Source organism: Cryptomeria japonica, chromosome 6, assembly GCF_030272615.1.
Source record: "Cryptomeria japonica chromosome 6, Sugi_1.0, whole genome shotgun sequence".
Lineage (NCBI taxonomy): Eukaryota > Viridiplantae > Streptophyta > Pinopsida > Cupressales > Cupressaceae > Cryptomeria > Cryptomeria japonica.
Genome location: NC_081410.1, coordinates 113004163 through 113076251, shown reverse-complemented (window position 1 = coordinate 113076251; position 72089 = coordinate 113004163). Strand labels below are relative to the sequence as shown.

Here is a 72089-nt window from a genome sequence, read left to right as displayed (position 1 = left end):
CACTCCATTTTCCATCCTGATGATTGTTTTCTATAAGTTGGGTTTTTAACAAAATAAAGTAAAATTTAAGCAATTTGTCAAAAAAATAAAACAGTTTTCAAGGATCTAGTTTAAATGCTATATGACTTTGTTTTTCAACTTCATAATCTCTGTTTGTGATTGGGAGAAATACTGTAGGAAATGGTACATGTGTATTTGTACTTGGCAACTGTAAGCAGCAATAAAATTTACATTGACGATGACTGTTTAACATGCAAATTTACAGAGATTATACACGTCTTCAGACAGAACGAATCACTTCATAAAGATGGAGGTCATTAACGTATCCATTGATTTTATAGATTAAATAGCAATTTTATCTTTATGAATGTAACTTGATTGATTAAATATATAGTTTCGAAGCAATTTTATCCATGATAGAGTTGAAAAACTGATTCTTTGGGATCATCAATTTGAACAAGGTTCTTACGAGGAATTGAATTTTTGCTTCTGTCAGTTTTTCTGTGTTGATATGTTAGTTTGATCTAAAGGTTTAGATTTTCAAATGTTTTTATTCTCAGTTGTATGATTGGGAAAAATTCTAAATTTTGGGGGAGCACTAATTATGCTAGGGGAAGGATATACTTAACAGGTTTTTAGCTTCAAAATTGTTTCATATATTTATCTTCAAAATTATACATTCTAATTGGAGATGAGGATACTGGGTACTTTTAATTGTTCTAGTAAATTAAAATATCATTAAGTTATCTATAAGAGATTATCATCTTAATTTTCTAATATTTTATATCTCTATGAATGTAATAGATATTATTATGAGAGTAGAGTTGCTTACTACTTTGGAAACATTTGAGATGAACTTCAAGAACTATTATTGGAACTAATCATGTTCTTTCACTAAGAGGGGAGGACAATTGATCTAAGTGTTTTGTCAAAGTGTCCGGCATGCAACGGATCAGGCGTTGGGGGGATGAGGCGGTGTCTGACCTGCTCCCCCCCAAAGATCCCTTTGGTTCTCGGGCAGGACATATTCTGCAGTGGGTTTTTCGGGATGGCAATTGGGTTGATGTCTTGGCTTCACCTGCTTGTTTTACAGATAAAAAAATACTCCAACATGATTTCCCTTCCTCTGCATATTTTAAAGGGTTTTTCCGGAGGCATCAAAATCGGGACCGAAATCAAATTATGGGAAATGGACAAAAGGGTAGGCAAAAACGGAATGTTAGGGTTCCTAGTAATAAGCCTCGGCCAGATTCCTCTGCGAATTTGCATTCAGGAGATTCGGGAGGTGTTTTGTCGAATGTAGATTTACCCTCTTAGCCTGCTCCACTTCCGGTTCCTTTGATTGATGCTTCGGATGCCATTTTGGGGAAGAAGGCTCATGATCTTCAGGCTTTAGCGGTTGTGATCCAGGTATGGGGTGACTCTATTCCTTTGTCCAAGCTCCATTGTAAACTTCATGCACACTGGTATGGTACTTTATATTTTCATGTTATCTCTGCAAGTTCGTTTATCATTTTGTTTGATTCTGCATCTACTCGAGATAAGGCGTTGAGTATTCCGTTATTTTGGCTTGGGAAAAACCTGATTTTTGTAGAGAGTTGGAAACCCTTTCTTGCGGCTTCTAGGGTTGGCCCAAAATAGGTTCCTATGCGGATTAAACTTCCTCTTTTACATTCTGAATTTGTTGAATATGATATTTTATCAAAAATTGGGGATTCGCTGGGAAAATTTTTGTTGTCTCACTCGCTGTTTGAGGATGGGGTGTTGGTTGTCAAAATTTGTGTGCTAGTTTCCCCTAAATTTTCCTTGCCAAAGTTCTGCAACATTCGGTCTCCTTTTGGCTTGTGGCGTCAAAACTTGGTTAGGGACTCTAAGGATTTTGGATGCTCTATAGTTACTATGGATTCTCCCTTGTTTTTTCATATGAAATCCATTCGACTTGGGTCATGGGATACTGAATCTCCTTTGGGTGAGAATGTGGATTCTTTTGCCTGGAACAGAGGTCAATTTGTTGGTATTGTTGCTAATCCTCCTTCCCCATTGAAGAAAACTTTCACTTCTAGGGTTTCAGCAGTAGCAATTAAGAACTTTGTTCCTTCCTCGAGGATTGGTGTACCGTATGCTCCCCTTCTGGAAATTCCTAATGACACTTCCAATAGGGGTTTGTCTTCTGAGCATATGGTTTAGTTGGGTAATATCCCAGGGATAGATCCGTGTATCCTTGATGCTCTAAATAAGTCGGTGCCTGCGGATAATAATTTAGATATGGGAAACACGAATCCCTGAGGTTATGATAGATAGTGACAAACCTATGGGTATTGACACTATTCCAGATGAGCATCTCATTGCTCAGATTCAGGATATTGTTTACACTAATAAGGTCTCTCTTAATTCTCCTTTAGCGAATAAGGTAATTTCTTCGATTTCGGTTGATTTGGGTTCTTTGGAGAATGACTTAGCTGCTTTTCCTACCAATAACTCTTTTGAGCTTCTCAACATGGATAAGGCTTTGGTGGTTCCAGGTCTTCTGTCATCTCTAGTTCCCGTTGTCTCATATAATGAGGAGGGTAGGGTAGATAAGGCACCCGTGGAGGTCACTTCTAGGCTTCCTTTGGTTCAAACTCCTTTTCTCCCTTCCTCTCCCTTGTCCACTCCCGGGAAAAGGGGTCGCAAACCTAAGCATACTAAGACTAAATTAGAAATTGATGCGGGAATTCAAACAACAATTATTTCTTCTTTGGAGACCTCTAGAAAGAAAAGATCAAAAAACCTTTTAGACCTCTCTTAATGTTTTGGGGAGAGCTGATGCCTCCCCTTAGGTCCAATGAGGATTATATCCTGGAATGTTAGGGGCTTAAACACCCCTAACAAATGACTCTTGATTAAGTCACAATTGGACTTAATGAAGTGTGATTTGGTATTATTAGAAGAAACTAAGCTAAATTTGTCTTTGGCGGATAGGTTATTTTCTTCTTGGAAAGTATGGAATTTTTTCTCATCTCCCTCTTCTGGTGCTTCAGGTGGGCTGGCAGTCCTTTGGAAAGATTCTAGTGTACATTTCTCATTAATTGCTTCCTCATCCAATTGGATGCTTGGGCTGGTTAAGAGTAGGGTTTCAAGCTTAAAATTCTAGTTGTTTAATGTCTACAGTCCATCTGGGGTTCTAGAAAAAGGAAATCTTTGGAATGTTTTGGTTTCTCTTGCTTCTCCTCTGCGGAATGTTTAAGTGATTTTTAGGGGAGATTTTAATGCAATTACTAGTTTGGATGAAAAGGCTGGGGGAATCATTCCTAATAAACATTCTATGTCAAACTTTTGCAATTTTATTCAGTCCCTGAATTTGGTTGATTGTAAACCTCCTAATGGGTCATTTACATGGACTAACATGCATAGGGACTTTTGTCAAATTTCAGAAAGGTTGGATCGCTTTTTGGTTTCAGATAACTGGTTTAATTCAGGTCAGGACTTTGTGTCCTCAATTCTCCCCTTTACTAGTTCTGATCATTTCCCTATTTAGTTCACTATTTTTGAGGATAGGGCTCCTCGAAAGCTACCTTTCAAGTTTGAGCCAGGGTGGTTTAGGGACCAATCATTTTTAGCTTCCTTAAAACAATGGTGGGCCTCAGCTCCATTTTTTCCTGGGTCTGGGATGTTTCAGCTTGTTAAGAAAATGGGCTTTCTTAAGTCAAGGATAAAGAATTGGAATGTGACACATTTTAAGAATATTTTTGGTGAAAATATTAGGATTCAAGAGGAAATTAAGCACCTAAATGGAAGCACTGTTGTTTTAGGTATGTCTTCCTTAGTGTATGATCAACTAGAATTCCTGAATCTGTAGTTGAGTGAGATCTTGGCTAGGGAGGAATCTTATTGGAAACAGAAGTCTAGGGACCTTTGGCTTTCCGAAGGCGATCGAAATACAAAATTCTTTCATTCCTCTTCTAAGCTCAAGAGACTTCGCAATCAAATCTCTTGTATTATTGACTCTAATGGTAACACTCTGATGGAAGAGGATGACATAGCTAATGAAGTTGTTGGGTTCTTTAAGTCTCTTCTTTCAGCAGAGACGATGTTGGGGGATGAGGAGTTTGTAAATTTGATCCCTCCTTTAGTGTCTCAGGAGGATAATAGGATGCTTATAGCCCCCTTTTCTTTGGCAGAACTAAAAGAGGTAGTCTTTTCCATTATTCTTTCAGAAATGTTGGGACTTCATAGGAAATGATGTACTGCTAGCCTTAGAGGAATCTAGAAGGAATAGGTTGATACTAAGAGAAATTAATACAACTCTTATTGCTATCATCTCGAAGGTAGATAACCCTACCTCTTTTTCAGACTTTAGTCCAATTGCCTTGTGTACTACCTTATATAAGATCTTTACTAAGGCTATTTCGGTTAGGCTGTCTAAGCTCCTTCCTCAGATAATTCCCTTGGAGCAGGATGATTTTGTGCCAGGTCGGGAAACTTCTGAAGGTGCCATTGTATCTCATGAAATTCTACACTCCATATCTCATCAAAAGGTTCCAGTCATGATTCTTAAACTAGACATTCTTAAAGCTTACGATCGGGTTAACTGGCAGTCCGTGGTGGCGGTTTTGTATCATTTTGGGTTCTCGCATAGCTGGGTTAAATGGGTGTTATCATATATATCCTCTGCCCACTTTTCAGTTTTGATTAATGGCTCTCCCTCAGGATTCTTTGTTTCCTCCCGGGGAATTAGGCAAGGAGATCCCCTATCTCCTTTTTTGTTTATTCTCTTGGTAGAAGCATTAAGTAGGGCTATCTCTAATGCTATGACATCTGGTCTATGGTCAGGCATTAGAGTCAATGGTCTCCCTTCTTCACAATCACATTGCTTATTCGCTGATGATACACTTCTATTTGGGTTGGCCTCAATGAGGGAAGCTCGAGTTATTAAGAAAAATATGTCTGAGTATGTTGATTTCTCTGGGTAAAAAGTTAATAATCAGAAGTCCAAAGTCTTTTTTGTGAATGTCCCCACTCTAGTTTGAGATACACTTATCCACTTCTAGAATTTTCAAGTTGGGACCTTTCCATGTAAGTATTTAGGTATTCCTTTCTTTCTAGGACCAGAAAAGACCTCCTTTTGGGATAAAGTTGTTCATTCAATAACCTCCAAAATTTCCTCCTAGAATCATAAGTGGCTTACAATGGTTGGTAAGATCCTTTTAATCAAATCAATATTGAATGTTATTCCTACATATTTGATGTCTATCCTACAAGTTCCATCTCAAGTCATTAAAGATATTAAGGTTTCCCTTAGGACCTTCTTTTGGAATGACAATTTAGGAGGTAAAAAGAAGATCCCTCTTCTTGCTTGGGATAAAACTTGTCACCCTAAGGAACTAGGGGGGGGGTGGGTATCCATGATCTAGTTTCTCAGAGTAAAGCATTGGGGAAAAAATTGATTTGGAAGCTATATGCAGATCCTCATAGTAAATGGGCTTCCATCATGCTCACCAAGTATTTAAGAGGAGCATCCAGAGAAAGGATTTTTACTGCAACATCCCTTCTGAAGGGTTCTGCATTCTGAAATTTTTTGGTTTCTTGTAGGGGGGTGATCTTACCACATCTATCTTGGATTGTTCATAATGGGAATAATGCCCAATTTTGGGATGAAGTCTGGAATGGACATCCTGCTCTTTCAGTTATTCGTGACTGGTCCCCTTTTCCTGACATTCTATCCGACCTTTGGGAGCCTTGTGTTGCAGATTATTTTAATATTATCTCATCTGGCCCATGTTTAGTGGTTGAATGGAAGGATATTCCTCCCTTGTCTATTGATAACAATCTTATTTTATCTTTTGTTGAGGAGCTTCGTAAAAGACCTCTAGTTTTCATTGATAAGGAGGACTCCTTGGTTTGGGTTAAAAACATTTTAGGCTCCTACTCAAGCAAAGATGGGTATAAATCTTTGGTTCAAGCCCCTTTGCATTCTTTTTGACCTTCTAAGCTTTTTGGCATCATGCCTATCTTCCAAAGGCAGGGGGTTTTACTTGGTTGGCAGTCCAAGATAAAGTCCTTACTAAGATGGGATTGGATAGACTCAGGATTACAACAGTGTTTCCTTGTGTCTTTTGTGGTTATTGTATGGAATCGGTGGATCACCTTTTCCTACTGTGCCTTTTTGCTTCTAACTATTGATATTGGTTGTTTGATATGTTAGGTTGGTCTTCTGCACTATCTTCTAATCTACTTTCACAATTTATGTCCTGGCCCTTATTGTTTCCCTCTTCGATCTACTCATCTCTTTGGGTTGTCACTCGATCTCTAATAATTTGTAATCTTTGGCTTGAAAGAAATTCAAGAATCTTTAAGAATAAATTTGCATCTTTGGCAGACATAACTGGTAAAATTCAAGCCACCATTACTGAAGTGGTGATCTCTTTCATTCATAAAAGTCTAGATCATCTCAAGTCTTTTTCTCATTGGGATAATTGGGTCACTTGGCAATGGTCTTCACTTCAATTGATGCCTTCTCATGGGGCTATATCAGATGGATTTCCTTCACGTCTTAAACGCAAAATGGCCAAATGGGGTCCTCCTCCTTTTCCTTCATATAAACTCTAGTTTGATGGGGTGTCTAAAGGTAATCTGGGGAGGTCTGTGATTGGGGTAATTATTTTGTATCACTCTTCAAGGATCATTAAGGCAGTGGGTAAATATATTGGCCATGACACTAATAATGTGGCTGAATTTCAGGCTTTATCCTTTGGGCTTGACCTAGCTCTTTCTTTAAACATTAAGGATATTGTTATTGAAGGTGATTCAATGCTAGTCTTTTAGGTGGTTGCTAGCAAAAAGTGTCTTTCTTGGCACCTGTAGTATTTTTTAGATCACATTCTCCTACAACTTAAATGTTTTTCCACTTTCTCTATCTCTCACTATTTTAGAGAGGTTAATGCTTTGCGGATTTTATAGCTAACAAGGCTGTGGTTGAGAGTGTTGACTATATACAACTTGCCCCTTCAGACATTCCTATCTCCTGCATGAACCTTCTCCCTTAAGCAGTTCTTCCACTCAGAAATCCCTCATTCCCTATTTTTGGTGTGGGTGTTCTTTCATAAGTGTCTATAATGAAGATAGTGGTCTTTGGGCAATATCTTTTTTGTTGACATTTACTGGGAGAATTTATTCATTAAGGAGAGTGTTTGTTGTGATTTCTATTGTTTGGGGTGAGTTGCCTTTTGCTCAAAGTGTCGTCTCTCGTCTCCTTGCTTTATGGGGTGCTTCACTTCCTTGGATGGCTATAGGGGGGATGTTGTCTTGCCTTATGGCACCATCTCTGTTGTAGTTATTCCTGGTAGTAGCTCCTTATTGAGTATGGAGGGTGGAGGGGCAAACTATGCTCGGCTGACTCTTTTGGTATGGATTGTTCCTTGGTTGCAGTTTTGGAATATTATGGATGTCTTGGTTGATGGCTTTCTCCTTATCTTCTTTTGATTTTTCAGAGATTGCTAGTTGGTCTTTCTCTATTTTACTTTCTTCAATTTTTGGTAAGTTGCTGGCCTATTTAAGAATAAAATCATATGATCCGTGTGCAATTATCTTTTTTGGGGCATGGACGTCTTGCTTGGCACTTTCTGGTTTCCTGTATGGTTTCATGTAGTTACATGTTGGATTTATGGGATATCACCTCAGTTGATGAGTACCTCGGTTTTCATTGGTTTCGTTGGGGATCGACTTGGTATCGTATCTCATGCAAATCATTAGTTTTTGTGGTTGGTTTCGTTAAACTTCATTGATTGTGATCTTTTCCCTTTTTGATCATTTTTCTTTGTGGTTGGTTGTGGGCATCTTTACATTGAGCCTTCGCTTCACATTATGTGAATGTGTTCCTTCTGTTGAATCATTACGTCTTGTGCTTGTTATGTTGAAATTTGCCTTAATGATTGGTTTTGCAGAATGGCATGAGGAAATTTCACCTTTTTGTTTGAGATTTCTTGCTCGGCATTTTCTTTTATGATGATAAGATAATCATGTAGTGGTTATTCTTTCCCTCGTTAAATTCAAGATGGTGAATAGGTATGATATTCATTCTTGTTTTGTGTTTTTTCTATATTCATGATGCTCTTCTTTATTTGGAGACTCCTTGGCAAAATTGATAGCTATTGCCTTCTTCTGAGGAATTGGAAGGTGCAGTTAATTTGGTGGGGTAGATGGCTCCTTATCCTGTTATTGATTCTATGGCTTTTACTATGGACTGTTTTGTGGATTGGCCTCATGCTGATTCCTGAGGGTTTTCTTCATCCTTCTCTGCTCTTTATATAGATGGGCATTTGTTTGCTAACCATTCACATGCTGACAGGATTGCTTCTACTTGGTTCCCTTCTAGCTTTGTGTTTGTGTATCTGCAGGGCCTTGGTTACATGTGGGACATAGTCAGATGAGTCCTTAGGTGTTGGCACTGTTCTTTTTGTTCAGGATATGGTGGCTTCTTTTTTGGGATGTTATCATCTTCACTGGTTCCTACAAGCTTCTCTCAAGCTTCCTTTATATCTAATGTGATTGGTGATGTATTCTGGGGTTTTTTGTGGACTGCCTTTGGGCTATTGTAATGGGTAGATAGGCTTTTGTTCTTTTGAGCCAAACTAAAGGGTTTTCTTACTAGTTCTTTCCCTTCAGTGCTCATTGAACCAGACACCATGTAAAAAGATATATATAAATTAATATAATTTCAGTGGTTCATCCATTTTTATCAAAAAAAAATAAAAATTTGAGCGAGTGGAGTTTTGGCTCAATTGATTTCATGAGAAATATATCGTGTTCAAAGGCTTATATAGTATTAGATCTACACGTATTTATATCTCCTAAGAGATATCACGATCATGGAATTCAACTAGCACCAGGTATCCAACCACTGAACATCAGGCTCTATAGATATTTATATGCAAAAATGTGAGATAGAGAAGATAGTTCACGAGATGGTAGAGGAAAGTATTATCAAGCATAGTTAAAGTTCTTACTTTTCTTAAATGGTAATGATGTGAAAGAAGGATGAAACTTGGAGTATGTGTCATGGTTATAAATAGATCAACATTTATGTAAAATATAAGTTTTTGTTCTAGTAATTGATGATTGTCTAGATGAGATTAATGGTATCAAGTTTAATTTACAAAAATTGACCTTTAGACTAATTATCATCAAATCAATAGTAAAGATGAAAATGTACATAAGACAAATTTTCAAACCTATGAGGTTCACCATGAATTTTCAGTAATTCCTTTTGGTATCATAAATGTGCCATCAAGATTTCAAATTTTGATGAGTTCTATCTTCAAACCATTTTATAAAATTATTTTGGTTTTTTAATGATATCCTAATATATGGGGAAACTTGGGAGGAAGATCTATGGCATTTTGATTAACTTTTTTATATTAATAATTAACATTAATTGTATGCTAAGCCATCAAAGTGTGCAATTGGAGTCAAAGAACTAGAGTACTTGGTTCATATTGTGTCTCAAAAGAAATTCAAGGTGGACCCTCATAAGAGTATGGCTATTGTAGAGTGGAAAATACTTAGAACCCTCAAGAACCTATGGGGTTTCCTATGGCTTATAGGTTAATATCACCAATTTGTAAACAATTATGGTAGCATAGCATCACCTCTCAGAAATAATTATCAAAGAAGGATTCCTCAAAGTGGATTAAGGAAAATACAAGGATAATTGAGTAGTTAAAGGAATCCATGTGCATGAATCTAATCTTATAGCTACCCGATTGTTTTCTAAAGAAAGATAATATTGGTTCATTTGATGCTTCAATTGATTACTTAGGAGTAGTACTCATACTAGAAGGAAGACACATACCATTTGAGAGACACTAATTCAAAGCTACAAATGTTGAAACCAATATATGAGAAAAAAAAAATGTTAGCTAGATATTGTAGACAATCAAACAATGAACACCTTCTCTTATGAAAAGACACATTAATGTAAAATAAAATCATCATGGTATCAAATATTCCTTGGAATAGAGTTTTTTATATGAGGAGAAACAAAAATTAGTCACAAAGATATTGGGATGATTTTAAGAAGGAAGAGGATAATATTATGGCTACTACTTTATCGATGCAAGATGAACCCACATAGTCACTAATGTATTCGATTTTCATAGTACAAATAGATTGGGTAAATGAGGGGAGAGAAGTGTGGGAGGAGTCTAATAATCAAACTCTTATTGAGAAAATCTAACATGATTTATGTATGTCAAAAAAAAATTGTATGAAAGGAAATATTTTATGGTACAAGGATAAATTATATATTTTCAATAATTCAAACCTTAATTTTAAGATGTTAAAAGAACTACATGCTTCTCCAATAGAATGGAACTCTATATTCTTGAAAACTTATGATACAGTTGAGCAACATTTATTTTGGGAGTGGCAAAAGGGAGATGTTTAAACTTTGTAGTAATATGCACAGTATGATAGTAATTAACCATGATCTTAAATTTACTAATTTTTGGACCAAATGATTTTCCTATTTGCACCTTATTAGTGGTGTCGGCATCAAAGAGCACTAGATCTCCAATCCACTCTACACGTTGAAGGTAGTTCAACAATAAAGGTGTAGACTGGTTGTTTAAACTGTTCCTAATTTGGTAGATAGAAACAAATTCAACATCTCAGACCACCAAACAAAAGAGAAAAGAAAGTTCACCTACACAAACTGTGACATGATAACATCTAACATATTGATATGCCTCCATCTTTCAATGAATTACAGGTTATGAAACTATAAATACTGCCTTAAGATTTAGCGTATTTCATCAATACACTGAATATATGGCCCGTTGGGAAGCCATGATGAGTTGAGAAAGCCTGTGAATCGATTCAGAAGAAAAGGTTTTACAGAAAACCCCATCTTTGTTAATTTATATGGGTATGAGAGCTTTTTGGTTTCATTTTCCTGGATCGATTCATACACTTTCTCTCTCATGACATCCCATGAGGCCAAATCCAACTTTCAATCAGTATCACACACTGAATTTATTTCTCAACGATAGATCTAATCTGTGTAGATCTATGAAGATAATTTTTATAAGAAAATCTCAATATTTCATGACATCCATTGATGATTTTACTGAAAAGATTTGAATTTAATTTTTGAAAAATAAGTTTTATGTATCTTGAGAGTTGAATTGTGAAGATCCTTGCCAGCCCACGCACACACCGCATCCAGATCTAAATATTTAGTAAGCTCGCCGAAGGGACAAGACTGAGAAAAAACATTAATCTCCATGGACAAAATCAAATATTAAGACTATAATTAAAACATGCAAAAGCTGAAAAAACCCATGCAAAGGCCATATTGTTTTCCCACTTTCTGCTATTTCAAGAAATATGTTTTGTTCAATATTTCGCTCTTTCTGCTATTGTTAATAATTTGCAGAGTTGGGACGACGCCATAGAATAGTTGCAAAGATAAGCCATGGTATTTAGTAAAAGAAAAAAACAATGCTTGAATCAAAACTTCTTCAAATTTTAGAATTTTAAAATAAGTTTGGAGTTTTGGAGGGAGTTGGTAGAGATGGAGAAAGAGGGAGCTAGTTTGAGGATTTGGAGTAGTGTTGAAGTTGCAGTCGTGGGGTAGGGGAAGATCTCAAGTTTGTTTTCTAAGTGAAGCTATTTTTTATAAGGATAAACGGGTTTTACAAGGAACCGAAATCTAAAATTTTACAGCAGCCGGTCAATAGCCAATCCGGCAAGAAACAACAGCAAAATAGGGGAGCAACCCCAAACACAAACAAAGACAAAATAAATGCAGACAAACAAGCCAAAGAAAAAAAGCTCTCAGTTAAGCGAGAGCACCAGATCCTTGTTCTTTTGGATGGAAATCATGTTGATTTCCTCAAGCTCCTCCATGATGAATTTGAAGATACCCTTGTTGTTGCTTCTGCTCCAGGTTCTAGAACTAGGTCCAGTGGTTTTGTTGTCTCCAGCACCCACATCATCTCCTCCAAGATCTTTAATCGGGTCACTGTGAAATGATCTACAATCAGCAACCATCTCATTAATCTTTACAAGCCCCTCAATGCTGTTGTTCATGGCTTCTTTACTAATGTCGACCAGACTTTTAAGATTTTTCTTAATCTCAGCCATGGATTATTCCACCTTATCAATCCTTTGTTCATGGTTACATTTCATTACCTCAACATTCTAAGAGATTTTTTGAGTCATGATCATGAGTTTTTCCGGCTTGCTGGGTTTAGGGGAAGCAATGAAAATGTCAATTATTTCTTTAACCCCCATCTTGAGGGTGTTGATTTCACACTCGATCAACTTCCAGCAACGCTCCTGGCTTCTGGTGGCTTCCATGACAAGATTCATCAGACTACCATCTTTCCCTTGATTATCTTTCTGGATATTGATAGGGATGTCTAGTTTAATCCCTTGGTTCGTAATCTTCGGGCTGTGATCCTTCGCAGCCAGCTTTTTCATTTTGGTGAGTGGTTCGGCCTTGGAGATCAGCTTGTTGTTGGTTTTGTATTTACTAGCTGCCCATCTAGGGGGGTTATTGTTGCCGAGCATCTCAGGAGTGACCATCTTTTCCTTTTCATCCGCAGGTTCATATTCAGGGTCACCAACAGGAACCCCACTATCATCTGGGCTCATCTCCAAATCAAAGACATTTTGGACCTCCGTCTACAGATCAATCTTGGCAAGTGGGGGCACAATTTCAAGGAATTTGGCATGTTCCATGATAAGGACAATAAGTCCTTCATGAAGAACACGATTGTTGGGGTTTTCCAGGTGCTTTTCCAAGTTATTCTCAAGGGAGGAGGCAAGATAGTAGGGAACAGAGATAATTTTGCCATGGCAAAAATGATTTAAGATAGTGAAATGGTAGGAGAAGATACTTGCATACCTACCATCAAGGGTGATATACCTCATTATAAACTCTGCCATGTCAGCCCATGGGGCCATGAGGTCTTTTCCATTATAGCCATCATCGGCCATCTTGGTGACTCTAGAGCACTCCTTGTCTTTGTCGAAGAAACTCGACAAGTCCTCATCCCCAGTTTTTCTATCCCTATAAAACCTTCTTCTATTCATAGCCAAACCAGTGATCGTCGCCAGCAAAGTATCATCAATCTGACAATCGGCACCATAAGCCTTGAGACTCCCTTTTTTCCATCCCTTAACAAAGGCCTCGGTAATCAAAGGAGATGGGCCATGAAGTCGGTCTCAATAGGGGATGAGACCACCATCGATGACTGTCTGCCAAACAACTTTATTATGTTTCCACTTCTCGCAAGTAGAGGGCTCTTGTCTATTCATATCCCATCTCATTATGCTCCTGATCGCCAGATAATAGGAGATCACTATCGCCAACAAGTCACAGAAAATGGGCCACACCCAAAGGATATCAAAATAGTAGCAATAAAACCACACAATGAGATAGGAAAACCAGTCAATGAGGAGGTTTCTAGACTTTTGATTAGGGAAAACTAGAAAGAGTCGTTTCCCTATCAACTCAGTCATGTCATGATGAGGGATCATTGATTAACGCAGTAATTGTTATGTGCCAGATCGCACATATTTTCGGGGAAAGCATCCTTGCTACTCCACCAATTGGTTGCCATGTATCCCACTGCCAAATTGGCTAGTATATCTGTTGCCTTATTGCCTTCCTGGTATATGTGCGAGATTTTGAAATCTATCAGATCATTAATTATATTTTGGCAGTCCTTGATCAGGTTGGCAATCATCTAGCTAGGAACAGTGCGACCACTCAAGCAGTTGACAATGTTTAGCGAGTCGAACTCCAGCCACACTTTAGTAAACTCCTCTCTTTTAGCCATGTATAGCCCAATGTGGGAAGCACTGGCTTCCACGTAGTGGTTAGTCTGGGTGCCCAGAGGGAGCGCCACCATGGAAACCAGCAAACTCTAAGTGAAGCTATTATCAAGCATCTTATTTGTCATTTTCGAAAGATAAGAAATAATTGATGTAATTTGCTCACGTTGCTGTAGATTGTAGTTTTGGAAATGCATTTTACTGTAAGGCTGATTTGAGGCCATTTCCTTGAATTTGAAGAGAAGGTTCTTGTTAGAAACTTATTATTTCAACTTGTTTGCTGATTCACAACATTTTGATTCATTATAACATCTAATTTCAATGTAGGTGTTTTAGAGGGAGGGCATCCTTGCATCAATATCTAAAGGAAAATTTGTCATGGCTGTTATGAATCATATTACCAACTAAGCACACTTTTGTTCTTTGGAATACCCATTTGTATCAAGAACTATCGCTCATCAACATTTATGGATACTAATCAAAAAATACATGACTCCAAAAATTATAGTAAGTAATCATGAACAAAACTAAATTTACAAGTATTTTTTGTACTGAGTGATTCTCCTATTTGGACACTCAATTGCATTTAGTTCATCATATCATCCCTAATATAATTGTTACATAGAACTCATCAATAAATGATTGGAAAGCTATCTTTTATTTTTTCCTTTGGACAAATAAGAGAGATGGGTTGAATAGTTACCAAAATTAAAATGGTGGTAAAACATTTCCTTTCATACTTCCCATCAATAACCTCTTCTTTGAGGGCGCAATCAAAAGTTCAAATAGTTGAAGAACCGATTCAAAATCAATAAGAGGCACTTGATAATCTTTGAGACAATTTGAAAATCACAAAACATAGAATGAAGCAATGAGGTAATTAACATCGTAGTGAAAGGACTTTTGAAGTGGGAGATTGTGTCTCTATGTGGCCATAATTATATAAGATAATATCTTTAAAATAACAATAGAAAGATAACAATCCTACACTCAAGTATTCTGGTCCTTATAATGTTTTGTAAAGAAAACAAAAGTATGCTTAAACTAAAAAAATCCCATACTATAGAAAAAAATTTTAAAAGTTTGGGTTTTTAAGCAATAACAAAACAAAAAAATCCCATATTCTAGAATTTTATAAAAAAAATTTGGAGTTTTGGAGGGAGTCTTGGAGGTATTGAGAAGGGGGGAACTAGTTGGAGGATTTGGAGAAGTGTTGAAGTTGTAGTTGCAGATAGGGGAAGACCTGAAGTTTGTTTGCAGGTGAAGCTACCATTAAACTTCATGTTTTCCATCTCAAAATGTGTAAAAATTATTGATGTAATGTAGCCCATATTTCTGTAGATTGTGGTTTTTGAAACCTATTTTGATGTAAAGTTGGTTTGAGGCCATTTCCTTCAATTTGACTAGAAGAAAGTTCTTGTTTGAAACTTATTATTTCAAGTTGTTTGCTGATTTGCAAAATTTTAATTCATGATAATTTCTAATTTGAATGTGGATGTTTGAGAGGGAGATCCTCCTTGCATTAATATCTAAAGAAAATCGCATCATGGTTGTTGTGGATCATCGTACCAACTATGTAATTGTGCTTTGGAATGTACCCATTTGTAACAAGAACTATAGCTCAGCTACCTTTATGAGTACTATTCAAAAAATACACACGAATCCAAAAATAATAGTAAGTAATCATGATCAAGACAGTATTTACAAGTAATTTTTAGACTAAATGATTTTCCTATTTGGACACTCAATTCAACTTAGTTCATCATATCATCCCTACTATAATTAATAGATAGAGGTGATCAATAAAGGATTGGGAGGGTATCTTTGATGTTTTTATTTTGATAAACAAGAGAGATAGTTGTAATGGTCATCAAAAGAAAAATGGTGATCTAAAACATTTCCTTCCATACAAATCTAATTTGTCTCTAATTATTTTCACTATGGGTATCAACCACCATCAATCACCTCTTCTTTGAGGGCACAATAAAAAGTTTGAATACTTGAAGAACTGATTCGACATCAAGAGGCACTTGATAATCTTTGAGATAACATGGAAATCACAAAAGATAGAATGAAGAAACGAGGTAATCAACACTGTATTGAAAGGACTTTTGAAGTGGGAGATTGAATTTTTGTGTTACTAAAACCATATAAGAAAATATCTCTAAAATAACAATAGAAAGATAACAAGCCTAATACTATCATCCTTATAATGTTTTTTTAAGATTGATAGTGTAGCATATGAATTGGTGTTACCCATATCAACAAAAATTTAACTAGTTTTCCATGTTTTATGCTTGAAGGTGGTTGTTGAGAAAAAAATTGTGTTACAAACTAGGTTACTAGAGCTTGATGAAGAGGGAATAAAATTTTTAGATCCTAAGGGAATTCTTCAAACACACATTGAGAGGATGTAGACAAGGTAAATTGCATGGTTTGTGATAAAATGGAGGAACTCTATAGTTGAAGAAGCTATGTGGGATTTAAATGAGGATTTTTTGAAAAAGCATCCACATGTAATCAACTCTAAGGATAATGGTTCTCTAAAAAGGGGTCATGCTAGACACTTAATTCTATGTGTTCATTTTTATGAGTAACTGGCTTGTGGCTCCCTTAACACTTAATAAATATTTGTATGATCATTATCAAATTCTTATCTAATTAATTAGTTTAGCCTAGATGTTAAATTTTGGTATCAAAATTGACCTAGGTGATATCTAAGGCTTAAGTGCGACATATAGAAGAGGCAATGAGTATTATTTTATCATATTATTATGAATTGTTTTCTCCTTATAGTTAGTTAGATGATATCTCCCACAATGTGGCTTTCTATTATCAGTTGTTATCGATAATTTTGCAACATATTTAATGTTACATTCTTCTATTGTGTAAGTTATTTCATTACATTAGATACAAAGATAATATTAATAGGAGGAGGAGGTCAAACATATAAGAGATCATGGCATTTGGTTATAGTCTCCTAGCCTATAATAAGTTCAACCTTATCTTTATCTTCTTCTTGATAAGTAGTATCACATTAACGAATAAAATGGAAAGATTCAAGAGACAAACTTTTCACTATTCAGCTTTCTATCATGGCGATATTGAGAGTAAAATGAATATCCATATTATAGTGGAGTCCATCCACAATGTGACGGACATAAAGAGCCCTAGAATCCATGGTATCTATTCCTAGAGTTGTGACTATTAAATTTTAGTTAGTACCCATGTGGTGAAGAGGCACGCCTTTATAGTGGAGAAGCATCCTACTAATAAGATGAGATGACACATGAGAAACCACACAAGGGAATTAGCCCAATGCTTGATTAAAGTATGCAAATAAACAACCTCTAGAGCCACTTTGTTAGATCAAAATTAGATCTACAATATGACATTAGAATTGATTCTAGCTTGAGTATACATAGAAAAATGTGTATCTATAGTTGAGCCAACAAAAATGTATAATTTATGTATTTTCTCAAATGAGAAAGTATTTCCACTTGGAAAGAATCTCAATATAAGTGTATTGTGTAGGTATTCTAGGTTTTCCACCCAAAAGTATTGTATTTTAGGAGAAGGTACATTTGTTCTCAAAGGTTTGAAAAATCCTAGATCTAACACAAATTAGTCCAAGCAAATGGATAATACTTGAAAATTCTTAATAGTTTCTCTATGGTTATAGAAAGAAGAATGGGAGTAAAAGTATAGATATCTATCACACTTTAATAGCAAAAATGATTAACATTAATATAATTTTTTAACTTTCACCACCTAAAAGTAACATTTATATTTTAAATTTCAAAATGATATAGATTGATGAAATAAGAACACTTAGTATAACTTATCTTTATTTAATTTTTAATTTTAAATTTAATTGAATATATTTTTTATAAATTTAATAAAAAAAAATTAATTACTATCTTTTCAAAAAGTGATATCCTTTCTTTGATTGTTTATGGAAGCCAAGAGTCCAGTAAGGTAGAGAATTAAGCAAATTGGCATAGACCATAAAGTACCTGCTTTCCATTTGTAGACTCTAAGGCCCCTTTTCACCGAGAGACTCTACGAGGGAGTCGAAGCTCTACCATATGTTTATGTTCTTTCTATAATAAACCATCATCTTTTGCAGGGCTGAAGTTTGATCTCTATGATGCCTTTATTAGAAGTGTCGACATCAAAGAGCACTAGATCTCCTCGACTTGTCAAGTCCAATGCACTCACATGGAAAGTAGTTCAAGAATGACTAGATGTTAAATTGTTCATAAATTGGTAAATAAAAACAAATTAAACATGTCAGACCACCAAACAAAAGAGAAAAGAAAGTTTACCTACATAAACTGTGACATGATAACAACTAATTGTTAGGTCCCAGAGACAACTGAGAGGGGGGGGTGAATCAGTTGTCAAATAAATTCAAACCAAAACAACTTAACCAACTTATTTTTTAATACCGGTAAACCAGTCTTTTATACCGATGGACAGTTTTATTAGATAATTGCAGTACCGGTAAAGATTAATTCATGAAACAAAAAGACAAATTCATCCACAACACATAACACCAATATTTGTACGTGGAAACCCTGTAAGAGGAAAAACCACAGTGGGAAACCTTACCCACAATCAGATGATACTACTATAGATAGTAAGTGTATACAAATGGGGTCTGCACATGCAGAAAGGCCAAGCACCTAGAGCTCACTTCTCAGAAACAAAATAGGAGTCACACTGACTACAATTGGATGGTTAAATCCAATAAGAATGTAGTGCTCAAAATAGCATCTTCATATGTTGGATTCAGTACTGGTGTAGTTCTGATATGCTTTCAGAAAAACCTGGCTTCACCTTCAAATGATGTCTGCATGTATAGCTCTCCTTATTCTCGCATATACCTTCACACAATTCTTCTTTGCATTCCACATCTGATCTTACAAATAAGATCTTACATTTATATCATAACCTAGGACCAATTTTAGTAGGTCGGCTCTAAAAGATATTACAATAAAATCAATTTGCAAATAAAACAATATCCGATGCAATAACTGATTCAACATGTCGGCTTAATGAATTTACAACAATAATAAATCATCTCCATAGCGTGTCATACTGATTTGGAAAAGATAATCCTGTTGGTGTATAACCTAGACCTATTTGTCGGTAACAACAAATATGCAAATACAAATATGCCAATAAATGAATCTTCAAGACAAAGTGTCCAAACAATGTCTTCGACATAACCAAGTGTTTTCCATGCCATTCCAAGTGTCGGTGATCATTATATCCTATCGGTGTACCAAATACTGATGACTATGCATGAGTCATTTCCTTGCCGGTGAATGTTGTTGATTCTGCAAAGTGCCAGAGTTGATAAGGTTTAGTAGGTGTTGACATCAATGAAAAAACCATACCAACAATCTCCCCCTTTGGCATTGATGGCAACACAAGATGGAAAAACCATCAAAGTGCCAAAACAGAAATGCCAAATACCAAAATACCAACAATTACCAAAATATAAGTAATCTCTCCCAAAGTAAAAATCTCTCCCCCTGACAGTGACATGAGTTTCCTTGTGTTTTTCCATACCAATCTCTCCCCCTTTGACATCAAATGCCAAAGTTACTACATAACTAGGTTCATATACAAAAATACCAACCAATTTAGTATACCACCTACTCCCCCTGAGAAGTAGCTTCCTTATCAAAGCCGGAGTAAAAGATTTCTCTGTTAATTCTGCCAGTTGATGACAAACATCAACTCTCTAAGTATCTACCGGTGGGGGTATGAGCCCAAGCTGATCTCTAAGATATTCAAAAGTCTCCTTAGGCAGAGGTTTAGTGAAAATATCTGTAATCTGCTCTTTAGTATTCACATAAACCAGTTTTATTTCTTTTGCTTCAACATTTTCCCTTAGAAAATTCAGTTTGATAGAAACATGTTTGGTTTTAGAATGTCGTACCGGATTCTTAGATATATCAATTGTTGCAGTGTTATCATAATAGATAGTTATAGGTTCCTTGCATTTTACCTTTATGTCTTTCAACATTTTCTTAAGCCATAGTATCTATGTACAGTTAGTTGCTACTGCAACATATTCTGATTCTGCCGTTGATAAGGACGTACAACTTTGTTTCTTACTCAACCAAGAAACTAGTCGACTTCCAAGAAAAATGCTCCGTCGGTGGTGCTTTTTCTATCATCCACATCTCCTGCCTAATTTACATTTGTGTATGCACATAATTCAAAGTTTTCATCTCTAGGATACCATAATCCAAGATTTGCAGTGCCTTGTAAGTACCGGAAAATTATTTTTACTGTTGATTCATGATTTTCTCTAGGATTACTCTGCAATCTTGAAACAATACATACTGCATTCATGATATTAGGTTTGGTTTGTGTCAAATACAGTAAACCTCCTATCATAGATTTGTACCTAGTTGGATTAACAGGTGTAGATCCATCCCTTAGTGATAGTTTGTCATTTGTAGTCATAGGTGTGCCTACCGGTTTAGAGTTCTCCATCCCAAATTTCTTTAGTAACTCTTTTAAGTACTTGGATTGACTCAAGAATATACCTCTATCAATCTGTGAAATCTGTAATCCTAAAAAGAATTTTATTTCACCAATCATAGACATTTCAAATTCTTGTTGCATTTTAATAGAAAAGTCTTTCCATAATCCATCTTCTCCTCCAAAGATTATATCATCAACAAAAACTTCTATAACCAAGATGTCATCATTAGTCACTTTATAATATAAGTTGTTGTCAGCATTACCTTTAGAAAAACCAATTTTCAAAAGATACTTATCCAATCTTGCATACCAAGCTCTTGGAGCTTGCTTCAATCCATACAAAGTTTTCCTTAAACTGCAAACCATATCTTTATCTGTCAAAGAAAATCCATCAAGTTGTTCAATGTAAACTTATTCTTCAAGATCTCTATTCAGAAATGCACATTTAATATCCATTTGATATACTTTGTAGTTCTTGTGTGCTGCAAAAGCCAAAAATAATCCGACTGCCTCAATTTTGGCTACCGGTGCAAAGGTTTCATTATAATAAATTCCTTCTTTCTTAGAATATCCCTTACACACTAGTCTTGTTTTATTTCTGATAACCTTACCCTCTTCATTAAGTTTGTTTCTGAATACCCATTTGGTTCCAATTACATTTTTATCTTTAGGCCAGGGAACTAATGTCCAAGTGTTATTCTTCTCAATTTGTTCTAATTCTTCTTCCTTAGCTTTAGTCCAATATTTATCTTCACAAGCCTCATTAACTGATGATGGTTCAATTTGAGAAATAAGACATACCTCTTCATTTTCCAATCTTCCTCTTGTTGTAACTCTTTTATATTTGTTTCTAATTATCTGATCTTCAGAATCATTCAGTCTAGCATACCGGGGTGTCTTTGTTTGTTGTTGTTCCTCAGTCACAGTGGAATTTTCAAATGATATCAGTGTAACTAGATCTTCATTTTGTATCGGTGGGTTCAGTGTAGGTTCATTTGTTAGAATTTTTGTTGTCGGTTCAGAATCTATATACCTTGAAGTTCCTCTGAATTATTCATCAATCTTCACATTTGTACTCTCAACAATTTTCTTCAATCTTTTATTTAAACATCTATATGCTTTACTCTTAGATGAATAACCAAGAAATATTCCTTCATCACTTCTAGGATCAAATTTTTCAATATACACATCTCTTCTAATATAGCATTTGCTTCCAAATATTCTTAAATATTTAAGAGTAGGAGTAATACCTAACCATAGTTCATGAGGGGTCTTACCAGTTTCACCTTTGATGTGAACTTTGTTGAATGTATAGACCGTTGTACTTACTGCCTCTCTCCAATATACATGTGGTAGGTTTGCTTATGATAACATACTTCTAGCTTCATCAAAGATAGTTTTGTTTTTTCTTTCAACAACTCCATTTTGTTGTGGTGTCTGAGGTGTTGATATTTGTCTTCTGATTCCATTTACTTCACAGAATGCATTAAATTCCTTAGATGTAAATTCTCCTCCTTGATCTGATCTTAGACATTTGATTTTCTTACTGGTTTCATTTTCTACCATCGCTTTGAACAGTTTTAACTTCCCAAGTGCTTCTGGTTTTTCTCTAAAAAAAGCAACCCAACACATTCTAGAATGGTCATCAATGATTAGCATGAAATATCTATCACCTTGTAAACTTTTAGTTCTAGTTGGACCACATAAATCAGTGTGAATTAAATCAAGAGCATTATTGGATTTTTCTGGAATACTTTTAAAAGTAGCTCTAACTTGTTTTCCAAATTGACATTCCTTACATACTGTATTGTGAGGTTTGACAATTTTACGTAGATCTCTAACTGCCTTAGTAGTACTTATTTTTACCATGCAATCAAAGTTTACATGAAAGAGTCTTTTATGCCATAGCCAACTTTCATCAATATGTGCAATCAAGCATGTCTTTTCACTATTATTCAAATGAAAGATATTACCTCTAGTCTGATTACCGGTTGCAATTTCTAGACCAGTTCTATTCATGATTTTGCATTTTCCATTTTTGAATTGTAACTAAAATCCTTTCTCAATTAATTGACCAACACTTAAAAGATTATTCTTCAAACCTTCAACATAGTAAACATTGTCAGTATTATGCTTACCATCAAGAGATATTGTACCTTTACCTTTGATCAGACAAGCTTTATCATCTCCAAATCTCACTAAGCCTCCATTATATTCTTGAAAGTTCAAGAATTACTTGTATCTCCTATCATATGATGTAAGCATCCTGAATCAATGATCCATTCATCCTTTACTTCAATTTTAGCTGCCAAGGCCTGCTCTATCGTTTGAACTGTAGGTGCTAGTTGATCTTTTGTTATAGCAACAAAAACCAGTGGACAGTTTTATCAGATAATTGTAGTACCGGTAAAGATTAATGCATGAAACAAAAAGACAAAATCATCCATAACACATAACACCAATATTTGTACATGGAAACCCTGTAAGGGGAAAAAACATGGTGGGAAACCTTACCCACAATCAAATGATACTACTACAGATAGTAAGTGTATGCAAATGGGGTCTGCACATGCGGAAATGCCAAGCACCTAGAGCTCACTGCTCAAACACAAAATAAGAGTCACACTAACTACAATTGGATGGTTAAATCCAATAAGAATGTACTGCTCAAAATAGCATCTTCATATGTTGGATTCAGTATCGGTGTAGTTCTAATATGCTTTCAGAAAAAACTTGCTTCACCTTCAAATGATGTCTACATGTATAGCTCTCCTTATTCTCACATATACCTTCACACAATTCTTCTTCGCATTCCACATCACATCTTACAAATAAGATCTTACATTTATATCATAACCTAGGACCAATTTTAGTAGGTTGGCTCTAAAAGATATTACAATAAAATCAATTTACAAATAAAATAATATCCAATGCAATAACCAATTCAACATGTCGGCTTAATGCATTTACAACAATAATAAATCATCTCCATAGCATGCCATGCTGATCTGGAAAATATAATCCTACTGGTGTATAACCTGGACCTATTTGCCAGTAACAGCAAATATGCAAATACGAATATGCCAATAAATGAATCTTCAAGACAAAGTGTCCAAACGATGTCTTCGACATAACCAAGTGTTTTCCATGCCATTCCAAGTGTCGGTGATCATTATATCCTATCGGTGTACCAAATACCGGTGACTATGCATGAGTCATTTGCTTGTCGGTGAATGTTGTTGATTCTCCAAAGTGCCAGAGTCGATAAGGTTTAGTAGGTGTTGACATCAATGACAAAACCATACCAAAATACCAACACTAACACCTTATGAAAGTATAAATATTGGCTTAGCTTTAGGTTATTTCATCAATATAATGAATATATGTCCCTTTGGGAAGACATGATGAGTTGAGAAAGCTTGTGAATCGATTCAAGGAAATTGAGAAAAGGTATTACAAAAATCCCATCTTTGTTTATTTAGATGAGCATTAAATTACCTTTTTGGTTTCATTTTCCTGGATCGATTCATACACTTTCTCTCTCATCCATGGCATCCCCAGGAGGCCAAATCCAACTTTATTTCACATGGTGAATCAATTTCTCAATGATATTTTGAAGAAGTTTGAATGATATAGAGAGAGAATGGGTGAAATGTCAAAGCGAGCTGCAATACTGAGTTTCACTTGGATGCAATGTTAAGTGTGGGCATTCTGATCTATTTTTTCTTAAGTTATTCTCTTAAAAGAATTTCATAAAATCCTTAGATCCGTTCTCTAAATGTTTTTGTTAAAGTTCCAGACTTCGGTATCACCATATCAATTATCTGCCTAGTTAATGAGTATATTGAAAGAAAAATAACAAGTGTAGATAATTGCAAAGAAGAAAAAAGTTACATAACACTCAGATTTACATGGAAAAACCTGGTAAAAATATACCAGTAAAAAACCATGGGAAAAATATCTTTCATATTGATTCTCATAATTACAGAGTTATAACAATCTCAAAACTGTACATTAAAACATGACTTCGAGGAGAATAAAACAACTGAGTTGCAGAGTCCTAATTGAAGACAACTTACTAACTATAGTAATTAATCCATGATGACACAACCACTACTATCTAAGAAGGCCATGATGACTAAACTACTGCAAGCTAAGAGCCCAATTTGGACTTCACATTCCAACATATATCATAAAACAAATTACATTTTTTAGGTTTTTAGCAAACAATAAGAAGGCACGACCATTTTTCTTTTATTCCCATTCAATGTAAAACTATTATTCTTACATGGTTTTGGCATAAACTATGTATATTTATCATGCATCTTTCACAAACAATGTATGCCTATCATCAAAGTCATGATCTATGCAAATATGTGGAATTTGCTAACAATTTTCTTAGCAATACAATATACTTAAATTTTTTGTAGATTGTTTCTCATCCATTTCTCACGGATTTCTATTTACTCCCAGCTTAGTTATACCCAACATAATTTTCATTATTGCTAGCTTCTATGCATATAAACATAACTGGACTTTTCAATTATTTATTACAGCCTTTTTATTAGTTCTTGCCATAAACAAAAACCTATTGGCAAGGGTTGTTCTTTAACTAGTCATTAATAAAAAACAAATTAACAAATAAAAATTGTGATTTTTTTCTACCAAAAGAAATATTAATATTTATTAAAGTATAGATGCAGGTTTTTTAGTTAAGAATATTAAAAAATTAATTATATTCAATTTAATTGGTTGTTAAACTTTAGGCGATATGGGAGAACTTTCTATAGTAAATTATTTTTTAATGGCTATTAAATATCATTTTTTATTAAGTAAAATAGGTTTTCTATATATCATTAATATTTTGAACAATTTAATTTTTAATTTGTTGTGTAGAAAATGGTTTTTTGGATTATATATATATATATATATATATATATATATATATATATATATATATATATATATATATATATATATATATATATATATATATATATATATATATATATATTGACAAATCATACATAAAAAAATGTTATTGATTATTTATTTTGAGAGCTTACCTAATAATTTTTATTTATTATTAATTAGTGTAACTAGTATCAAGACAAAAACATTTTGGTATAAATGTATTTTAAATTAGTTCAAGTTACATATCTTAATATATTTTAAATATTAAAAACATAGAAATGTTAAAACTAATTTGAGTTTTATTAGTACAAATAATTCAAAAGTACCTTTATTGAACAAAAAAAATTCAAACCCTCTTTAATATCATCATAACATAACATAAAAAATTTCTTCTTTTCAATTAGCTCTTGCATTTTAAAAATCAAGACATCGATACACTATCAATGCATGAAAACTTTGTGACATTTATTTTGTAAACTTCTCCTACATCTTTACCAATATATGGCATGTCGTTAATACATCTCTTAATTATTTGGTATCCTATACTATTATAACAAAATAGTCACTAACATTTGGTAAGAAATTCGCTGCACTCCAACCTTATTTTTTAAATGGTAAGTATTGCAAGGAAGTTAAATTAATGCTTTTAATTGATTTTCATGAGTTTGAGTTTGGTACTTAACACTACGGTTAGTAGCCACTATAAATTATCCTCCACTCTCAGCTGCAACCCTTCAGAGGATCTCTCACCACCAAAGTAATGCAAATCATAGGGAGATATTATTCCCAATGATCAAGTCTGTAGAAACTCTTGGCTCCATAAGTCTACACAAGAGAAGATGTCAAATAATCGATGATCAACAATGAAGCAACCCCCTTTATTTATTCTTTTTTCCTCCAATGGATTGGTTCCTTCTAGAATATTCTTTTCTAACAAACTCATGTTCTTTTATTACACTTTATTATTTTATTAAACATTAATTAATTTAATTGCACTTTAAATATTAATAAAATAATATTATGTTATAAAGTGCAACTATGATGTCATCTTTGTAATCCCCTTATTTCTCCATAAAATCGTGCAAATAAAATGTGAAGCCATCAATATCTGCCAAGTTGACCTCCTAATCAACTCCTTGGCCTACGAGGGTCAAGTAATAGGCCAACCTCATGAATTTCCACATTCTAGAGAGAAGGGGACATTACACTCTGCCCTCCCTGAAATTGCTTGTCCTCAAAAAATTTCAATGATGGATGTTGCAGAATCTCCTCACTCTCCCAAGTAGCATCCTCAACCGGCAAGTCCTTCCATTTAATCAAATATTCCCTGACAACTCGTCTCCTCAAATTCTTCTCTCTAACATCTAGAATAGCCTTAGATACTAAGATCAACTTACCCTCATCATCCAAGGGTGGTAAAGTCATGGAAGGAATCACATGATGTCCTAATGCCTTCTTGAGGTGTGAGACATGAAACACATTATGCACCCTGCTATATGTCGGTAAGTCAACTTCGTAAGTCACCTCTCCAACATGCCTAATAATTTTGTAGGCTTCGTAATATCGTGGCTTAATCTTATCGACACCACTCCTCTTGAGAGTGGATTGTCTATATGACTGCAATATCAAGTACACCATGTCACCCACCTCAAATGAACACTCAACTCTCTTCTGATTTGCGTACTGCTTCTACTAATTTTGTGCCTTCTAGATATTCTCTTAAAGAGCCCTCACGATATCCTGATTATCCCGCATCATGTCTCCAACACTAGGGACTCTACTATCACTCATCAACAAATCAAGAAATCTAGGTGCCTCATACCCATACAAATCCATGAATGGTGTCATCTAAATAGAAAGGTGGTAAGTGGTATTGTAGCGATACTCACAAAGATATATCCACTTAACCCATCCCTTTTACTTCCCTGCAATCTAGTTCCTAAGATATCATCCACCCATTTATTAACTATATTTGTCTATCCATCAATCTATGGGTGGTAGCTGATACTCGAAGTAAGCTCGGTCCCATAGAGTCTGAAAAGCTTCTACCAAAAATAGCTCATGAACTAGTTGTCTCTATCACTCACAATATTCTGAGGTAACCCATGAAGTCTAAATATATCATGGATAAATAACTCTGCTACCAATGTAGTTGAATATGTAGTAGTGATCGTAAAGAAGTGAGCATACTTGGTCAATAGATTTACGACCCTTCCAAGTAAACTTCTCTCTTATATGTCTGTATGCCCTAAACTAGTTGGGATGACCTTCCATACGCGTATCATGAAAGGTCCTCATCACCATGTTCTTCACATCCGATCTTGGAGTCAAAAATATCCTCCCCTTGTAAATGATTAGATCATTCACAAAAAAGTATCTATCATCATGTATCAACCCCTCTACTATACCCAAAACCCAAGAATCCTTGGCATATTCTTCCATAATTAAATGCCTCCAATCCTTTGAAATCTCTTCCATGGAGCTCAAATGTTGATGGCGAGATAGAGCATCATCAATTACATTTTGTGTACCTTCGACGAAAGAGATGTCAAAGTCATATGATTGCAGCTTGCTCACCCATTTCTGTTGCATGTCATTAAGATCCCACTGCCCAAGGAAATGTCTCAAGCTATTATGATTTATTTTATAATGAATTTGTTTTCAACCAAATACTGCCTAAATTTGACCAATGCATGCATGATGTCCAACATTTCCTTATCGTATATATTGTAGCTCCTCTTGGGACCTCTCAGGTTCCTGCTCTCAAATGCAATAGGATATTTTTCCTACATAAGGCCAACCCCAATCCTCTCACCTGAAGCATCACACTGCAACTCAAACGGTTTGATGAAATCTGGCAATGCAAGCATTGCGAAAGTTGTCATAAGTCATTTGAACATCTCAAAGCATTCATGTGCTTGGGGAGTCCAAACAAAAGCCCCCATTTTAGTAAAATATGTTAGTGGAGTTGTGTGTTGTGAGTAACCATTAACAAACCTGCGATAGAAACCACATAAGCCCAAAAATCCTTTAAGTTGTGTAAGGTTCACAAGATTAGGCCATTCTACAATTGTCTTGACCTTGTCAAGGTCCATGCGCACTGCTTCAGCGTTGATGATGTGACCTAAAATAAAGTAACTCTATCATACCCAAGTCACACTTGGATTCCTTGGAATATAGAGACTTCATGCCAAGAATACCCAAACCTGTACCAAGATGTGCAATGTGCTCCTCCTATGTCCCAATACATACCAAAATGTCATCGAAGAAGACCAACACAAATTTTTGTAACTATGAATGAAACACCTTGTTCATCGTGGACTGAAATATAGCAGGTGCATTGGCTAGCCCAAATGGCATAACCATGAACTCAAAATGTCCATAATGACAACAAAATGTCATCTTCTCTATATCCTGCTCCCTAACTCAAATCTAATGATACCTTGGCCTCAAGTCAATTTTGGAGAAATACTGGGAACCATGTAGCTCATCAATCAATTTATCAATTCTAGGGATGAGATACCTATTCTTGATAGTCCTCTTATTCAACAACTTGTATTCAATACACATCCACTACGTACCATCTTTTTTCGTGGCCAAGACCACGGATGAAGCAAAGGGTGACTTACTAGGTCAGATATGTCCCATAGCTAGCAGTGCCTTAATAGTTTTTTCTATCTCATCCTTGAACTGCTTAGAGTGCCTGTAGGGAGTGACTATCATGGACTTGACACCATCCCCAACTCAATGATGTAATATATCCCTCTATCTAGAGGTCTACTAGGTGGAATCTCATTGAATACCTTATCATGCTTGATCCTCAACTCTTGTATGTCAGGAGGATAGATAGGTTTTTGTTGTTCTTCTTGCATTGGCTTCAAAACACATCCTATTGCCAACTCAGCCATGTCATGTCGAGAGTTGCTCCATCCTCCTAAGTGATATAGTTTTGTAGCTAGTGTCCTTGAGTTCCTTCAACACATGTGTTTTCCATCCATCTCAAATCTCATTTCCATCTTATGGAGGTTGAGGGTGAATATTCCTATGTCATGCAACCATGTCATTCCCAAAACCATATATGTGTCCCCCATGTTTACTAGATAAAAAATTTGCCTTGAACTCATAGTTGTTCAAGCACATGGGAAGGTTAGAAATCATCTTGTCACACTTGAGAGAGTAACCATTAGCAACCTTCACCTGAATCCCCTAAAAATCCTCAATGTGTATGCCACGTCTCTCAACAAGTCTAGCATCGATGAAATTATGTGTTGCACCTATATCAAGTAGAGTGATTTATTTTTTACTAGCAGGGACTCCTTTCATTCTGAAAGAACCCTCACGTTGAATTTTAGTGAGATGAGCTTCCTTTAGCTTCACTTCATCCTCAACTTCCCCTTCTTGTTCCGATTTCTCTGATTCTAAATCTTCATTATCTGATTGCTGGGCAGAATATGAGCCTTCATAAAAAGTCCACATAACTCTATTTTCTTTCGACTTAGGCCTCAAAGGAAAATCATGATTATCATCATAAGGCTCTTTGCAATAGAAGCATAATTTATTTTTCCTTAAGTCATTTAGTGTCTCATGGTCTGGTGGAAAAGCTGACTTCCCCTTTTCCTTGTCTTCCTTATTGGGAAATTTCTTGTTGTCACAATAGGATGATGACCCTTTTGATGAAAACTTGTTGGTAGGTGTTACAAACTCCATGTCATGTGCTTTCTTCATTGATTCATGTAATGATGGAGGATCCAAGGCTTTCAACTAGCCCTTCAATGGTTCCATTAGTCCCTCAATAAATAGAACTACCAATCTCCTTTCGCTAATGTTAGGGACCATGACTGATAATTGTTGAAAATCAACAACATATGCTTCAAGGGATCCATGTTTCTTTAATTATGCCAACTAACAGAAGATTACCTCGGGGTCCTTAACATCAAATCTTTAATCATCTTATCTGTGAATTCATCATATGTGGTAATTAGGTTGTGACCAAGAGTGATCAACCCATGGAACCACCACTCATGAGCATCCTCTTCTAAGTATAGTGTAGAAAAATTAATGGTATCCTCTTTAGGCATATGTCTTAATGACAAATAACTGTCAAAATTTTGTACCCATGACCTAGTTGTACATTTGTTAATTCCATCAAATTAAGGCATGGTGATCTTACCAAGTGTTTGTTGGTAATCATTTCTTGGTGGGATATAATGATCATTCCTACCACCATTTCTCTAATTCATGAATTGATCAAAGGTTCATTTGTCCTTCAATTCAGGAGGTAAATTGTTATAGTCAAGGTAAGCTTTCCTTACTTCATCCCTAAAATAAGTAGCTAAAACAATCGATGGTTGTTCTTCTCTCAGTGTAAAAGTGGGACAAGTGGTCTAGAGGTTGAGCCTCTATTATCAACTATGCGAACAGACCTTTCCCCTTCAGCACTCTTGATATTCTCATTATTTCCACTGTGTTCTACTTCATGATGTTGATGGATATTATTATTAGTCTATTGTTCCATTTTTCCAACAAGTGTGACATCATGTCAAGCATGGTGTCAAATTTACTCTCACTCCATGCATCCTTGTCTTCTTTCACCATACTCTAAACTATTTTACTGGTGTCTCTTTCCCTTAGTGCTACTAAAAATGTATCCACTTCAGGTACTTGTGGATTCTGGTACATTTATCTTCATTGTTCCCTATTATAATACCTGACTTCTCTTGCACTCATAAGTACAGTATGGTGGGATGATAGCTTTGATACCATAGTAATATCCACTACTTACATAGGATGAAAATGCAAGAAATATTTTCAAACAATTAGCTGACAACCTGTTGTTCTAAGTCTCAAACTATATAACCTACGTGTTATACGGTTTGCTAGATAACTGAATAACTTGTGTGTTATGTTATTTTAACTGTTACAATGCTTTAAACTTGTTTGAAAGAATTAACCATAAAGTAACTTGGAAACAACTACTAAGCAAAAATTTAAACATCTAAAATGATTGTGCAACTTGTTTTGTGTTTTTTAAAGCAATCACATGAATTTGAATACAAAAAATCACACACCTACAACTGACTAGAATTTTATCAAACAGTTGGAAAGAAACCATAAGATAATATTCAAATGAGTTGCCACCTTATCACTCCTTTATTTAAGAAACAATTGGTTCATTACAATGACCAACAAGTTCCAAAACACTTAGCAATTTATCAATGATTTTTCAGACTATCTAATGACACATGGCAGCCATTGTTGTATGCATACAACTGAAAATTACAAAGAAATATTGATGCCAAAAGAACTTGGTAAAAAACACCTAAGCTTGATATTGAAGAAGAGAGAAATATCTTGTTGTTTGGAGCCTCCACTATGCCAAATCGAAATGTTCCTCAAATTGCCCCTGCTGTAGATGTAAATGTCTAATAATAATTAATTACCAGCATTAAAGCCCCCTCTCAGCCACTCAACATTATTGCTTCCATCCTCCAATCATGGTTCTATCATCAAATGGAAGGTTTGATGTTCAAACAAGAAGAAATAAGAAAAATCAGGGTAATGGTGGTTGAAGTTTGATTTTGCTTCAGATCTGATTTTTCACCTGCAACTTCACTTATTCACCATCAAAGGCTTCTCAGATTAATTGCCTTATTTCTTTAATAGAAATCAAATCAATTAGGAGGCACAATGAAGATGGGTTGAATACACCACAAACCGACTACAATGAAGATGCACAAAAACTCAATGACCACAATGTGAAGGACTGAAATTATCCTCCACTCTTAGGTGAAACCCTTCCAATGATCTATCACCACCTTAGTTATGCAAATCATAGGGAGGTATCGTTCCCGATTATCAAGTCTTCAGAAACCCTTGGCTCCATAAGTCTACACAAGAGAAGATGCAAATAACCGATGATCAACAATGAACCAACCTCCTCTATTTATTTATTTTTCCTCCAATTAATTAGTTCCTTCTAGAAGATTCTTCTCTAACAAACTCATATTCTTTTATTACATTTTATTATTTTATCACATTAATTAATTTAATTGCACTTTAAATATTAATAAAATAACATTATGTTATAAAGTGCAATTATGACATCATATGTGTAATACCCTTATTTCTCTATAAAATCATGTGGAAATAAAATGTGAAGCCATCAATATCTATCAAGTCGACCCCCTAATCAACTCCTTGGCCTACAACGGTCAAGTAATAGGCCAACCTCATGAATGTCCATGTGCTAACAAGAAGGGGACATTACAAAATTCAGTAAGTGTCAGAAACTTGAAGAACACCAATTCAAACTGTCTAGGGCCAACTAACAAATACCCAACAATTGATAAATTTTAGATTTTTAAAAAAAATTTAAAAATTATATTTTAAAAAGATTTCATTATAATTATATTATATATAATTTATTTATAATAATAACCATAATCATTATAGTGAAAGAATTTATTGTGATAATATTTTTTGATTAAGTGAAAAGTAGTTTAGAGAGATCAAAACACAACAAAGAAACAGCTGGCAAAGACAAAAATCCAGCAAGAATACAAAATAGGTAGATGGATAGCACAAAGAAAACTAAGGAATAGCCGCAAGTAACAGACACTAAGAAATTTTTATGATAAGCTTTGCCGCCTCTTGCTCCAGCGGGACCATAGAGGCAACAACACTCTTCAAATCCTCCAACTCCTTGGCATGTTGGGTCATTTTCCTAGTACTAGCATGAGTTATTTTACCATGACCAGTAGTCCCCCCTTCAAGAGTCAACACCTTATGCTCGATAATATCAATAGTGTTATTTTCCTGTTGGACCTATTCTAGCTTGTTGACCATCATATACTGAAGCTATCGGCAGAGGCTTTCAGAATTTTTTGGCTTTGTTCTCCAATTTTCTTTAGGGTATTCTCATGATTGAGAACCTGCTTCTCCATATCATTGAATCTATCCTCCACAACCTTAAATTGAGAGTCGAACACTCTAGTGATAGCCTTTGCATCGCTGATGGCTTTAGTCAATTCATTCAAGTAGTTAGGAAGGGTACTGAGCTTACCAGTTCCAATAGCTTCAAGGATAGTCACTTTGTTGGATGAATCCTCCAACTTATTCTTTGAACTGTTGATCTTCAAATAGATCCAATCAATAACTTTGCAGAACTCCATAATCCCACTCTTCGCAGTATAGTTAAAGGGGAGTTTCTGCAGTCAATATTGATGTCAAGGGCAGAATTATCTAGGGTCTCCACATTAACATATGTAGTATTGGGAGGAAGAGTGTCACCTTTCTTCACCATCTTCCCATCTTCTTTCACATCATCTATTGATTTATTAGGGTCCCGAGGATTGGGTTGAACATTAAGAGAAGCATTCCCTTTATCTAGGTTGATTTCGGTGATGACATGGCTCCGCTTGTTTTTCTTTTTTGGCGAAGGGGTGACATAATCACTATCAGTCTCCATCCCCTCATCATCCTCTTAATCATCTTCAAGCCAAATTTCTTCCTCCTGAACCTTACCACCTTTTCCTTTAACCCCTTTTCTAGATTTCTTTTGGGTGCCTACAAGAAGTTGTGTCCACTTTTTGGCCAAAAAGTGGAGGTTTTTTCCCTTTTTTTTTGATTTCATCCCGTTTGACCTAAATATTTGAGGCACTTAAAAAATGATTCTTGAAAAAATTCAGCAATAGAAAATGTAGTGCTCGAAGTCTACTTTCCAAATATGTAATTTATTTTAATACCCAGATCTTAAAAAATGAAGTTTGAATAGGAATTAGTAAAACCTATAGTTTAAAAGTCAATTTTTAGGACCATACCATGCCCGTGTACGGCAAGCATAGTTTGACCTAAATGAAAGTATTTTTCTTTATCCTTTTGCGAATAGATTTATAACTCACTCACCTTTGATGAGAATACTTTTTGTAATTTTTTTACGTATATGTTTTTTTTGGTTATTTTTTAATTGGTCATAATCACTGTTTTGAAAAATCTGCGTGTACGGAAAGCATAATTTGACCTAAACTTAACTTTTTTTAATTTATTCTTTTATAAAACTATATAGATTCGTCTCTAGTTTGATGCCAAATATTTTATTTTTCAAAAAACTTAAAGACAAAAAAGTTACTAAAATTTTAAAAAACCCTGTTATTTCAAGTTTATGGATCTCTTTCATTAGAAACTATTTTAAAATTAAAAATATTGATCCATTCTTTTAAAAAATTATATATTTGGAATCTAGAAAGTGTGTACTATAATGATTTTTTGTTGTTTAAAAAATTTCTGAAAGTTAGATGTTCAGATATATTTTTTAAGTCATTTTTTTGTATGAAGCTTGATTTGGCCTTCAAGTTGCAAGTCAAACTAGTTCCAAGCCTCAGGTTCAGCTTTCCGAACCATTTTCCAGGCCAAATTCTAAACCTACAAGCAGGCCCCAAAATTATTTTTTTACAAACAAGATCCCATATCTAAAACGGGATCCCATTCTATTTTGCAAATTAATTAAAAATTCAAAAACAACACGGATCCCGTCAAAACGGGATCCCATTTTTTTTAATTAATTTCTTTTTTCAGATTTGTATAAATAAGAGATAATTTAACATAATAAAACATGTCTTCAAATGTGCGAGTTTTTACATAATATATTATGATTTAGTTGTCCTTTGGATGCTCTTTCGTTGCAATTTTAGATCCATTTTTTGAAGGTGGCATTTATTGCACAATTTTTTAGTCATGGGGTCTAAACAACGTCAGAAGAAGAAACAAAGGAGAGAATTGACCATCGAGGAAATTCAAGCAGAAAGAAAGGAGGCCAAACATCAAAGAGATAGAAGAGTGAGGATTCGACAAATGAATAATCCTGATGCTTTTGTATCCACAAAAATGGAAGAGACAAACATTCAAGAGGATTCCTTGGGGGATCAGATGGATGTAAATGATGCAATTATGGATGATGTTGATGTGAATGAAACAATTACAAAGAATATTCCAAGTACAACATCCTCAAATCTAGGTACATCTTCAAATTATCTAGGTACATCTTCAAATCCTTCTCTAGAAGACATGGATAATGTGATTATAGTTGATATTCATATTGATGATTTAGTAGAAGTTGGATATACCAATGTTGAGATTGATAGAATTATCCATGAAAATGAAAACCTTCATGTTGGTAAAGATGAAATTATTTTGAATGTTGAAAGTGAAAATCTTTTTGAACATGGTGAAAATGAAAATCCTCTAATTGTTGAAGATCAGGGAAACTTTTTTTATAAATATTGAAAAAAAAGGTTTTGGATAATCTTCCTGGTAAGATTTCTTGGAGACAGATACAAACATATGCCAATAGAATATACAAAAAAAAAAAATTGAAAAAAACTTGCAATTCAATGTCAACTTATGATGCAATTGATGAGAATGTGGAAAATGAGAAAAGTGATGAAAAAAATAGGCATCTATGTGAAACCACCAAAAAAAGATGAATCTGTTAAGCATGCTATGTCTATTGTTGCAAGTGTCATTGAATCTATTGGTACAAGGAGTCGATCTAAAGATAAGAATGCGGCACGATGAGCTATAACAATTGTAATAGTGAATAAAGCAACCTTGAATAAAAGGATGGTAAGCAACATTAGTGGAATTTTAAAGATGCATCCTAAAACACTGGTTAGAGCAGCTAAAAGAAGAAAAAGTATTGAAAATGACCCAATCAACCAAAGTTGGAGTTTTAGTGGTAGACTTTGCAGATCAGATATGAAATTGAATATTGAATTGAAATCTTTTGTTGAAAAGTTATGGCATGATAAACAAGGGTATCATCTAATTCTAGAGATGTTTTAAAGTTGAGAGTGGGGTGTAAAATTTGTGACCCTCATTCAAAACACCTATTAGACACAACTCAAACTGAATTTTATAGAAAAATTTTGGATGAAGTTGTGTTACCTAGAAATATTACTATAAGTCAAAGATCATTTGAAAAATGCAAGCCCTGTTCTATGAAAATTAATAAGCAAAGAGTCTCTTATTGTTGTAAAACACACGTGCAATTTCATTACTATTATGATGTTTTTCGATACATAGATTGTGTTTTGCATAGTAACATGCTTATCCAGGAATCTGATATTGATATGCCACCTAAATCAATCAAGGAATTTGTAGGAAGTTTATTTTGTCAAAAAATTGATGGGCAATAATTTTATTTGCGTTCATGTATCTCTGGACAATGTTCTAGTTGTGGCAATTTTTCATCACTAGTAGAATGTATACATGAGAGTAGTGAAACTGATTTTGGACAACAACTAGTGGATGTTAGAAGATTTAAGAATGTTGAGTATCCCTTAAAGGATGGCAAAATAGGAAAGCATGTCGATTTAATCACAAAGAAGATTAGTGTACATGCATTCATGTCAGAATTTAAAAGTAAGATTGTACCAAAATATGTGACACACTCTCAACATGCTAGATCGCTTGATTCTTAATTTTGCACATGTAGAAATATATTTCCAGTTGGAAGTATACTATCAGTGTTGGACTTTGTAGAAAACTATACTCTTAAGCCATGAGAGGAAATTCAATCTCAATATTACAATTCCACTCAAGTTGTTGTTTTCATTCATATTGTTTATAGACACGCAGATGATAGCATAGAGGATGATAGAAAAATCCTAAGGGAGTGTCATTTCTATGCGAGTGATAATAGGATGCACTCATTAGAGTTTGTTCAATATTATTTCAGCATATTTTATAGAAATATAAGAGAAAGAGGAATCCAGATGATAGAACATCTTATATGGTCAGATAATTGTACTGGACAATTCAAGAATGCTCGAATGTTTTATTGGGTAAGCAAGACTCACAAGGAATACAATATCCAACATATATGGATTTTTTTTGAAGTTGGCCATGGTAAAGGAGAACATGATGGAGCCAGTACATGTGTTAAAAGAATTCTTGCTAGAGAGCAATTAAAATTTGAGGATAATGTAAAATTTAAAGATGCACGTGCAATTATAGATTGGTGCAATACAACCTTATCTACTGGATCAGGTGTGAACTCTACAATTCAGCAATTCTTTTGGTTAGTTGAAGAGGAAAACATTGTGTCGAAACTTGATTGTGAGATAATTAGCGGATCGGCAAAATGGCATTCATTTAAGAGTTCAAATGCAAGCACGTGGACTATATGCATAAGGGAACTTGCATGTTTTTGTTAGTTTTATATTTCAGGTGATTCTGATGTATGTGAGAATACTAAATGGGTTGAAGATTGGAATCAAAGATCATTGACTCCCACTCAAGCACAAGATCAGATTAACACAATTGAAGATAATGATCAACTGTTTGCATTAGATGATTATGATCATCTTTTAGACCTTGTACAAAAAGGTAATCATTTTTAATTATTTTGTTGGCCATTTAATAAAATTAGATTCAAACTTTTTTAAATTTACTGTAAGTTAAAAATGGTAATTTTTTAATTCTAAATTTTGATCATTTATTATTTTTTTGTTTGTAGGACATGTGTATGATGTTCTTGCACCTAATAACAATGAAGAGGAAATAGAATATTGGTTGGCTCAATGTGTTGAGACTAAACACAAAATAGTTAATCCTCGAGAAGATGATGATGGTTTTCATTATCCGATTGGTTTAGTGGTAGTTGTTGGAACTTGGCTAAGGAAATATTTGACAAGGAAGAATGGTTTTCCTGCTTTTGAATATTATGAAACACATAAGAAGATAATGCACTACTCACATTTGATTGTTGCAACAAATATACAACTAGTGAGATATTGCGCCAAACCTAGTAATAAAAAGTTGTGGACAGATTCTATGGAAGATCACAAGACAATTATAGATGCTTTGGAGAAAAGAGAGGATGCAGATGGTACAATGGAATAAGTATTTAAATAAAGAGGTGTGTATATATTAAATATATGTATGTATATGTACATGTATATTTAATATATATATATACATATATACATATATATATATTATATATATACATATATATATATATGTATATATATAATATATATATATACATATATATATATATATGTATATATATAATATATATATATGTGTGTGTGTATATATGTATATATATATATATATGTATATATGTATATATGTGTGTGTGTGTGTGTATAATTTCTTTTGATTATACCATTTGATCATGTAAATGGTTTAAATATTATTGTTTGATATATAGGTCCATCCCCTTATTGAGAGCTCTTACACAACTATGGTACATGTAATGGAATAAGTATTTAATATATAGAGGTGTGCATACTTGTTTTTAAAAGTACATGTCTTTCAATGATTTAATTGATAAATTGCTTTTAACATATATAGGTTTTTCATAATTCATTTAAAATGTGAACTTGACTATTTTGCACTTCCATCTAGATTCTAATTTTTTTTGTCCCCTTAAGCCACATTTCCTTATTATTTTGATTCCCTTAAGCCACATTTCCCAATTGTACACCCATCCCCTTAAGTCAAGTCATGTTCTAATCAATTAATTTCCCCTTAAGCCATGTCCTATTTAGTTCAAATGATCCTCTTTTAAGCCACATGTCCTATTTATAGTTTGATCCCCTTAAGTCATGTCCCAATTATGCCCATCACCTTCAGCTTGCCTCATACAAGTCCTAATTAGTTAATTTCCCCTTAAGCCACATTGTCCTATTTTTAACTTAAATTCACCCCCTATAAATCCTATATATAATATATATCTAACTATTTTTTGTTGATGTAGGTTTATCTTATAGTAGTTTTTTATTGTTGGTGGCATGTGAAATGAGTTCATGAATATTTAGAATTAAATGAAGATTTCCAATGAATTGGTAAGCATCATTTTTTTGTTAAATATTTAGTTTTAATTTCTATATTTGATGTTTTTCATTGATAAATTGTTAAATTGCTTTTAATAAATTTTGAAACCATTTTGTTTTTCAATGATAAATCATTCCATCCCCTTCCTTGCCACATGTCCCGAATATGTAGATAGATTCCCTTACAGTTTTCGATGTCCTAATTAGTTCAAACGATCCCCTTTTAAAAGCCACATGTCCTATTTAGTTAGATCCCCTTAAGAGCAGTTCACATGTCCTAATTAGTTAATTTCCCCTTTTAAGCTATGTCCTATTTAGTTTGATCCCCTTTCTTGCCACATGTCCTAATAAGGCTTGCATCTCCTTAAGTCGTGTCCTAATTGCTACATGTGCATCATTTTTTTGGTTAAATTTGACTTAGTTAATATTTTTGTATTTTTAAATAAATTTGACTTAGTTAATATACATGCATTTAATAGTTTAATTCTAATTAAGTTCTGATTAAAATTTTTTTTTGTGCATGTAGGTACATCTTGTAACTACTTTTAACTATGGAGATCTAATTTATCTAGATCACTTTTGAAACTATGGAGATTTATTTTATCTAGATCTCACTTTTGAAACTACTTTTAATGTGTTAGATTGGATCAAACTTATATAATACTTTAGCTTTCAGAATATTGAGTTCTTTAAATTTATATAGATATAAGATGTGTGGATCTTGAAACTTTTAAATTTGAGACATGTGGATGAAGCTAAATTATTATATTCAAGAGATGCACCAGGATTAAACTTTTTTACAGAAGTTTTTAGTATGTATATTTGTGCATGTACATGTGTTATTTTAAATATTATCAATTGCTTTGAATTAAATTTTTAATGTATACAATGTGTGTACATGTGTTATTTTAAAAAATATCAAAATTGCAAGTGTTTTATTTTTAATGTACATATATGTGTGTGTACAAGTGTGTTATTTTTACAAATATCAATTGCTTATGTGTATATGTGTACAATTACACTTTCTTCATTTATTTTTAATGTATTTATTTATTTTATCTCTACTTAAACAATTGCAAGCTTCATTTATTTTTAGTATGTATGTACACATACACATGTATATAGATTTAAATTAAAAATTTAAATGAAATACATAGCTTCGGATGATTATAAATAAATAAATATATGTATAAATATAATTTCCATGCAACATGTATGTATGTGTACTAGAAATTCACTCGAACGTAAAACATATATATATATCACATGTACACGTGCATATGTATATCAAGTCTATGTGTGATGTTCAACAAGTCCACATGTGGTCAACATGAAATATAATCAAAGTGTACACGCAAAATAAACAAGTCCATGTGTACACATGTACACATGTACATCAAGTTCATGCTCAAAATGAAATATATAATCAAAGTGCACAAAATAAACAAGTCCCATGGGATAGAATGATCAAATGATAGTAAACTGCATGAAACATGTAACAAATCTATATATATATATATATATATCCCTAAAATGAAGAGGATTGTAAGCCCTAAATCATTCTAGATTCCTCTTCAAGCCACGCGGATGAGAATGAGGAGAAGATCTACTCTACAAGACAAAAATGTTCAAGTTTGTGAGAGTTCTACGTAGTTCATGTGTAATTATATATGTATATATATATATTTAAAAACAATTTAAAAATTCCAATTAATAAGTTCAGTAGCACATACGTGTACATGAGTAGGCTCATCTCCTCTAGACTCCACTGAGGGCTCTGCATCTCTAGGTGTTATAGGGGCACTCAATGGTACTGGTATCTCATTCTATATAGTACATACACATATATAGATCAAGATCAATGATTTAAAATAGAAATTTAAAATAAATTTATATTTAAAATGTTCAATTTGAACTAGAGAATTTAATGTTCATACACATGTACCTGACTCAGATCATCTCCTCTATGTAATGTATCCTGAGCGACATCAACAAAAGCTCCACTATCAAAAAGATCCTACAAGGTATTTAAAAAAAGAGTTGAACATGTCAATTATATGCACGCATGTACATATATATATACAAATTAATTTAATTTTTAAATAAAAACACTGAAACTTGTATTAATTTTTTAAAAAAATTTAAATTTAAATCAACATTAAATACCTAAAATGCAGACGATGTCTGCAAAAAACTAACAAGAGGGTTAGGATGATCATATGGCCCATCTGAATGTAAACTCATCCTGATGGTTGTGTCCACCTATACAACAAAATTAATTAAATCTAGATATTAAATCAATTGTACATGTTTATTTATTTATTTAAAATATCATGTAAGTTTGATGAAAAAAATTAGAAAATCTCTGAATATATATATATATATATATTGAGATAGAGTGTCAATGTACTAAATCTCTCTGCTCATCTGCAACAACTGATGTTGGAGGAGCTACACTCACAACAATGGCAGGTGAATAATCTGGCGTGGAAGCTAGTGTCATAGTGGCCCCAAACATGGGCTAGAGACATACATGTGTAAATAGTGAAGACATGTAGATAGAGAGATCTATATAAATAAAAATTTAAATATATAGTGCAAATTATATGTATGTACTGGATCTCCCCATACCTGTTTACCACATGAATCATGATCTATGGGATGATCATCGGCACAAAGAAAATCGATATATGAACCAATATTATCACGATCAGTGGATGCTCCTCGTGTAGCTGAAGAAGATGGACCATGATGTGAACTTGAAGCAAGGTCTGGACCATCACAAGGCCCATATCATAGTCGATGGAAACTCATACAAAAATGAGGTTTTGATAAATGTGGAATGGTTGTACTCATGTCAACATCATCCTCACCGGTCCCAATATGGCCACGGTCCAATAAATCAGTTGTCTGCTGACTAAGGTTACCAGTGAGTGTGGTCAATGAGTCCAATGTGGAGATAAGAGAAAGTTGATGAATAGTCCAAGGTATAACAGGCATAGGAGCCACAATGGCCTAGCGACGGGCAGGTCTGTTGGGTTCAATACGTGTCCCCAACCTATCCCGTGGCATACCACCACCAATACCCTAGAATTCTCTAATATCAAAATAATTGGGCTTTAAACCCAAAATAAACTCTGCATATAATTTTCTCCAATAAGTATAAAGGGCACTCTAAGTTGCATGTGGTAAGGTGTCAAATACAATCTGCCATCGATCCCAAAAATTATCGGCCATGCCCCAATGTGTGCACCACCCCATGGATATGCAAGATTTATTTGGTGGAATGGGTTCACCTGTGATGGGGTTTGAAAAATATAGAACAAAGTGAGATTTGTCTATTCTTAAGCTCAAAATATCCCTATAGGAGAGGCCATGAGAATAAAACTGACGTCTCTCCTCTCTCCATGCTCGATGTGAATTGATCTCTGCATCTATAGACCTAACTAAATTAATAATGATGCATGTGTGGGGATATATGTGGTGCTCTAAGGATCTCATTAACTTTTCCCTATATGAAAACAACATTCTCATCAATAATGTCTCAAAATTGAGCCTTAGCAGAATCAGGAGGTGGAGGATGATGATCGGGTGGGGGTGGAGGTGGAGGAGGGAGTGGGGGTGGAGGTGGGGGTGGAGGTGGTGCACTATGGGCAGGGTCATCTGGGGGGGGTTGAGGCCCTACTGCATTAAGCAAATATTCTATATCAAACTCATCCATGTGATGATGTGTATGTAATCTGAGCTCTGCATATATATATAGATATATATATGTACATACATTTAATTGTAAATCAAATAAAAATTTAAAATCTAACTTTTGAAACTAAAACATGAATAAATTATTAATAATTTTAAAACATGTCCAATCTACATATATATACATTGTAAACATATACATATACAAGCTCTACAAACAGATAAATGATAAAAAATTTACATATATATATATATATATATATATATATATATATATATATATATATATATATATATATATATATATATATATATATATATATATATATATATATATATATATATATATATATATATATATATATATATATATATATATATATATATATATATATATATATATGTATATATATGTATGTATGTATGTATGTATGTATGTATGTATGTATGTATGTATGAAATCAAGAACATGCTTTTTTACAGATATGATCATGTATAAGAATTTAAAATTTAACATCTATGAAATTTTGTGTAATTAATCATTGTAACACACATGACTTAAGGGGATTGGCCTAACTAGGACACATGGCTTAAGGGGATCAAACTAGAAATCTAGGACAATTTTGGCTTAAGGGGATAGGCCTAAATAGGTCGTAATTAAATTTAGCATCTAAATTTTTTGTAATTAATCATTTAAAACACACGACTTAAAGGGATTGGCCTAACTAGGATGAGTTGCTTATAGGGATAGGCTTAATTAGGATGTATGTGGCTTAAGGGGAAGAAACTTTAAATAGGAGACACATGTGGCTTAAGGGGTATGGTCATAATATTATACATGTTAAAAGGGGTACGTGGTCGTAATTAATTAATTTCATGTGTACTTAGAATAGGAATTTCAAATTTAGAATCTACAAATTTTGTAATTAATCATTTAAGACACGTCTTAAAGGGATTGGCCTAATTAGGATGTATGTGGCTTAAGATGATCTATAGGCCTAATTAGGATTTAAGTGGCTTAAGATGATCTATAGGCCTAATTAGGATGTATGTGGCTTAAGATGATATATAGGCCTAATTAGGATGTATGTGGCTTAAGGGGATAGGCCTAAATTATAGGATGTACGTGCATTTCCTAATTACATGTGTCTTTAGGGGCATGGTCGTAATTAAATTTATTTTGATCATAATTACTTAATAAATCATATATAGTTAATAGGACCTATTACATGCTATTTAATATATGGCATTTAATAATATATATAGTTAATAGGTCCTAGTATGTTAAAAGGGGTATTATCGTAATAGTATGTTAAGAGGACCTCGTACGGTCAATAATCATTTAATTTCATGTACTTAGAATAGGAATTTATATATATATATATATATAGTTAATAGGTCCTAGTATGTTAAAAGGGGTATTATCATAATAGTATGTTAAGAGGACCTTGTACGGTCAATAATCATTTAATTTCATGTACTTAGAATAGGAATTTCAAATTTAGCATCTACGAGTTTTGTTATCTATCATTTAAGACACATGGCTTAAAAGGATTGGCCTAACTAGGACAAGTGGCTTAACGGGATAGGCCTAATAGGATGTATGTGGCTTAAGGGAGTTAGGCCTAATTAGGATGTATGTGGCTTAAGGGGAAGAAACTTTAAATAGGGGACACATGTGGCTTAAGGGGTATGGTCATAATAATATACATGTTAAAAGGGGTACATCATTGTAATTAGTTAATTTCATGTGTACTTAGAATAGGAATTTTAAATTTAGCATCTACAAATTTTGTAATTAATCATTTAAGACACGTCTTAAAGGGATTGGCCTAATTAGGATGTATGTGGCTTAAGATGATCTATAGGCCTAATTAGGATGTATCATGTATGTGGCTTAAGATGATCTATAGTCCTAGTTAGGATGTATGTTGCTTAAGGGGATAGGCCTAAATTATAGGATGTGTGTGCATTTCCTAATTACATGTGTCTTGAGGGGACATGGTCATAATTAAATTTAATTTGATCATAATTACTTAATAAATCATATATAGTTAATAGGACCTATTACATGCTATTTATTATATGGAATTTAATAATACATATAGTTAATAGGTCCTAGTATGTTAAAATGGGTATTGTCGTAATAGTATATTAAGAGGCTCGTATGGTCACTATTTAGTAATTAGTAAATAGGAATTTCAAATTTAGCATCTACAAATTTTGTAATTAATCATTTAAGACACATGACTTAAAGGGATTGGCCTAATTAGGATGTATGCACGCTTAAGATGATAGGCCTAATTAGGATGTATGTGGCTTAAGGGGATAGGCCTAGATTATAGGATGTATGTGGCTTAAGGGGAAGAAGAACTACTTTAAATATAGGACACACATGTGGCTTAAGGGGATAATTTTAAATAAATAATTACGATTGGGATCCCCTTAAGACATGTGTATGTCCTAATTACATGTGTCTTAAAAGCGGACTTGGTCTTAATTCTATTTAATTTGATCGTAATTACTTAATTTCATATATAGTTAATAGGACCTATTATGCTATTTAATATATGGTATTTAATAATATATATAGTTAATAGGTACTAGTATGTTAAAAGGGGTATGGTCGTAATAGTATGTTTTAAGAGGGTTATAGTCGTAATTAGTTAATTTCATGTACTTAGAATAGGAATTTTAAATTTAACATCTACAAATTTTGTAACTAATCATTTAAGAAAAATGACTTAAGGGGATGGGCGTATGTACACAATCTATGAGATCTTATGTGGTCAAGTTGGGTCATAAGTTATACATATTGTGTATATAAATGTTAAGAAGGTGGCATTGTGTCCTAAGGGGTTGGACACGTGTTTAAACTAGATATATATGTCTTAAGGGGATGCTGGCCTAATTGGGACATGTGGCACTTGAAAGGGGATCAAACTATTTATTAGGACATGTGGATTAAAAGGGGAATGAGAGATAGCTTAAGGGGACATGCATACATGTTCTAATGTACATGCATGACCCCTTAGGAGTACATAATATGACCCCTTAGGACACCATGTGATCCTATGGGGTCATACATGTACATGGTCCTAAAAGGGGTTGAACGCATGAGTTAGAGCGCGTGCATGTGTGTGACGGGCCTTTAGGACCACATTGTGTTCTAAGGGGTCATATGTGATCCTAAGGGGTCACGCATGTGTTCTAACACATGTGTGACCCCTTAGGACCATATATGAGCCCTTTTAACATCGTATACTTAGTGTATACAATATACCCCAACTAATAGGATGGTAAAAGTGGTCATATGTGGTCCTAAGGGGTCACACATGTGTTCTAACACATGTGTGACCCCTTTGGACCACATTATGACCCCTTAGAACATAATGTGGTCCTAGTAAAGGCCCGTCACACACATGCACGCATTCTAACTCATGGTATAATATTGACATGGCTCAAAATAAATTATAGGACACATGTGGCTTAAAAGGGGAATGAATTTAAAAATAGGAGATGGCTTAAGGGGACTCATGGTATAATATGAACATGGCTTAAAAGGGGATGTAGGCCTAATTGGGACATGTGGCAAGAAAGGGGATCAAACTAAATTGTAGTCCATATGCACGGCTTAAAAGGGGAACAAATTTCAAAGTAGGAGATGGCTTAAGGGGATACACACATGTGTTCTATAATGTACATGTGTGACCCCTTAGGACCACATATGACCCCTTAGGGTCAATTGTGTGATCTTATGAGTCATATTACACATATGCATGGTCATAGAAGGGGTTGAACGCATGAGTTAGTTCACGCGTGCATGTGTGACGAGGACCACATTGTGTTCTAAGGGACCTTCATATATGTGATCCTAAGGGATCCTACGCATGTGTTATAACACATGCATGACCCATTAGGACCACATATGAGCCCTAAATTAACATCCTAGTAGTTGGGGTATAATTGTATGTACCCCAACTACTAAGAAGTTAATATGGCTCATATGGGGTCCTAAGGGGTCATGCATGTGTTCTAACACATAAATGATCCCTTAGGGTCACATATATGACCCCTTAGAGCACAATGTGGTCCTAAAGGCCTGTCACACATGTGTTCGACCCCTTAGGATCATGTACATGTATGACCCCATAAGACCATGAATAGTGTCCTAATGGGTCATGTATGTGGTCCTAAGGGGTCACACATGCACATTCTAATGTGCATGTGTGACCCCTTAGGACCACATACATGACCCCTTTGGACACTATGGCTGATCCTATGGGGTCATATGTGGTCGGAAGGGGTTGGACGTGATGTGATCCTATGTGGTCATAAGGGGTATGTTGTATACAATAGATGTTAAAAAATTGGGTCCTAAGGGGTCACGTGCATACATTTAAAAAACACATGCATGACCCCTGAAGACCAAATATGACCCCTTAGGACATGATGTGATCCTATGGGATCATATGTGGTCCTAAGCGATCGTGCATGTGTTAGAACACATGTGTGACCCCTTAGGACTAAATATGACCCCTTACGGTCCATTATGCTCATATATGGTCATATATTAGGTCATATGGGTCAAATGGTCATGTATGTGACCCTATAAGTTTTGGTTTTTCAACATTTTCATTTTATTTTAAAAAAAAGTTTTGGTTTTGGTTTTTCTACGTTTTAGTTAAATTTTTATGTTTTGATTTTCATTTTGGTAAATTTTAACAATGTTTTAAATAGTTTCCTTTTTGGTGTAATTTTTTGGTTTTGGTTTTCATTTTTGTTTTTGTTTTGATCGTGTAAATTAAATGTTTTGGTTTTGATTTTTTGGATGGTTTTGGTTTCGTTTCAAGGTTTTCAACATTTTTATTAAATTTATTCCTTTAAAAAAAATCCTAATCTAATCAATTCATAAAAAAAATTCATTATCAATAATTAAAAAAAAATCAAACTAAATTTAACTAATTTTTTAACTAAAAACATACTTTTCTAATGAAAAAATAATTATTAAACTAAAATCAATATTTTTTAACAAAAAATAATAATTTTTAAACTAACAATCTAATTTTTTAACTAAAAAATTAATTTAAATATGAAATATTGAATATAAATGGGTGTTGGGCATACCGGGAAGACTTGCAGGCGGCTTGCTGGCACTTCCTGGGAAGGCTTCACTCCTTCAATCGGGATCTCGTATGGAAAAAATGAACCCCATTTCGTTTCTATATATATATATATTCAAAATGGGATCCCGTGTTGAAATGAAACAGGATCCCGCTTCCTGTTTCATTTCAACACGAGATCTCGTTTGGGGTTCTAGGCTCGGGATCCCGGGGCCCACGAGATCCCATTTGTTTTTCGGCTTGAGATTCTAAGAGTACATGAGAACCCGATTTGTCTCCAATTGACTCCCCCCGATTTCCACTTTTTAACTAAGTCCAAAACTTCCACATGAAGTGGACACAACTTCTTGCACTTACCCTTATTTCCAAACCTAGAAGCCAAATCTTTGTCCTTTTCCTTGCTAGAACCCTTAGCAGGGGTAATCCTATCAACATCATCTTCCCACTCAATATCAGAACCATCGTCTTCACTATCATCAAAGTTCTTAGACTCATCATTTGAATCTGACAGTTCGGTGATAAAATATTGCACAGAGGAAGCCTTGACATGGTTGTGTAATAGCAACATCAACCCTTCATGCATGGGAGGGTTACTGTCTGGGTTAGCCCTAAAATCCTTAATGCTAGTATTAAGGAAGCTAAACAAATAGAAAGGAATAGACACAAGGTCCTAATAGCGAAAATGATTCAAAAGCACAAAGTAATAACTGTAGACACAAGAGTATCTACTATCAAGTGTAACATATTGCATGACAGCAAACATAATCCATCTTCATACCTTCTTTATCACTTTCGGTGAGTAGTAGGTTTTGCCGAATTTCACCAACTTTATTTTCCTAGTCTCATCCCTTCGTCAATTTCAACCTTTCTTCTTGCTATGGTAATTTTATCATCTTTCCAATTCTTTTTGAAAATTATGGTCACGATAGGGGTTTTCCCTACAATTCTCTCCATATACCTTGTCATCTTAGTCATTTACATAATAGCCTAGGCCTTCAGTTTGTCTTTCCATTCATCACAGGAAAACGGCTCAATTATTTTCCTATTACATCCCATGGCATCCACAAACAAATAATTCTTATCCTTCACTGTCCAAAATAGGGCAAAAATAGAGATCAAAGTGCAAAGCAAGAAGGTCTTGAAAATAGAAATGGGAACCCACAAAACATGTGAAGTCTTGTCTGCATTAAAAACCATCTCAATCTTCAAGCGTCGCTCTTTCCAATTTATTATGGCCTTTTTCGTTGATAAGTGCATTCTCATAATTACTTATCACTCTCTCATAACCATGCACTCTATCATAAATGAGGAGTGCACACATCTCGTGAGGAAGATCCAACTCACCTCTCTAGCTCATAGTATGATCAGCACGGACGACCATGTTGGCAGCCCAATCAGCAATAGTGTTGGTCTCTCTATAATTGTGAGACACAACACATAGCTCGACAGAGTTGATTATCTCCTTCCCTTGAGATATGATATTCTTTATGGTCCATGAAGGGGAGGATAGGCCCTTTAGGAATTGAACTATATTATTTGAATCTCCCTCAAGCCAACCTTTAGTAAATCTGATAGATTTAACTAGGGAAAGAGTTTGGTAAGCAGCCATAGCCTCGGCTAAGTGGTTGGTTTGTGATCCCATGGGAAGTGCCACCACCACAATACAATAGCTAACCTCATTTCTTATCACTCCCCCACACCCAGCTGGCCTTGGGTTTCCCTTGGCCACCCCATCAAAATTAGCTTTGATCCAACCAGCAGGAGGAAATGACCACTTACTACTTTCTCTCTTGTTTTTGTTGTCATCTCTGCCTTTGGAAGCAGAAAGATTCTAGTTTTTTAGTAGGTCAGAATCATCCTTACCTCTAAAAAGTAGAGGCTTACCATCAGCTTTTAAATTTTCTACAATGGCCCACTTGATTTTGGTAGACACCACTTCACAAGGGGAGTAGGAGTCTCTGAAAATCCTGTTGTTCATTTCTTTCCAGATCCCCCAAACCACATGAGGCAAGGTAAGGTCCCATAGAAATTTGATAGATTTGCTCAAGGAACGACATCTCCAGCTAGTGAAGCACTCTTAACTAGAGGTAGGAAAGGCCCAATTCAGGTTCCAAAGTTGCAAAATCTGCGACCAAATAGCAAAGGAGAAGGGACAATGGATAGCTAAATGGTCAACATTCTCTTCCTGATTTTGACAGAGGTAGCACCTATTAGGCAGATGGAAACCTCTTTTTCAAATATTATCAATGCTGAGGATTTTATTCTGTAGAAGGATCCAAAAAAATATATTGACCTTGGGAGTAAGACCACTAATCTAGGCTTTAGACCAGCAAGGGGAAGGATCAAGGGATTGGGACAACAAAAAAACTACAAAGGCCACTGAACAACTACCAGAGGAGGTTCCCGCCCAAGTAATTTTATCTTCAAGCAGAGGGTCAATCAAGATAGAATTAAGTAGAGCCATAATAGGGTTTAGGGTTGGGTTTATGGAGATCAGGTTCACCCAGTGGTTATCCATCTAGTAATCTGCCACCTTGATAACAAATCTAGCCTTACATTCTAATATAAAGGGAGAGAAACAAACCTTATTGTAGAGGGAGGATTCCAACAACCAAGAGTCCTCCCAAAACTTGACTTTTTTGTCATTATCAATAGTTCATCGTTTACCTAATCTAGTGACAATTTTAGTTTGGATAACATTGTTCCAAATAGAAGAACTAGTAGGGGCATCATAGGAATTAAAAAAATCCAAAAGAGATATCTGAGATTGCATATATTTGTCTTGCCAAATTGAGTTCCATTCACTGGTTTTTCCAAACAATCTCTAGATTTGTTTAGCGAGAAGGGATTTATTGATGGTTTTAATATTTCTCAGACCAAGGCCACCCTTCTTTTTAGGTCTATAAACTTTGTCCCAAGCTATCAGAGATATCTTTTTCCTCTCCTCAACCCCTGACCATAGGAAGGACTTTTGAATTTTTTCAATAGCATCAGTGGATTTGGTTAGAATTCTAAACAGACTTAAGGCATACATAGGAAGACTCTAGAGGGAGGATTTTAATAATTGGATTTTCCCAGCTTGGTTCATAAGGGCCCCTTTCCAGCCGGATATTTTTTTGTGGAATCTATCCACCAAGCTACCCCAAAACATCTCATGGGGCTTTCTTCACAGAGGGAGACCCAAATAGGTAGAGGGGAGCAAGCTAATCTGACAATCAAAAATTGCATCAATTCTTCCTTGCCTGTCTTTAGGAGTGTTGAGGAAAAAGAGGGAGCTTTTCATCCAGTTAATCACCTGGCACGTGGCTTTGTAGTAGTTAACCAGTGTTGATTTAAGGGTTTTGGCTTCCTTGATAGTAGATGCACCCATCAACACCATGTCATCAACAAATTGTTGATAGGAACCTATCCTATCAGTCGATGATGGTCTGGCACCTTTCATTTGACCTTCAAAAATAAATTTACTGATATATCTACCCAGGATTTCAGCCAATATAACCAACAAAATAGGAGATATAGGATCCCCTTGTCTAAGACCCCTAGAAGACTTGAAGAAGGGGGTAGGAGAGCCATTGACAATAATCGATGGAGAGGGAGTAGAGATCAGCTAGGAGATCATTTGGGTTACTTTCCCACCAAATCCAGAAACCTTGAGGATATTGAGAAGAAAGAACCAATCCACCCAATCATAATCCTTCGACATATCAAGTTTCATCAGGAAGCCTTGGTTTTTGGATTCTTTCAAGGAGTGAATAACCTCATGGACTGATATGATGGATTCTAGAATCTGCCTACCAAGAATGAATCCGGTTTGTTGAGGAGAAATAATATCAGGTAGAATGGAGGGAAATCTAAGGGTGAGAACCTTAGATATGATCTTGTAAAAATAATTGCATAGAATAATCAGTCTGAAAAGATCCATAGAGTCATCTCCCGGGGTCTTAGGAATAAGGACCAAAAAAGTAGCATTAATTTCTTTCAAAAGCATCTTAGAACCAAAGAATTCTTTTACACCCTTAACAATTTCCTGACTAATGATATGCCAAAAAGACTAAAAAAAGAACATCGAGAAACCATCTGGGCCAAGAGCTTTATTACCTTCAAAGGAAGAGACATCATGCTTGATTTTAGTCTTTGAAGGGATGGTAGAGAGAAAAATATTCTGGTCTTTCCCGATCATCTTCGGAATAGCAGCAAGGAATAAATCTTGGGCACTTTTGTCCAGAATGCAATCCACTGTCAATAGAGAAGAGAAGTAGGATCTAGCTTCCTTTTTTATTTCATAGTCCTCAAAGGATAGAGTCCCCCCTATGGACATTTTAGATATTTTGTCAGCCACCTTATGTTTCATGGCAGTCATATGAAAGAATCTTGTTTTCTTGTCGCCTTCCTTGAGCCACAGAGAATGAGAACATTGCTTCTAGAATATCTCTTTTTTTTTAATAATATCATGATATTTAGATAATATCTTGTTCTTAGAAGTGATGGAGACCACACTATACCCATTACCTTGTATTTTATCCTGAATATCCTTAAGATCAAGTTGGATCGCAGATTTAGAGGCAAAAATATCACCAAACAATTCCTTATTCCATCTCTTAACCTTGTCCTTAACATTCCTTAACTTTTTGGCCACTCGGAACATGGCAGATCCCTCCACCAAAATGTTCCACTAGTCTTTCATAGCTTCCTCAAGCTTGAGGTGGCTCATCCACATTTTTTTAAATCTGAAGGGGAAATTTCTCCTCGTAGAGGTGGGATCAACAACAAAATAAATTGGATAGTGGTTTGAGCCAATGCGAGGAAGTGCATTTAAGGAGCAGGTATAATGATTGAACCAATCATTGGAGATAGGGGCCCTATCAAATCTCACCTGGATCACATTAGAGCCAATTCTTCTATTAGTCCAAGTAAAATTAGCACCATGTAGATCCACATCATGAAGTGCCTAGTTATCAATGAAGTTCATCAAATCCATCCTACTATCAAGCTGAGAAGGAATTCCCTCAAATTTCTCCTTCTCCTTGAGGGGAGTGTTAAATTCTCCAATCACCAACCAACCTTTAGAGTTGAACTAAGATCTGATAGAATCTAACTTTTTCTAGAATCTACATCTCCTAGGTTTAGAATTTGGGGCATAGATGTTAGATAAAAGTCAAGTAGTCCCATCTTTAATGTGATGAAATCTAACAAACATCATATTATTGTCAAGCCAAACAAGATTTCCCTAGATGTGCTAAAGGCTCCAAAAGAGAGCAATACCTCCAGAGGCACCATCCGAGCTACCCCAAAAACCCCATAGTTCTTAAACACTTTGATTTTTTCCACTTTTTCCTTAGGCATTTTAGTTTCTTTAATCAAAAAAATATATGGTTTATGATCCCTGACTAAGTTCCTAAGTATTTCCTATTTATGCAGACCATTGAGTCCACAAATGTTCCCTATGCAATGATCTTCATAATCGTTTAAAAGAGCATACCTCGTGGATGGTCAACTGGGTACCATCCGCTATATTGTTGTTGGCTTCCAGCTCCCTCATTTGAGTGACTAGTCTCCTTCCTGGCATTACAAGATTTGAACCTACATCAGCATTGGCCATCCCCCTTGTTTTCACAGAAGTAGTCTGGGGTGCAGATTTGGGACCCTTTTTTCCAACCCGCTTTTTCTTTGTAACATCATTGATATGGATTTCATCATCCATAGGGTCTTGGATAGGAGCTTTTAGCAAAGTATCATGTTTTCCTTCTTCATCTTCCCATTTAGAGTTAATATTGAGAAGAGAATTTGTCGGTGACAACGGAAAAGAGGATTAAACAAACTCATTCTGGGATTCAAAAGATGAGTTTCCACCAAGAATATTACATTGCTCGGCATCTTCAAAGCTGGGATAGGGCTTCTCATTATTCGAGTCCTTGAAAATAGAGTTTGAATCCTCCTCCATATTGTTACGTTGTAGAACAACATGGATCTCACCTTCCTCCAAGTCTTCATCATTATGCTCATCACAATTAGGGATAGGCTTATCTTCTTCATCAGATCTAGCCTGATCGCCTTCAAGAACTTCCTTCTTAGATTCCTCGGTAAAAGCCTTATTATCATTTTCCTTTTGAACAAAGGTGTCAGGAACAATGGTATTCAGGATCTTTGTTTCCATATTGTTGGAATTTTTATCTTTCTACTGCATCCTCTTATCTTTTCTAGATTTCTCCTTTTCTGCCTACAGTGGGCATTTCTTGGCAATATGTCCTACTTTTTTGCAATGGAAACAAGCAAAAGGAACACTCTCATATTCTAATGGTCGGTTTCATATCCCAAGCCTAGAGTTAATCTCAATGGATAAAGGCAAATTTGTTCCTTGAGAGACATCCACACATATTCTTGCATAGGTAAGTCATCTTCTGGCAGTAGAAGTGGGATCAATGGAGAGGCGTTCACCGAAGGAACAGGCTAAACCATTAAAGACATCTTCAACCCACAACTCCAGGGGTAGGCCTGGGAGTCTTACCCAAACAGGTGCCTAAGCAAAGAAGGGAGCATTAAGATCCAGCAAAGGTGACCACTTTTGAAGTGCCAAAGCAGTTTTCCCAATCACCCAGGGACCACCACAGAGAATCTTAGTCATATATTCTTCAAAGGAAAAGTTAAGGGAAAGAGCCCCTTTCAGCATAGCTGTAATTTCCACCTATCCCTTAAGAACCATTTTTTCCTATCATACTCCCTAACCACATCAATATTAGGCCTAGGACCCATAAATTTACCAACTAGAGTTAGGACCATCAGAGAATTATTGTGCTCGATAACCGGATCCGAGACTTCAATAGAAAATTTCCCTTTTACATGGTCAGAAATATTGCATACCTTAGGGAGAGAAGACTTCCCACATGGTTTGATGCCAAACAAGGAGGACCAGGAGTGAGACGTGTCCACCCGAATGGGCTCCTTTCTTGAGTCTCCATCACGTGTTGTTCCCCCTCCCCCCGAATCCAAGGGTTTGTTATCTTAGACTTATATCTATAACATGACGTTAAAATATTTTTTAGATTGAGTATAACACAACGTTTGCTTTTAAATTTCAAAATTTAATTAAATATGTTCTTTTACAAATTGAAAAAAAAAATTATATATATATTCAAAAGTGAGGTCCTTTCTTTGATTGTCATAAAAGCCAAGAGTCTAGGCAAATTGACACAGAGCACAAAGTACCTGACTTCCATTTGTAGACCATAAGGCCCCTCCAATCTATTCTTCTTCGAAGTCTGGATTAGCAGCTTCTTCACTCAGTTAATGTCTATTGACTTCCTCACCAAGAGACTCTTAGAGAGTCGAAGATCTACCACATGGTTATGTTATTTCTAATATAAAGCATCTCTTTTTTGTGGGTCTGAAGTTTGATATCTGCGATGACCTTATTAGTAGTGTCGGCATCAAAGAGCACTAGATCTCCTCGACTTGTGAAGTCCAATCCACTCTACACGTTGAAGGTAGTTTATGAATAAAGGTGTAGACTGGCTGTTTAAACTGTTCATAATTTGGTAGATAAAAACAAATTAGACATGTCAGACCACCAAACAAAAGAGAAAAGAAACTTCACCTACACAAACTGTGACATGATAACATCTAACATATTGATATGCCTCCATCTTTCAATGAATTACAGGTTATGAAACTATAAATACTGCCTTAAGATTTAGCTTATTTCATCAATACATTGAATATATGTCCCATTGGGAAGCCATGATGAGTTGAAAAAGCCTGTGAATTGTTTCAGGGAAATTGAGAAAAGGTTTTACAGATTTCCCATCTTTGCTAATTTAGATGGGTATGAGAGCTTTTTTGTTTCATTTTGCTGGATCGATTCATACACTTTCTCTCCCATCCATGACATCCCCATGAGGTCAAATCCAACTTTCAATCAGTATCACACAGTGAACTTTATTTCTCAATGATAATTTGAAGAAGAAGAAGATTGACTGACATAGAGAGAATGGGTGGGTTGTGAAAGGAAGCTTCAATACTGAGTCTCAACTGCATTCAATGTTAGGTATGGCTAATCTAATATGTGCTTTTTTAGGTTAATCTCTTAAAAGTGTTAAACTTTCTAACCTGCATAGTATGGATCTAGCAAGAAGAGAAGAGCAAAACTTGCAGAAGAAAAATCAAAAAAACAAATGAAAGCAATTAAACCATTTTCATTACCATATTAATCTGTATGATTACAAATGATATATAGATCACAGGAGTAGAAATTATGCATGAGATGCATGAAATTTCTGAAGATGTAGATCAGTTAAACTAAAATAATGAGGTAGATTGAGTTTAAAACTCTTTAGTTAGCTTACATTCACAATGCATATGCAACGCCTGTTCTCCATAAATCAGGGGTAGAACAAAGAGTTTACTATGTGCTAACACTCCCCCTTAAGTCTAACTAAGAAGAGATATGGGTCCAGGCAACAAAGCCTGATCAGAAACCCAATTACAAAGAAGAAAGAAGAAAACCCAATTGAAGAAAACTCCTAACCATTATTCAAACTATAGAAGAAAGCTGCAAACTGCAAGTTTGCATCCACACTGCAATAGGATTGTACAGAATCATAGAAACCACTACATGAGAACCTCTGGGATACTTTGAAAATGTAGCTATACATATTCTGCATTGCTCAAATGGATGAACAGATAGGTACAAGGTCTCTGAATACAAAAATTGTTATCTGAAGAAGATATGAATCTGCAGAAATGTGCTCCAAGCTGAAGAACTGCAAAGATGACCTCTGGTTGGGATGATGCCATTGTATATCCATTGCTCAATAATGTACTGCTAGAAAGAAACTCTAGAAGCCTTCAGAGATGCGACTCTGGAATCTCATGTAGTCAGTAACACTGCTAGAAAGAATCTCTAGGAGCAAATAGATTTGCAACATTGGAATCTCATGTAGACAGGAATTTAGAACAAAAGAATACTTTTGACTGTCAATTGGGGGAAGAGTGCATAGCAACTTTAATCTTCTATTTTATTCAGGAAACTTATTAAAAGAAACCTATACTAAATGCATTAAGCAAAACCCCATTGAACCTTTCTAAAAGTTCAATTTTTTTTTTACAAAGCCCCAAATTTTTCAAATCTTCATCATGCGGTGCTTGCAAAGGACGTACAATTTTAAAGAATCAATATAGAAAAAATATCAAGGAGCATGCAAAAAAGAGGGGAAGAATATGCATGCATTTAGAAACAGAGGTCTACATCAGCTTCCATGGTAATGTTAATCTTCAGAAATTTGCCTGCAAATAATCGTTAATACTTCTTCTTCCTAGTAATCTGGCTCTGATACCATGTTAAATTTTCTAACCTGCACAGTATGGATCTAGCAAAAAGAAAAGAGCAAAACTTGCAGAAGAAAAATCAGAAAAAACAATTGAAAGCAATTAAACCATTTTCATTACCATATTAATCTGTATGATTACAAATGATATATAGATCACAGGAGCAGAAATTATGCATGAGATGCATGAAATTTCTGAAGATGTGGATCAGTTAAACTGAAATAATGAAGTAGATTGAGTTTAAAACTCTTAAGTTAGCTTACATTCACAATGCATATCCAACGCCTGTTCTCCATAAATCACGGGCAGAACAAAGAGTTTACTGTGTGCTAACAAAAAGCACTTCATGAAATCCTTAGATCTGTTCTTGAATAGTTTTGTTAAGGTTCCAGACCTAGCTATCACCATATCAATTATCTGCGTAGTTAAATGAGTATGTCATAAAACAAATTACATTTTTCAGCTTTTCCTGCAAGCACCACCATTTTCCTTCTATTCCCATTTAGCGTAAAACTGTTTTTCATAATGTATATTTTAATCAAAGCCATGATCTATGCAGATATGTGTAATCTGCTAATAATATTCTCTGTAATATAGTAAACTTAAGTTAATGTAGATTGATTATTAATTTGATGTGTTGGATGAGAGAGATGGCACTGAACGGGCATCGGCGAGCTTTCTCTTCAGCGCACGGGCACCACAATCTTTCTCAGAATCTGTGTTTGCATCGTGCTGATGGTTTCTATTCAAGACCTGGCTCCCCTCATTGGCGAAGAAATTCGGGGAAGATTTCTGGAATGCCCAGGAACAGGTTTAGTGCCCAAAACTTCTTCCATCCTCAACACCCTCAGGTTCTCCACCACAGGAATTTTTCTGAGAATAGCAATGCTTCTTTTTGGCGCCAACCGATGGTACGGGTTGGCCACGCTCCCATACGACCTGAACATGCTTCTGTTGGACCCAAAGCTTCAGATCACTAACCCAGATAGGGCTTCAGGTCGCAACAGGTTCAAATTGCATACCGCTAAAAAACAACAACCACTCCAAGGTGGTCCAAAACCACAGTACCGGTTTTCCTAAGGCTTCTTTTATTCTGAAAGCCTCGCCAAAGGCCACTAAGAACTCATTGAACTCAAAACTGACAGGCACGGAAGGGCTCGGAAAAGGGTTTTTTGAATTTGAAAGGGTCGTATTTCCCGAGACTGAGGCCATGGCGAGAGACAAAGAAATGGCCCTCCTCCACTCTTTGTATGGAGAATCACAAAGATTCTTTTGGTTCGAGGAGGGATCTCAATCAGAGAAAGGAGCTGGATTCTGGAGTCTCCCCTCCTTCATTGGAGACATCTCGGCAGCAGATTTCCCATGGAAAAATAAGGGTCCGGGTAGCAATCTTTTTGTTATGCCTTTAGAAGCCATCAACCCTTCCATTGGCTTTCTTAAAGAAAGAGCCCTTTTGGCTAAATGGTGTGGTATTGGCAGCAACAACCAGGATATCATTACATGGTGGCAGGAGTCGTTCCCTTGTATGGTCTCTGTGTACTCGCTTTAGAATGACTTTCTTCTTATTCAATGCATAGACTCTAGCTTAAAAAACAGCATTCTCCATGGAAGCCCTATTTTTTATCTAGGACCAACTTTTCATTTTCTAGATTGGAAACCTGGTTTCGATCCTTTGCCTATAAAATCGGGAGATCCCCTATGTGGCTTAGTTTGGTTGGCCTTCCTTCCGAGTTCTCCTGTGATGAAGCTCTTCTGAAAATTGGGGATGCTTTGGGATCCCTCCTATGCATAGAAGAGCATTTTCTTAATGTCTCTCAAGGGCATGTTGCCAATATCTATGTAGACATAGATCTGGATTTAGGATCTGGATTTAGGTTTTTATGGGGAATTAGAAATTGTGTCTGAGGTGGGTAGATGGAAACAGAAAGTCCAAAGATTGACGGGCAGGTATCCAGGGAAATGTTTATTGAGGAACCAGATTACCTCTGGCACTTCAATGAAAGGTGCTTCAAGTTCTCTCTTTCAAGCGCACTATATGCCTAAGTCGGCAGTACCTCAAGTGGAAGTGACAAATTTGCAACTGGATACTAGGACACAAGAAATAGAAACAAATAGACACAAGGTCTTTATAGCCCTAAAATCCTTAATGCTAGTATTAAGGAAGCTAAAACAAATAGAAAGGAATAGACACAAGGTCTTTATAGCGAAAGTGATTCAGAAGCACAAAGTAATAACTGTAGACACAAGAGTATCTACCATCAAGTGTAACATATTGCGTGATAGAAAACATAATCCATCTTGATACCTTATTTATCACTTTCGGTGAGTAGTAGGTTTTGCCGAATTTCACCAACTTTCTTTTCCTAGTCTCCTCCTTCGGGAATCGCTTGATATCAGCTTTAGTGAGTTTCCTGTCTCTATAAATTTTTCTTCCTTCCATCAGCATACCAGCAACTTTCGTGATCATCCCTTCGTCAATTTCAACCTTTCTTCTTCCTATGGTAATTTTACCATCTTTCCAATTCTTTTTGAAAATTATGGTCACGATAGGGTTTTTCCCTACAATTCTCTCCATATACCTTGTCATCTTAGTCATTTCCATAATAGCCCAAGCCTTCAGTTTGTCTTTCCATTCATCACAGGAAAGCGGCTCAATTATTTTCCTATTACTTCCCATGGCATCCACAAACAGATAATTCTTATCCTTCACTATGCAAAACAGGGCAAAAATAGAGATCAAAGTGCAGAGCAAAAAGGTCTTCAAAATAGAAATGGGAAACCACAAAACATGTGAAGTCTTGTCTGCATTAAACACCATCTCAATCTTCGAGCGTCGCTCTTTCCAATTTATTATGGCTTTTTTCATTTATAAGTGCATTGTCATAATTACTTATCACTCCCTCATAACCATGCACTCTATCATAAATGAGGAGTGCACACATCTCATGAGGAAGATCCAACTCACCTCTCTAGCTCATAGTATGATCAGCACGAATGACCATGTTGGCAACCCAATCAGCAATAGTGTTCCTCTCTCTATAATTGTGAAACACAACACATAGCTCGAAAGAGTTGATTATCTCCTTCGCTTGAGATATGATATTCTTTATGGTCCATGAAGGGGACAATAGGCCCTTTAGGAATTGAACTATATTATTTGAATCTCCCTCAAGCCAGACTTTAGTAAATCAGATAGATTTAACTAGGGAAAGAAGTTTGGTAAGCAGCCATGGCCTCGAATAAATGGTTGGTCTGTGATCCCATGGTTGATCTGTAATACAATAGCCTCTTATTTTTTAAATGATAAAGTATTATAGTTTGTTTTTCTGGATTTGATTGTGTGTGTTATTTTTCCATCAACGTTCGAATCACACTCCATGATTCATCTTTCATATCTTTAGAATTCTTCTCATCCTGATGATGAATCACGGAGTGTGATTTGAAATGTTGATGGAAAAATAACACACACAATCGAATCCAGAAAAACAAACTATTATACAATATGGATTGTGGAAATCTCATAGCTTTAATTGATAAAGTATTGCATAGGAAATCAAAATCAATGCTTTTAATTGATTTTCATGAGTTTTATTTTGGTACTTAACACCATGATTAGTAGTCGTTGTAAATCTATTTATTCTTGGTAAAAATTCGGTCAATGTCAGAGACTTGAAGAACACACAATTCAAACTGTCCACTTCCAACTAACAAATACTCTACAAGTAATAAATATTAGGATTCAAAATATAAAATAAGAATTATATTATATATAATTTATTTATAATAATAATCATAACCATTTTAGTGAATGCAAACTTATTACATATTCTTCTCTACCTCTTCCTTTTACCTGCTATTACAGTTAAAATTCACTAAACCTGAAGTGTCATTGAGCATAAATCTTCATAGTCAACAATGGCATCTTCATCTAGAATAAGTCTCATAAATTCATAGATTCTACAATTCAATGACAAAAACTATGACTATCAATTGGACAATCACAATGAAGACATTATTCAGTTATCAAGATATATGTGAGCTTGTGGAGAATAGTTATTTCAACATACAATGCTTTATTTCGAGAAAAGAAGGATTTTATCAAAGACAATAGAAAAAAGGATTTGAAAACTACAATTTACATATTCCAAGAAATGCATGAGAGTATCTTCCCAAGGGTTGCAGAAGCAACAAAATCAAAACCGACATAGAATATTCTTTAAACTGCTTATAAAGGAATGACTAAGTTAAAAGTAGTTAAGCTATAAATTCTAAGAAGAGATTTTGAGACCATATACATTAAAAAATCAAAATCAATAGACTCATTCCTTATTCAATAATCAAATTATTAGACAAATAAATCCAATTAGATCTCCTGATGAGACTCTTTAAATAAAAGAATACTTGAAAATATTTTAAAGCGTTCCCCAATAAAATTTGAATCAAATAAACTTCAATACTGAGTTTCACCTGCATTCAAAGTTAGGTGTGGGTATTCTGATTTGTGTTTTTAGTTAATCTCTTAAAAGCTCTTAACCTTTTTGTTAAGATTCAACACTTGGGTATCACCATATCAATTATCTCAATAGTTAAATGAGTATGTCATAAAACATATTATGTTTTGCATTTGAATTCAGGGCAGGGCGGGAAACCCTGCAATGGACAGGCAAACCAAGGGGAGAATGTAAAGGATGATTCCCGGGACTGCCCAGATTCCTCTAAGTCTAATGGAAAGGACCCAATGGATGGGGACCCACAAGCAAGCAACAAGCCTATTGATTCTGATGGAGAAAATGGAGAATCACGTGCTGGAGACATTCCTAGGAAGGAACTTGTTTGAAGGGACAATAGTCAGTCTTGGACTTCTCTACTCGGTGTCAAACCGAGTGGAAAGTTCTCGCTCCATCCAGTTCGTAATATCTCAGACCCAAAAAAAGGTAGATTTGTTATTGAAATTCCGGACCATGTTATTGAGCACAATATTAACCTTATGGCAATGACACTGGTTGGAAAAATTTTGGGCCCGAAGCCAAATATTGATATTGTTAAGGCATTTAATAAATGCAAATGGGCACTTAAAGGTCAAGTAGATATCACTACTATGTCCAAAGGGGGGTTGTCAATGACTTTCTCTTGTAAGGAAGACATGTCAAGGGTGCTCTGTGGTGGCCCTTGGCTGATTAGTAAATCAACGCTTACTTTGCAAAAATGGTCACCTAAGATGGACCTAAATGAATCCTTTTTTGTTCAAGCTCCAGTCTGGGTCAGACTATCGGGCCTTCCCTTAGAGTTCTGGGTGGAAGATGTTTTTAAAGGAATCGCTAGTTCTTTCGATGAACTCCTTTCTATGGATCCTATCACAGCTGCTAGAAGAAGACTTATTTTTGCCAAGATTTGTGTGGGAGTTATACAAGGCACATATATGCCCCTATCCATTGAGATTAACTCTAGATTGGGAAAATGGATCCAACCATTGGAATATGAAAGTGCCCCTTTTGCTTGTTTTCATTGCAAAAAATCTGGACATACAGCAAGGAAATGCCCTCTTCACGTTGTCAAAGAGAAAGAAAAGAAAGAAAAGGCAATGCAATGGAAAGCAAAAAACCCTATTAAGCAACCTGAGGAATCTGAAAAGGAGAAAAGGATCAAAGAGGCCTAGAGTGTCATCATCCCTAACACGGTAGAACAATAAGAGAATATTAATGTGGAAAACCTAGAAATACCTTTGCTTGAAGAGGGTAAAAAGGATCATACAGGCAAAGACAATAGAGAACAACAAGATATCAATCAGGAGGATCAACGAAGTGATAACCTAGAAGATGGAGAAATACAAGTGGTGTTATAAGACAATAAGGAATCAGATTCAAATCACATTATGGATAACACCACCAAAGATGGCCTTAGTAGTGACTATAAAGAAGCCCATAAGTGTTTGATCTTTGGAGGAATCTCATTGTCAAGATCACAACAATCAGTGGAGATGGTAAAATCCTCCTTCCAGCAATCACCAATGACCTCACTGCTTAATATAAGTGTTAAGTGGGCTTAGGTTGAAGATATTGACCAGAAGATAATCACCCAGAATATTCAAGAGGAAGATTGTCATACAAATGAAGTAGCAGATCAAAAGAGGCGGTAAAAAAGGGCCTAAATCTACCCCTCAGGCTAACTCAGTCAACACAAGAAACTGGAGCAAAGATGACATGGGTTTTAACCCCTCTCTTCCCAGAAGGAAAAAAGAAAGGTAGATCAGAGATCAAGAGGTAAGCAAGAATATAGCAGATGGCACTCAATTGACCATCCATGAGGTATGTTCCCTAGTTAGAAAATAAAATTTATTTCATGGAATATTCATGGATTGAATAGTCCACATAAACAGGATGTTCTTAGAAATTTAGTCAGAGAACATAAACCAGACATTGTTATTATCCAAGAAACTAAAATGACAAAAGAGAAAGTAGAAAAGATTAGGCTTTTTAAGGATGGGGAAGTTTTTGGTGGTAGCTCTAATGATTCTTCTGGGGGCATTGCCATATTCTAGAATCTTAGGTGAGATTCTGGGGAGCTAGTCAAGCAAGATAGAAATATGGATTTTATTAGGTTTCATCAAATTGGGGATGGTACCTCTTTACTACTTACCAATATTTATGCCCCTAATAATAAACTTAGTAGAAGAAAATTCTAGAAGAAGCTGGAAGCTATTCGGGTTCTTTACAAGGAGGATATGTGGATTTTTATGGGGGATTTAAACACTCCTCTCCATGACAACGAGAAATTTGGAGGTGTCCCATCTCATCTAGAATGTAAAATGGATCTTTTGAACTTTATCAACAACCAAGGTCTACATGATATAGATCCCCAAGGAGTTAATTTTACTTGGACGAACATGAGGATGGGGGAAGATCTCATTCAAGTCAAACTTGACAGGGCCCTTATTTCTAATGAATGGTTTAACCAATATCAGTGCTCCCTCTCTGCAATCTCTAGGATTGGTTATGACCACTTCCCTATGGTTTTTGTTGCTGATAATACTATTGTTAAAAGAAATTTCCCATTTATATTTGAAAGGATGTGGTTGGACCACCCTAACCTTGTGAAGGTCATTGAGATGTGGTGGTCTATTGATGTCAAAGGTACTACTATGTATAGAATGGCTAAAAAATTAAGGAACATGAAAGACAATATTAAAAAATGGAAGAAGGGGGTTTTCAGAGATCTGTATGCTGCAAGGACCAAAACCCAGCTGAAAATCAAGGAAATGTAGGATAAAATCCAAACAAGTGGATATAATGAAGTATCAATCAAGGAGGAAAATGAAGTGCTTGTGAAGTACCATAAGATTATCAGAAGAGAAGAAGAATTCTACAAACAAAGGTCTAGATCTATATGGCTTAAAGGTGGGGACAAAAACACTAGATTCTTCCATATGACCGCAATGAAACACAAGGCTGCTAATAGAATCTCTAAGCTAAGAATTGGGGGAACTGAAACAAGGAAGGATGATGATATTGGGAAGGAAGCCAGGAACTTTTTAACCTATCTTCTATTGGCAAATTCTGGTCTAGATGGTCACTCTAGAGTGCCTTCCTTGAGAATATTCCTTCAACCATTAATGAGGTTTAGAACAAGCCCTTGGTGGCCATCCCTTCTGAGGAGGAAGTTATAAAGGCATTTTTTTCTTTTGATGGGAATAAAGCCCTGAGCCCAGATGGATTTTCGTTGTTCTTCTTTCAAACCTTTTGGGACATCCTCAAATTTTATGTGGTTAAAGGTGTGCAGGAGTTTTTTGGGGCTAGAATTATCTTAAAGGAACTCAATGCTACTTTCTTGGTTCTGATCCCCAAATGCCTGGGGGCTGACTCTATGGGTAAGTTTCGATCGATAAGCATATGCAACTCATTCTATATAACAATCTCTAATGTGTCGACAGGAAGACTGCTATGGATCCTTCCTTTGATCATTTTGCCCCAATAGAGTGGATTTGTTCCTAGCAGACAAATCCTTGACTCTATCATTGCTATCCATGAAAACATTCACTCGCTGGAGGATTCGAATAAGAAAGAATTTCTTATGAAGCTGGATATGTAAAAAGCTTATGACCGTGCGGACTGGAGATTCTTGGGTAAGGTGCTTGGTGCTTTTAGCTTTGGTGCTAGGTTTATTCAGATGATTGATCAACTTATCTCGACCCCCTTTTTTTTTTTATTGTGAATGGGGTGCCTTCCCCCTTCTTCAAAACTTCTAGGGACATTAGGTAGGGGGATCTCATATCACCTATTCTCTTCATCATTTTGGTTGAATGTCTGGGTAGATTTATTAGCAAATTTGTTTCTCTGGGGCTTCTTTGTGGTATCTCACCCTCTTCTAGTTTTAGAGCCTGTACCCATCAGCAAATTATTGATGATACCATCTTAATGGGTACATCTACTATCAAAGAAGTGTTCAATTTGAAGAACCTTCTCAACACTTATAGTTCAGCCTTGGGTCAAACTATCAATTGCGAGAAAAGCTCTATTTTCTTCTTCAACACCCCAGAGGACAGACAAATGAGGATGGCTCAGATCCTTGGTTGCCAAATTGGTAAGCCTCCTTCTATCTACCCTGGTCTCCCTTTGGGTTTGAAAAATTTAGAGCTGGTTTGGAATAGTCTTGTGGATAGATTCAGTAGAAAATTGGTTGGTTGGAAAGGTACCCTTCTTAGTCAAGCTGGAAAAATCCAGAATTTAAAATCTTCTCTCCAAAGTCTTTTGGTGTATGCTTTAAGCCTCTACAAAATCCCTAGTAAATTTTTTGAAGCTATTGAGAAAATTTAGAAAGCCTTCCTTTGGTTTGGAGTTGAGGAGAAGAAGATAATGGCTCTCATAACCTAGGATAATGTGTGTAAACCCAAAAAGAAGGGGATTCTGGGCTTAAGGAACATCAGAACCTTGAACAAAATTCTTCTTAAAGCTATGAGATTTCCACAATCCATTTTGTATTCTAGTGTATTTTTTCTGGATTCGATTGTGTGTATTTTTTCCATCAACGTTTTGAATCACACTTCGTGATTCATCATCAAGATGAAAAGAATTCCCAAGACATGAAAGATGATGTCTTGTATCTTTCATGTCTTGGGAATTCTTTTCATCTTGATGATGAATCACGGACTGTGATTCGAAACGTTGATGGAAAAAATACACACAATCGAATCCAGAAAAAATACACTAAAATTCTTCTTGCCAAACAAATCTGTAGAAATTGTCAGGGAAAAGGAGAATGGAATGATATTTGGAAGGCTAAGTACTTATGGGAAGTTCCCACCATTGAAGATTTCCTCGTCTCTGATCAGATACCAAGTGGCTCTTTCATTTGGAACAATGTTATGCAGGCTAAAAGTATTGCTAGTTTAGGCAATGTCTTGGCCATAGATGATGGCAGGAAAGTAGACTTTTGGGATGACGCTTGGATAGGTGGAGCCCCTATTAATAAGAATGCCTCTCAGATGCTCATCCAAAATTGTAAGGAGAAGCTTGGTGCTAAAGTGGTTGATTACTGGAAAGAACAAAAGTGGGTAGACCTCAGCTCTATTGATCCTAAACTAAAGCAACTAAACTTAATGATCAACCATGCTATCGTAAATACTAGAAGGAAAGACCATATGGTGTGGAGAGGGACATCTTCAGGGACTTATTCGGTCTGTTCTGATGTCCTTTTGCTTGCTCAATCCCAAGACCCTACTCCTTGCTAGGCTAAGGCTTGGTATCTAGGTTTGATTCCTAAAATCAATATCTTTCTTGTGGATCCTTTTGCAAAATAAGATTCTTACTTCTGATAATTTGAGAAAGAGGGGCTTTTGTATCCCTAATAGATGTTATCTATGTCATAATAATGAGGAATCTGTGAACCATATCTTTATACACTTTCCTTTTGTTCTTCCTATTTGGGGGATGTTTTTTCAAATGTAGGGGTTGAATTGGGTCTTCCCTGAGGAGATTCGGGATTGTTTTAGAAGTTGTCAATACTCTACCAATAACCTCACCATAAGAAATCAATGGAAGTTTCCATTTGCCCATATCCATTGGGGGATATGGAAAGAGAGGAATAATAGAATATTTGGGAATGATATTAACACCTATGAAGTGGTGTGGGCTAAGATAAAAAAATAATTGTGTAGAACATGTGATGGTCAGGGGGGTGCATTGTTGTAATAATATGGAGGATTTTGATGTTCTCAAATGTTGGGATATCCCAACCCATATGGGTACCAACATCAAACAAATCAATAGAAGTGTGATTTGTTGGTATTTTCCCCCTAATGATTGGTTTAAGGCCAACTTTGATGGTGCGACAAAAGGAAACCCTGGACCTGTTGGTTGCGGTGGCATTATCTGGAATGGTGTTGGCTTTTGTACTAGAGTGGTTGCCTATCCCTTGGGAATTCAGACCAATCATCTGGCGGAAGTTATGGGCGCCCTCCAAACAATTAAATTAGCCTATAATTTGGGGCTCAACATGTTATGGTCGAAAGGTGACTCTAAAAATATTATTAATTGCCTCCTAGGTAAACACCAACCCTTGTGGACAATTAAAAACATCATTGACTCTACCATGGAGTTGCTTCAGGGGTTTAAAAATGCCACATTTCCCATGTTTACAGAGAGGCCAATAGGTATGTTGACTGGGCTGCCAATGAGGCAATATGGAGCGAGCAAATTATGACCTGGAATTGCAAAGGGGAGCTCCCTTGTGCGGTACGTGATATCTTAACTTATGAAAGATTACATGGAAAGCAAGGCCGGATTTGAAATCATTTCTGGAGGTGTTAGGAGAGGTCATGGCAACAAGAGCTAGTTTGGTATGTAGCCGAGAAGGAGGTGTAATAATTATTGCAGGATCACTTTGCATGCTTTATGGGTGTTTTTTTTTTTCCTCTCAAGCAGAAGTATTAGAAACTCCCATAGAATTCTACTAGTTTCACACAAAAAATTTATTGTGAAGAAAGGTATTTGCTGGAATTTACAGATGATGGATATCAATAACATTATGGGTGGAAAACACAAGAGAACGGAGGCTACCACCATTGATAAATCGAGGAACCGTCTGTAAGTCTGAGCAGTTCTTCAAGCTGCCAAGATGATTGATTTCATGGAGCGCATGCAGGAGAAATGACCCGAAATTATGAGAATACTCAAGAAGGGCTGGAACAAAGCCACATTAACCATAGGCAATAGGAAGGTCAAGGTGACTGAAGCTATCATCATTGAGGCAATGGGTCTTCTGATGCACAGCATCAAGTTCTACAGTGACAGAAAGATTTCAGATGTTGTCGTGAAGAAATTCCCGAAGGATGAGAAGGAGAAAGCCAGACTAGTGAAGGGCAGCCATACCTACTTCTCACCAAAGGTAATTAAGTTAATTTGGCGAAGGGTTTTTCTTGCTATAATGGAATTTATCACTCTCGATGGTAGATATACCAGAGTTTACAACTACCATTTTGTCTTACTAAATCACTTTAGGTATAAAGATAAAAATTTATATGCCATATTATCTTTTTTCTGCCCTTAATGCTGGGATCAAGGATGCTATATCCAAGCCTAATATCAACCCAACAATGCATGAAGGTTTGATGGTGATTTTGTATAATCACATCAAGAACACCACCGTCCATCTGAATATAGCCAAGGTTTTTGAGATGAAAGAGGATTTTGATGACTCTAATGATGAGGAAGACAAAGGCTATGACACGGAAGCTAAGAGAGAGGATGACCTCCAAATTGTTGGGTCGAGTAGGAAAAAAATAAAAATACAACATGGGAAACAGAATAAAGGGTTGGCCAAAAAGAAGTGGAGAGGGGAGGATGAGGATAGCCAGTATCATGAGGATAATGAGACTGATAATGACATGGATACTAAAAGCGAGGAGGTTCTAAATCCTCATCAGCCAGGAGCAGAAAAGGAAGACTCCTAAAACTAAGGAAGTGGGAACCACGAATCGGTCGCCTCTTATGACTGATTATAAGGATAAGGGCCTGATGGGGGAGGATACTACCATGAAAGAATCTCAGAGCTCTGATGTCAAGGAGGTGGGACTTGAAGTGAATCTTGAGACTACTGGTGACAAGACCCAGGAAGAACATCACCTAGATATTGACCTCTATATCAATAATGACATGGATAGCTTCAAAAAGGTGCTCCTTTGGATGCAAAATGAAATTACTGACATTAAAACCAAGCAAGCCTAGGAAGTAGGAAAAATTGAGACTTTAGAAGCTTTAGGCTCGGGTAAATTCAATTCTCTCCCTGATTGTCTACGTGAGCTTACCAAAGCTATTAGTAATGCAGAGGAGATCATCAATGCCAATCGGAATAGTTTTCTTAGCCTGGAGAACAGAGCGGGGCTAATGAAAAATACTTGATGGAGTTGAGAACATGCTCAAAAAGATTGGTGAGCAAAGTCATAAGATTACTAAGGCTGCCTCGGCTAGTATGAAGGCTCTTATCGGTAAGCTTGAGAATTACCATAGGGATAAGGCTTTGGTGGGCATCATTGAAGTGAAGGAAGATACCCCAAAGGATAAGAGACTGGGCTTGGAAGAAGAACGCGGGCAAGCAGCAAAAAGATGCAAAGCCATAGCAAGGAAATTGAGGAAATCAAGCGGGCGGCTGATAATATGGAACAACTGGAGCTGGAAGCAGCTGAAATGCTTCAAAACTAAACATAAATCTGAGCTCTTTCTATCGGTCCTTTTTATTTTTTATTAGTTGTCTCTAGTTTGCTGGCAGTTTTTCTCGTCAGCTGTCCTTTTCTTAGGTGTTTTATTTTGCGTGTTGCTATGCTTTAATGTATATCTTTTGATCTTTTGGCTATAATGGGTTTCAGGGGCCCATCAAAACCCGTTTTCCCTTATTCAAAAACATTAATTTTTTTTGTTGATTTTAATAAGTTTGATTTTGGTGCTTAGAACCATCATTGTAATTTGCGGTATATTAGATTTTTTATGTTGGCTAATAGTAATTATAAATATGTTTTTAAAAATAAAATCCAGTTAATACATTATTCAAACTGTTTACTTTTATTCAACAATTTATAAATACTAGTACTTGTATCAAAAGGAGGTGCAAATATACTTTGAATAATATATTAGAGGGTGCAAATCAAAAATTATTAAACTGCATTTATTAGTGACACTCATTTGTAATTTAAATTAAAGATGACCTTGTCATTTGTTGGATTTGATTTCTGCAAAATGAAATTTTGAAAAAGTTAAATTTATGATCTTTTCATTCATTGGAGTGGAACAGGAAGAAACAAATAAGGACTGTATTTGGAAATATCATCCAGACAAAATGATTTCTCTATTCCACCATAATAGCACCATCAAAGTTGAAGTGAACATAGTCAGTTGTAGGTTTACAAGGTTGGGAATCCTAAAGAGGTGCCTTTGTCATTACCTAGAAGACTTCAACAACCAATTTAAGTTCCTCTTTGAACATGGTGGAAGCAATTGTGATCTATTAATACCGAGAAGACTTCAACAACCAATTTAAGTTCTTCTAAAATATAATCATTATTCTTCAACCAATTTGCTCTTAAAGACCCTGTACTCCAAAATTAATTATATTGATTGATGGCAATAGCATCATTTTTGTCTGCTCATTATTCTTCAACTTTTTAGTATCCAATCTTTAATAATGAGGACCCTACTTCTAGTAGCAACAGGAAATGAGCAATGAGTTTCTACACAATCTTGAAATTGGTTGTTAATATCAAGTATCAGCTTTATGCATGGTTTACCAGAAAGGGATTCAATCATATTCTCTGCAGAGGTTTTAGGGGATTGGACTTTTAAAGAAGTAGAGAATTGAAGGCCAAGAAGCATTCTCGCTTGCCACTGAAATCTTTAAAAAATTTGTCAACAAGGATATTTTGAATACTGAAATGTATTTATGGTTTTCAATATTTGGTGAAAAGACTATAAACAAAACATGACAGTATTCCTGAAAAAAATGTGGTCTCATGGCTGCAACGATTGCAGGATATGCAGGTAAATGATTTGTTGTTGAAGAACCTTTAATTATGTGGACGTGTTTCCTTGGTGCCTATAGATAATATATGAATATAGGCTTAGTATTTCCAACACTACATTTTGAGTCCAAATATGCTGCAAGACTACAACTCGCGATCTACTCAAAAATATCTATGCGGAAGTGATCAGGTGTGTGAGTTTCAAATAGTAAGTAGATTGATGAAAGAGGTTTCGAGAAGTTGCAGCTACTATTGTTGGATCACTGGTTTCGAGAAGTTGCAGCTGCTATTACTAGATTCGCTACATGAAAAGTTGTATTTATAAGATTGAAATAACAACTAAATGAAGTTGTATAGATATAAACAATGGTAAATGATGTACTAGTACATATACAAAAACATTTCTTTCATTTTAATTTAATATATCTTAAAAGGTTCAAAGGCATTATTTTTCAATCATGTTGTATTTTTTATTAGCAAGCAATATTATTGTAGAAACTCTAGTTATTTATTATTAAATTGTTTGTGGATCAATTGAAAGTCATTGTTCTTTTTTTTTTAAAATAAATTTGATTTTATAGAGTGAAAATATATATTTTTTAACTTACAAATTGTAGAAATATTTTTTCTACATTATGATTGGTTTAAAATTTGGAGTCTTAATACAAATTTTTAGAAGGAACTATAATATAACATTGTTAAAATTTGATCAACTAACCTAATTTAGATAAGATTCATTAACAATTCATTTTATAATAGGATCTCCATTTGGAAAGAATGTCAAATATAAGTGTATTCTAGATTTTCCACTTAAAAGTATTGTATTTTAGAATAATGAATTTGGTATTAAAGGTTTGAAAA

At 35.3% G+C, this 72089-nt stretch overlaps 1 protein-coding gene across 1 annotated transcript; it reads left to right on the top strand.

Moving 5' to 3' along the window:
• Positions 1 to 62219: 62219 nt before the first annotated feature.
• LOC131030121 (uncharacterized) lies at positions 62220 to 62882 on the top strand. Its single transcript, XM_057960806.2, has one exon. The coding sequence runs from the start codon at positions 62220 to 62222 to the stop codon at positions 62880 to 62882; it is 663 nt and encodes a 220-aa protein (XP_057816789.2).
• The last annotated feature ends 9207 nt before the right edge of the window (positions 62883 to 72089 follow it).

Bases quoted from the DNA above. Each gene is read 5' to 3' on its own strand.
- LOC131030121 (XM_057960806.2), top strand. From the start codon at position 62,220: ATGACACTGGTTGGAAAAATTTTGGGCCCGAAGCCAAATATTGATATT.